Source organism: Marmota marmota, unplaced genomic scaffold (genome assembly GCF_001458135.2).
Source record: "Marmota marmota marmota unplaced genomic scaffold, marMar, whole genome shotgun sequence".
Classification (NCBI taxonomy): domain Eukaryota; kingdom Metazoa; phylum Chordata; class Mammalia; order Rodentia; family Sciuridae; genus Marmota; species Marmota marmota.
Genome location: NW_025999869.1, coordinates 17,615,563 through 17,687,651, shown reverse-complemented (window position 1 = coordinate 17,687,651; position 72,089 = coordinate 17,615,563).

Genomic DNA, 72,089 nt, shown 5'->3' with positions numbered 1-72,089 from the left:
GCTTGGTGAAACTGTTGTGCCATTGAATTTTCCCCCTATATATTTATATTGCTCTTGTATAGTTGCAAAGTCTCCCTCGCAGGCACGTGCGGCGGCTTTGCCCCTCTGCAGGCCGCTGGGCTTGTTCTGTCGGTGGTTGCAGTTCTGCCTACTTTGCAGGCACGGGCAGCGGCACTGCCCCTCTGCAGGCCACTGGGCCTGTTCTGCCTGTGGGTCGCAGGTCCGCCTACCTTGCAGGTGCGTGGGGCGGCTCTGCCCCTCCGCGGGTTGCTGGGCCTGACCTGCCGGTGGGTCGCAGGTCCGCCTACCTTGCAGGCATGGTTGGCAGCTCTGCCCCTTCGCGGGCCACTGGGCCTGTTCTGTTGGTGGTCACAGTTCCGCCTACCTTGCAGGCGTTGGGGAGGGGGCGGCTCTGCCCCTCAGCAGGCCGCTGAGCCTGTTCTGCTGGTGGGTCGCAGGTCCCCATGCTGTGTTTCAATTCCATTTCATGTCTGGGGACAGCCATCGCCAGTGAATAATCCAAGTCTGATGTCTTCGTCTGACTCAGTCTCAAACTTACTTTACTATGTTATGCCAGTCAAAAGACTCCTTGGGACCTCAGTTTTTCTAAGAATAATGACAGTAGCAACCACCACTATTTTTTTTTTCCTGTGAACTTATTAAATCTTTGTGAGGATCATATTATGAAGGGAAGTTGACAAAATGGTAGAACCTATGCTTAAATTTGTTAGGTGTTTGCTCACCAGGGTGTAGGTTCCCACACAGCTAGGGCTTTATCTTTGCTCAAGAAGACAGGGAAGATCTGTAAAAGCTCTCTGGGTGCAGAGTCAGGGAAACTGGCTTCCAGTCCTGGTTTTGACACCATTTTGCCCTGTGAGCCTGAGACATTGACTGCCCCTCCTGGGCTAGCTCATTAACTCATCTGTAAAGTGAGGGGCATTGAGTGAGATGGTCCTGTAAGTTTCATTTTAGCTTCAATAGCTTATGATTTTTGTGCTTCTCGTCCTTAGTTCTGTGGCTGGCATATATTATGAAATTAATACATGTTTACTGAGTTGAATTTAGTTAATTGCTATTTATTATTAGTCAAGTGTCATTGGCTCATCACATCATTTAGGTTTCTGGAAAGATGTTTGACTTTTTTTTTTATTCTTAGGCAATGTAGCAGTGATCATAATTAATTGGTTCTAGAGATGGCTGATAATAGTGTTGGTAATAATAATAAATATATATTGAGAGCTTAATAACATTCAAGTCATCTGCTATGTGAAGTTCATTTCTCAACACAACCTTAGGAAAAAGGTATAAGCATCAACCTTATTTTATAGATGAGAAAATTCACATGGTAAGTAACTGGACAATGTTCATAATAACTGACCTGAATTACACAGCTGGTGGATAGTATAACAAGAAATTCAGAGTAACTCCAAATATGGTTGCTGGATTAAGCAAATAAAAATACAGGATGATAAATTAAATGTAATTTCAGATAAACAGTGATAATTATCTTATTAACAGTATGTCCTGTGCCATCACACTGATCTCTCCTGTCACCCATAAGAAGAGTAATACTTTTAATTTTTGTTGTTGTTGTTGTTGTTCACTGGCTTCTGAATTATCAGGTAAACAGTTTCACCTAAAAAAAAAGCAAATAGAAACAGAACTCTTGTTTCTTGCAGAATACTTGGCATTCCTTACTTTAGGCCTGAAACTAAGAGTATTTAGTATGAAGTGGTAATAAGATATGAAGTGAGAGGTTTCCATGTTAGGAAAGTGACTTCATATGTTGTATTGTTGGAATTTTCTCTTCTCTGGTATCCAATGACCTTGTGTTTGCTTTTATAATTCTTCTCTCTACTTCTTGGGATTTCTATTTAAATTAAGAGATGAATGAATTTTTTTCCATTAAAAAATTCAAGTGAAATCTGGAATGTGGCAGTGAGTAGAGCCAGGCTCCCTTGTGGACCATTTGTGAATGCTGCTTCCCTGTGCTCAAGTTGGAAGATCTCCTGTGTCTGTTGCTATGACTATGGGTCCTTGTTAGTGGGTGATACAGAAATTTGATCTGTACATTCACAATGCAGGCTCGTGTTCCAGTCTCTTTTTTTTTTTTTGCAAGTTTAGATAGCATGGAATCAGAGGGGTTCAACCTTAACCTAGGAAATTGAATTTACGGCACAAGGTGGTTTGATTTTATTGATTAAGAGCAGGGGGCCCTGGAAGAAATCAGGCCCAGGCAGCTCTCTGCTCCTCACAACTTTAATTCAATTTCCTCTGCTATGAAATGGGCTAATAATAGTCCTTACCCCACAGGCTTCTATTAAGAGGGTTTGTGAGGATATTTATGTGTTTAGCTAGTATCTGATGGATAGTTCAACAAATGCAACTGCTTTTGATACTATTAATTTTTAAGACTATTATTAAATTTAAGTAGTCAATTCCAGGGAATTGAATAAGGTTGATGAATTCATATTTTTTTTCACTTAATTTACCCATCAAAAGAAGGAAGAAGAATTAAAACTGAAAAGGAAAAAGTAGAAACAGAAGATGAGGGCTCTAGTACAAGTTTCCCAATCTAGCTCTGGGAATGTGGGCAATGGTTTACCTACTTAGAATCTCATTTTCTCTTTTGTATAATTAACTGGTCCCACTTCCCTCCTAGAGGTTCAAATGAGATAACTTGTAGGAAATGCTTTAAGTGGCCTTTTTGACTAGTGTTTCTGCTAATGTGAGCTCCTCCATTCTAGCATTTCTTTTTTTGAGGTCAAGAATTGACCTTTATACACCATGAAACAGGGTGGCTATTGTTTAGGTTTAAGCATAGGCACCGTGTTCTGAATTCATGAGAAGTGTATTAGTTTTGCTAATTCTGTGACTAGAAAGTTCTGTTCTTTTCAGATGTATGAACTTAGAAAACTCTGTGATTCCGTTTCTTTAGCTGTAAAGTGGACTGCAAACAGTTATTCTTTCATGGAATTGTTGTAACAGTTGGATAAAATAACAACACATTTAGCACATAACAGAAAACACTAAGAAATATTAAATAGTAATAGACATTTAAGTTCTTTTTGTATTTCCACCTATTTCTTATAGTACTATCCTGGGACTCTGTACAATTTCAGGTGTGCTTATTCCTTTAAGTTTTGGGAAACAGTTGCTCTAAGTTGAGTAAGTCCATGTTATGGTATAGACACGAGGAGTCTCCCAAAAGCTCATGTGTGAGACAATGCAAGAATTTTCAGAGGCGAACGACTGGGTTGTGAGAGAACTAATCTATCAGTGGATTGATCCATAGATACAGATTAATTTGGCAGTAACTGTAGTAAGGTATGGTTTTACGGGAGGAGGTAGGTCGCTGGAGGGTGCCTTTGAGGAAAGGAAAGTGGCTTCATATGTTGTATTGTTGGAATTTTTTGAGGTTTATATTTTGTCCCTGGAGAGCGAAGCTCTCTCTGCTTGCTGATTGCCATGTCTTGGGCTGCTTTCCTCCACCAGGCTCTTCCTCCATGATGTTCTGCCTCACTTTGGGCCCAGAGCTATGGACTGCACCTGTGAAACCGTAAGCAAAAATAGACTTTTTCTCTCTATGTTGTTCTTGTCATGTCTTTTGGTCACAGCAATGCAAATCTAACTAAACAGTCCACTAGTAAATGGAACTCTCAAATCTATGCATCTGCCCTCTAAATCTAGGTTTCAAAAGTCAGGAACTACTTCTCACTATTTAACTGTAACCATATGATTTATATGAAGGCCTGAATTAAAATTACATTTTGAAGGGAAAAAAGTATCCTTTCGTGGGCAATGAGAAGACAAGTTGGGTGCACAGTTAGACGGTATTTTTATTTCTTAGATTTCAGATATATCATTACTTTTCCATTTTCAGCGTTTGATATCCTCTATCAGAACCTGGGGACTGTCCCTTTGGATTCTCCCTCTGGTACCATAACCTTGTGACTCTGTAACTGCCAACAATTTGAGGATGGTTAGTCCAACATGGTTAATTCACAACTCTTAACTATTAATTCAAACCCTTTCTCTTTCACACTATTAAAAGAGAAGCTTCTGATCTCTCTTCAGCTCTGGAAACCCTCTGTCTCAGTTGAATGGAGACAACAGGAGTTCATTCCACAACATTCCTGCTCCCTTGTAGAGGACAGAGAGTGGAGGTACAAGGGGGCAGAAACTGGGTTACCTCGGTTGTCACTCTACTTCCTCCTCATCTAGCTGCTCTTGTTTCCTAAGGATCTCCTAGGAGCATGCACGGCCGAGGCAGAAGGCAGCATCAGATGAAGGTTTGAAGGAGGACCCATTTTCAAGCTACTAGTAATGGTACAGATTCTTAGCCAATGCCCAAATAGTAGTTACTCATTAATTCCTATCTCTAAGCAATAGAAAACCCCAATCAATTTTTTTTTCACAGACTAAATTTTAAGTCATATTTTTTTTCTAAATCTATGAGCATTCATTCTCAGAAAGTGGCCAATAAATCAGCTTTTCAGTGGTTGAGGTGATGTTGATTCTTCTTACATTATTACAGAGACCAACCAATCCTAGGGCAAACATTTCTCTACTGGTTCAAGAATCATCATTCTGCCAAAGACCTGGATTATCTTGAAGCTAAAATCCATTAATGATCAATGCACCAAGGCATTCTAGTGGGAGTGTAAAATGATCTACTCCTTGGAGAATGGTTCAGCAGTTTCTTATAAAATTAATATACCATATAATCTGGCCATTCTGCTCTTAGAGAAATAAAAATATGTGTTGACTTCAAACTTGTACACTGATGTACGGTTTTATACATGATGACGCCAAACTGGAAAACGTCCATCATGGACTAATAAATAGGTACACAAGTTGTGACATATCCATAAAATGGAATATCCTTTAGCAATAAAAAAATAAATTACTGATACATAAAAGTGTATATTACACTGATATAAAATAGTATAAACACACTAATAAATATAGTTATGTGCCAAAAAATTTTAATAGAGTATAGCATGTATAATGTCACTGACATGAAATTTTAGAACCATCAAAACTAATCCATAATGGTATTCTAAAATGGTAATCTAAGATGGTGTCTAGGAGAAGATCATGAAAAAACTTTGTGGAATGATGAAAATAATCTTTACATTAATTGAGATGGTGTTCAAAAAGGTACATATGTCAAAATGCATTAGAATGTATACTAACAATGGGTATGCTTAGTGTAGGCAAATCAGACTGCAATAAAATTGTTTTTTACAAAGGAAAAGAATCTGAAAGACAGCATAACCCCAGTAAAATGAGTTTTGTTTGAACTGATAGTGTTACTACTTACATTTCTTATAAAATGATGAACAGCTTGAATAAGTGGTAGGGCTATAAAACACAGATGCCAGCAATAGATTTGAATCAACTCAAAGGCATGGACATGGAAGATAATCCATGCCTTCTTATTGCACCCTGTTCTAATAAAACCCAAAGCTGGCTGCTAAATCCATAGAGAATTAAAAAGACCCTAGCAGTGTCCCAAATCTAGGTAAAGCATTTGTTATTGATTCACAGGAGTTTGTGATACACTGCCCAAAGTAAGCCTCGTGGAAGGAACATCTTGTTTTTCACTGGTTCGTCTTTGTTCTTATTAGGAACACCATGTCTGTTTATTAAATATGATATAAATTATTTATCTTTGATTATTTTGGCGATAGGGATCTTGAAAAATAAATCAAATTTAAGTTAAAGCAATGCAAACTATTAACTCTGCAGTTGACTGTAAATATTTAAGACTGGTTTTGGGAATTAAATGCTCCAGCCTCAAATCCTAGCACTTAGAAACTAGATGACCTAAGATAAATTACTTAACTTCCCAAGGGTCAGGTCACATACTTGTAAAATGAGGGAGAAAATCCCATGTAGTCACAGGGTTAAATAAGGATGAAAAAAGACAATACTTTTGAAGCTGAAAGTATCATTTGTGGCATGTAAAAGGAGAGGTACTTTTTGTATATTAATCAGTTAGAAAAAATGGGGGCTTATTAACAAAGAAAACTAGGGAAAGAATAGTAACATTGATTTTTTAAAAAAAATCTGATTAGGGAAAGATTCATTGGGTTTGAAATATATGCTGATAGCAAAACATTTTTATGTAACTTTCCCTTCCTTCAAACAAAGATCTGTCCTGACTATCTCAGAAGGAGAAACATATTGAGAGCAAGGAACTTGGAAGGACATTTGCCTGGTAATTTGCTCACTGACAGACATCTTTTGACAGGGAGATCAAAGGCTAAAAGGAAACTTGCCTGCCAAAGCTTTTGATAGATAATGGTCCAGGGAGCCTATAGGGATTTTACTTTTCTCTAAATATATGATTTTTCTTAATATACAAAATTTTCTTCTCAACTGTGAAGATATAATCAAGATTATATGAATTCCAGGCAGGAAAATCTAATTTCTAATAAGAAGTTATCTGAAAGTACTTCTGCTTGTGTTTCTAAATCATGACTTATACAATTATTTAAATATAGTTATATGATATTAATTGATGATTCTGGTTAGCACTTTCAATGGGATGTCTCCCCTAAAAATTAAAACAGGTAGGGAAGCACATCACACTGTTCTACTTACCTTAGGGTGGGGGGTGGTGATAAACCTGACTTGTTGTGGCCCTCCTGGTTTAAGGGTACACGAACTGTAAGTCAAATGAAAAATAAACTACCACCTGGGGATTTTTCGATCTTGTCAAAAGATAGCTGAATGAATACAAGTGGACAGAAATATGAATGGAAGGGCAATTTAATTAGTTTCAGTATAGGCAGCTCAGCTGTTTGGAGTGGGATTCAATACACCTTTCTTGAAAGTGGGAGGCAGTGAATATTTTCAGCTTTTCCAGCTACATGATCTTCTTCAACTTCTCAATGCTGCTGTTTTTTTTTTTTTTGTGAGAAGGCTAGCACAAGGCATTGCATAAGCAAATGTTCATGTCTGTGTTCCAATAAAACTTTATGAACAGTAAAATTTGACTTTCCTATCACTGTCTTGTGTCACCAATTTATTTTTATTTTTTTTCAATTGTCCAAAAAATGTGAAAACTATTAGCTTAAGGCTGTACAAAAACAGGTGAATGGGTTGAGCATCATTCTTAGGAAAAAGGTACAATGGTTGCCTTTTTTTTTTTTTTTGCAGCACAGCTTGTGCCCTAGTTTATATTTCTAAGGCTTCATATTAATCTTTCAAATTTGGACCCCTGATGGCAGATATTTATGCTTTGCCCTGGAGTCGGTGCATGATTTGAGTTGCCTCATTTAATTTTACATCACAATGAAAGAAAGTAGTGATACTATTAATCCCTATTTTCAGACGATAAAACTAAAGCTCACTGATGTTAAAGAACTTGACTACTATGGTGCAGCTGGAGAGATGGAGCTGGAATTTGAATTGCCCTCTTGGTGAACAGAGCCTGTGCTCTTTCTGAAGGCGCTAGAGTGTGAATGAATGACCTGTGTGGCCATTAACCGCTTTAGGAAGCATGCTTCACACCCCTTGGCAGGCACGTTGGTTCATCTTCATTCATGAAGAAAGGTTGGTGGCCTTTTCCGGCTGCTGCTTTTTCAGTGAGGCCCAGCAAGGCACTCAGAAACTCTCCGCTTAAGCATAACATCAAGGGTAAAATTTCCAGGGGCCTTTGGTGATCTGGGTGCTATGAAACCCTTTCAAAATGCACTTGCCTTTTCAGAATGTGGCTATTGAGAAAGAATTTTTTTCATTTTCCCAGGAGGGGGGAAAAACCCAAACCAAAGAAGCCCCCAAAACCTACAGTGTTAAATGCACTTTATACATGGGAAGTTCTCACTTGGACCTAATTTTTCTTCCAGAACTTTAAATTTGTAATAAATGCATGCAATTGGACTGAAGTGGCAGAAAGCTTATATATCAGCTCACACCATGCTCTGGCTAAAATCCCTGCATTGGTTTAACTCTACACTTAAAATAAAATTCACATTGCTTACAATGACCTGCCAAGTCCTACATGACCAACCCTTTGCTTATCTGTCTAATGCCATTTGTGCTGATCTCCTCTCCAGTATCCACTCTCCAGCCACACTGGCCTTATTTCCTTCGCACACACTCTGCCTGTGCACACAATCTTTTGCATACACCACGCCCTATCCCTGGAATGCTTTCCTGCCAATCATTTCAGAGCTGGTTCCTTCTCATCTTTAGATCTAAGCTTCTATATCTACTCCTTTTAGAGTGATCTTTTCCATTTCTTGCCACTTTTGTGCCTTATCGCCCTCAATCTCTGCCTAACCAAATGCCACTTTTTTGTTCTTCATATTTCATGGCATTACTTGAAGTAATCTTATAAATTGCAGATCCAAGAGAGCAGGGCCCATATCCTCTCCCCTATCAGTCCCTCTATCCTTAAAAACCTATTGCAAGCACTCAATACATGTCTACAGAATAGAGAATGACCAGCTATTCTAAAGAACTGAAACACTAGGCCTTACCTTATTGTGACATTCTTAACTAGCGTTAGGCTTTGCTCAGACCTTGATGGCAGCAGGATTGTGAGAAAGCTGTGGCGGTCTTCTTGGTCAACAAATGTCAACTCAGATTTATTCTGCTTTCTTATTCAAGCCTCAAATTCATTATTAATGTGCAACCAGTTGACAAGTTTCAGTTTTCTCAAATATGTCTATGGCAAAAAAAATATTGGACAATATATTGCACAATAAGCTATTGATTTATACACCCCCAGAAGACACACACATTATTCTGAATGCATAATTACATTGCAGACAGCACATTTTTCACCTGGGATATGGCACATTTAGATAAAAACTAAGTTTGCTCAACTGGGTGCCTCGTCTAAATCTGGGTATGGAGAATGCATATAAAATTAGCATTCCATTAAAAATGTACAAAATGTGGGCTGTGGCTGTAAAGAGGTGCTTACATCGTGTGGAGCAGAGGGATGGCAGAAGAACAGTGTTGAAACTCTGTTGTCCTCAGAGTAGCAAAGTCTGGTGTCAGAGCTGTTGAGATCCTAGGTGTCAATCAATGTTTCAGTTGGAACAGGACATGAACTCTTTGCTTATTGAGGGTGCACAGCGATCTAGTAGTTAGGAGAAGAATCTGTTAAGTCAAAGAGTTCATTTCTTTATTTCAGCTCTGATATTTAACAGCTACATAATTTTGGTTAAATTCTAACCTCTCTATGACTGAGTTTGCTCAGCTCCAAAGAGGGGAGGGCAACAGAGTTTATCTCATAGAATTAGATGAGATAATGTCCAGAAATATGCTGTCTGCACATAGTAAGTGCTTAGGTAATATAAATACCACTCTTAATGAAAGAATCTTCGAATGAAAGCTAAGAGACATAGGTTCAAGTCCTCTTCCTGTCAGTTCATATGCTGCGTTAGGCAAGTTCCTCACCATCTGTAGAGTTTAGTCTATAAAACTAGTTGACATGTATTTTATGAGCATTTATGCTCACAAACCCAAATGTTTTTTATAAGCTTACCTAGTTGATTGCCCTCTATTTGCAGAAAATAGCAATAAACTCTACTGCATATATGAAGGTATAACACAGCTTGATACATGGAACAAACACTATTGAAATGGTAGGTATGATGAGAGAATATAGTAATTCCAGTAATAAATGCTCTAACACAGATGATATGCTATGGCATACATAGCTGAGAAGGAGGGAAACTAGCTGTCCTAGTTTGTAGTGCTATGTTTTATTTTGTTTGTTTTTTGCAATACTGGGAATTGACCCTAGAGGTGCTCTACCACTGAGCTATATGAGTAGCTCTTTTTGTTTTTTATTTAGAGAAAGGATCTCACCAAGTTGTCCAATCTGGTCTCAAACTTGCAATCCTCCTTCCTCAGCCTCCTGAGTTGCTAGGATTATGGTGTGCACTACCATACCTGGCATGGGTATACTTCTTTGTAGGTAGTAATACTCAGGTATTTAAAGGAATGAAATTTGAGTAGATGAAGACAAAGTAAAATACATTCAGGAAAAAGGGAATATTATTGACAAAGTTTTGAAAGGTATTTTTGCCTGAAGATGACAGGTAATACAGATGATGTTGATGATGATGATGATGATGATAAGCATTTTTCACTGGAGTTAAGTTCAATGAATATACCTAGTTTGAGAAAAATCAGGAACTAGTCACTAGATACACTCACCAAGCATATTGCTATCATTATCTCATATAATTCTCTTAACAACTGGATTCCTCAAGACTCTTGGGTTCTTTGTGATAGACATTCAATACAAACCAGTTTATGCATAAAAGGAAAAGTATTGATCCTCATAACTGAGAAACTCAGGGGAGCAGCTGACTCTAAGGCTTCGTCTTTTATTCTCCACCTTAGCAGTGCCCCTTTATGAGGCGAGGAAGATGGCTTCCTGCAAATCCAGATATATCTCCTACCTATATTACAACCCAGATAGAAAGAAATACTATTTACCAGCATCTTCAGGAGAAAGGTTCTGAGAAGGATTCTGATTGACCCGGTTTGGGTTGGATGCCCATTTCTGAGTGTCCATTGGAGCCAGTGGTATGGGGTACAATTATTGGTCCAACCGGAGTCATGTTGCTACATGAATGAAGGCAAGTTGGGCTGGCCCATTTGGATCACACTGCAGAGGTTCTCCATGGGAAAGTAGGGCACTGTTAGCCTAGCAGAGTGGGAAAGAAGTTCCAGGAAGGCTAGAAGAACAATAGATGTCACAGCACCTGTCATAGCATCAATGTTGGCAAAGTGTTGTTAACTCCATATTCCAGGTAGGGAAACTGAGGCTTGAAGGGGCTAAAGAGCCTTAATCAATATCAGAAAGGTAGAAAAATAATGGAATTAGGATCAAGCAGATATCAAACATATACCTCTGTCTGCCTAACCATGATCCCTATCCATGGTTTAGCACCTAGTGCTGACTCCTCAGGACTATGGCATCCCATTCTTTATTCTTTTAGGAACTCAAGACAGCTTTTATTAAGCAGTGGACTTGTGCCATTCTTTTTGTTTCTATAGGAATTCTTTCCCCACGTTTAGGGAATTTGCCAAACATGGAGCTCATCTCTTACTGGAGAAGTTAAAGACAGCAGAATGTCAATTTCCCTGCTATGACTACAGCTCAGGCACAGGCACAGGTACTAAGCTCTGACATAGACTCATCCAGACTTTGAGAAGGAGCTAGCAAGGATGAATGATGGACCTCTGAGACTCCTGTCTGGCAGCAGAGGTGGTTATAGCAAGGTTATGTTCTTAGAGCTCCAGAACAATCGCTGACCATGGACTCTGTCTAGTGGCTGGGATGTGCTGATGTGAGCTCAGCTCCTAGACCCTGGCCATGGCAGCAATTGGATATGGACACAGCTGCTGCATGTATTTTGATGCTGTTTCTCAGCAAGTAGCTGCTGTTTCCAGTGTTCCTGATGATTGAGCAGCTACCCAGCATCCTTCTAATGAATGATTTTCTACTTAACCAAAGTTGGTTTCTGTTGCTGGTGCCTCAGAACCCTGTCTGATATACATGCATAAAGAAAGGCTTGGCTTCTTATTCTCTCCTCTAATGTAAAAAGAAACTAGAGCCTTCTTGAACAGAGGTCATAATATATTTTTCCTTTATAGCTCCTTGTACCTCTTTTGTTTTTTCTCTCCTAACATTCTCTAGAGAGGTTTGGTTCTAGGAGTTGCCATCAGAGGCACTACAGCTCCCCTCCCATCTCTTCCATTTTTTGTGAGATTACTTGCCTTGCTTGATTCCTTCCCCGTTTTCCTCTCTTCTGGAAGTACCTATCCTTCCATGTTTCTACTTCTTTCATTCTAGCTTAAAGTATCTTTTAAAAATTGTAATTAAGCTAGTGGTGGTGCACACTTGTAATCCCAGTGGCTTGGGAGGCTGAGGTAGGAGGATTGCAAGTTTGAGACCAAGTTTGAATGGGCCTCAGTAACTTATCAAGGCCCTAAGCAACTAGAGAGACCCTGTGTCTCAAAATTAAAAACAAATATAAAGGCCTGGGAAGGTGGCTCAGTGGTAAAGCACCCCTGGGCTCAATCTCCAGTCCCCACCTCCCCCCCAAAAGTAAAAATTAGCTTTGAATCTGACTTATCCAATTTCAAGTACAAACCGATAGCACAGCAAGAACAGACCTGGCTTTGAACACTTTCATGAACTCAACCCCAAGCTCATTATAGAGGATGTAACTTGGATCAGCAACTGTACTCTCTGGAGAATTAAAATGGATATTCTTTTAGATAGAGGTTTGCACCCAATAAATGTGGAAGCTCTGGGGCCAAAGCCTCTGAGAGAAACTTACAGGTGCCTGACCAACTTTGTAATGGACTTGACCTGAAACGGTGTGTTTATTTGCAGTTTCCTGAAATAAGCACTGCTTAGCTTTGGGGAGCTGCCTCAGACAATGTAAACCATCCAGGGAAGGCAGGACAGAGCTGGTTCTGAGGGAAGCTCTTGGGGTGTATCTGTGTTTCATCCTTACCACTGAGTATATCCCTATAAGTTTGGATGCTCTGAAAGTCATGCTTAATTGGGACTCGTTAACATAATTTAATGCTTTTTTTTAAAGAAAAAAGATTAAAAGTTGTCCTCAAGGTATTTAAAGAAATTATTCTTTGAGGATACAGATCACTATCTCAGCCTCCACAATTCATTTAATGAAATGAGATTAGCATTTCAATATAATACTTGTTTTTTTTTCTCCCCGATTCACTTCTACTATTTTCTATGAACAAAAAGGGGGTGAGGGAGGTGCAGAAAATAGAAAACTTAAACAGTAACCTTATGCTATTGAATGAAGAGAAGCATTTTCTAGTTCTTGCAAATGAGGCCTGAAGACTCTATCCAGACAATTAGCTTTTTCTTTCAACTGTTAACAATGGAATCAAAGAATCTGCAGCCTTACAATCAACAGAAGGACATAAGGTTGCAAGGCAGACATCTGAAATATGCACCTTTTCCCAAAGCACTTAGCGAGCACTTACCATAGATCAGGCATGATGCAGACATAGAGATTACAAATAAGAAGAAATCTTAACATGACTTAAAGGAGGACCCAGTGAAGAAGACAGGCAAAGAGTAAATTTGGGCTTCACTTAATAGTAGTTTTAATAACTCCCACCTATTGAAGAAACTGTGCTAAACAATTTATATGCATCACTTCACTTAGCACTGCCCAAAGCATCAGTTTCTATCATATGGTTATAAAAACTGAGACCTGCAAAAGACATACAGGTAGGACATCAAGGAGTCTTGAGTTCCATTCTACGGGGGTCCAAGTAAAGTCTGGGTTCTATTAAACTCCATTTGAGTGTGTGAAAATAGGCTTAGCTCCACAGATTAATAAAAGGTAGCTGCTGCTCCCTAGGTGTTTATGTTTTGATAGACAGGAATAGGGTAAGAATGCAAAAAAAGCTGTAACAATAGAACTTAGTGTCATACAATTGTGCAGAGGAATGAGGGATGGGAGTTCAAAGAAAGATTAGATCTCTTTGGGAAAAATGACATCTCAGGTGTCTTGAATGGTAAGCTTGGTTCTTCAGACAGAGCTAGATAGGTGTTAGACAACACCAGAAAATTCAGATTTTTCCCTGGAAATGATTTTAAAGCAAACCAGATTATGAAATGGTTACTGCCCTTTTCACCCCACTTACTGGGGTTATAGTGACCTCATACCATGTGCTGATTAAAACAAGGAGCCTGGAGGGGATCAGGCAGATGTGGAACAGGAAATGCATGCTCTGATGCTAAGCAAGATGAGGCAATATCAAGTGGCTTATTCCAAAACAAAGACCTTTTCTTTTTGTCTTTACTTCTGCTTTCTTTTAGTCCTTTACATACAAATCTAACATATGGCAAATCTCTTAGGGAACCACTTTTGTTGCTTAGCAGGTCTGGATGTTCTCCCATCTAGTGAGCCCATTCCTAGTTGATAAGCCAGTGACTCTTTGATGTGAGAATAGGACATTTCCAGACTTGATAAAAAGGGCACCTGCAGTTCCCGGCATGCTGCCTCTTGAATAAACAGTCATAATAATTCATCTTTCCTATTTTAAAGCTAAAAGCAATTGTACTTTTGCATAAAATTCCATTTAAAGATTGTAAGGAATTGGGAATATGGTCCTGTAACTATCTCGTTTCCTATTCACCACCAATCCCCCCCCCCCAACCAATATGGATCTGTTGGAAAACAAAAGTAATAATGGTAATTGCATTGTCAAATACAGAAGTATTTATTGCCATTGAATACAATTAAGCAAGAATCCCATCAGCATGCACAGGAATGAACAGAGCTTGACAGTGGGTGATCAGTTTCTCCTTGTTACTACTTGAGGCATAGTCAAGAATGCACCTCTCATTTAGGCATAGAATGCAGGGTCAAAGTGGAATTCTGAGGCTGGAGCTTTGTGATGAGCTGACACCCTGACATGGTGATTCCAACAGTATCTTTATTTGAGTTAGATTTATATTTTCTTCAGAATGGTCAATAGATACTCTTGGATCAGTCTAAGTAAGCTATGCGGTAACTTCTCCAGTATCTAAGAGGGGAGTGTGGTCTTTGGGAAGCAGGGGAAAAAATCAACACAAAACCATCATGACCTTAGCTGCTGCCATTTGCAGTTTTAATCAATGGTCACAAGACTTTGCAGAAGAAAAGGAGTCAAGGTCACCAAGATACTGGCTGATATGAGGGATGAAATGCGTACCATATTCTGTGTCTTGTTGTGACATTTCCTTGGCCATGTTTTGGGTGGAAAATCAGAACTTTTCCCTAGATGCAAAGGCAGAGAGGGTATGTCGGACCAGTCCATGACATTCAGCATGTCAGTGCTACCCTCATGCTGCTCTAGGGGTCACAGTGTTTGAAACAGGCCTTGAGGGCTGCCATGGTCCCCTTTGCATTCAGCAAAACCAACAAGTTGTTCGCTGCCTCTGAAGCAGATTTCCCTAGAGTTACACAGGTTACCTTGTACTCAGATGAAGACATATGCTCGGACCTGCTCAAGGAATTCCCTTCGCAGCCAACAAAAGAAATAATAAATGAATGCATGGCTTTCCCCCGCCAACACACACCATTTCCCACTTGCTCCTCATCCTTGGATAGCTTCTCTGAATAAAGGACCCAGACTGCATTGGATTTTAATGGAATATTTCAACCAATCAACCATCAAGTGGAATAGCAGCCAGTCAATTAATTAAGGGACAAACCAAGCACAGATTCATCAAAGCCACTATTTTGCTTCCTAATTAGTACTCATAATCACTGTGCTGGGTGTTTTTTCCTCCAAATTCATCAAGGTCTGATTTAATTGTCACAAAAATCCTGAATAGAAAATTAAAATTGTGAGGCGTTCCAGGCATGCCGGCTAAAAACAGAAATGATGAGGCTTTCCTTCCTACCTAGGCGAGGGCAATCAAAGTTTCCCATCATTTTGGGTGGTAATTTTTCTTGACAATTCCTGTGGTCTAGGTTTTCAAGTCACAAACTCAAGGGTAGAGTTGTGGATGGCCAATTGTTTTTCTTTCTCCTGTGTGTGTGGGTCAGCTGTTTCTCAATTACAGCTGTAGCTTGTTGACTGTGAAGCACTGGCTGACCTCCAGTTACCAAAGATCACCTCTTTGGTGAGGGCATATGGTGAAATAAAGTTGTCCCTAATTGAATCTACTTGAATGTTGAATGGTGAGTGTGTGTGACCTTGTTACTGGCTGATGGAGAATTATGAGTGAGCACTTGGGTTCTTTTTGTCTCAAGGGAAATGGACAAAGTAGAAACACACGTTTTCTCTCTGCACACTCTTGGATTTGCCCTTTCCTCTCCACCCCGCATGCTGCCCCTGGTCCTGGGTATCCAGATCTCCTATTCAGGTGGAATACAGGGGGCTTCTTCCTTTATCTGATTCTGTTCCTGCTGCCTCCCTGTCCCGCCAAAGCCATTCCTCATTCTGCAGCCTAGGTGATGCTTTCTAATCTAAATGTGATCAGAGCTCTCTCTTCTGCTTGAAGCCTCTGTGGCTCCCCATTGTATCTAGGAAGAAGCCCAAGTCTTTATGGCTGTAAATGATATGTTGCCTCCATAGGAGAATATGTTCTGACCTGCACCCCCTGCAGGGGTTGCCAGTAATCCTGATAGTACTGAACCCTATAAATACTGTTTTATCCCATACATCTATACCCATGATAAAGTTTAATGTCTGAAGGGTTATGGAAAATAATATTCGTATAAGACAGCCTCCAGGAAAAATGGAAAGACAGTGTGGTTCTGTAGGAGGCAGAGAAATTAGACAAACATTAGTGGGGCCTAGTAAAGGTCTTTTCTTCTTTCCCATTGCTGATGAGTCCTGGAAGGAGAAAAGCAAATAATGAAGCTCTGGGAAACAATGAATCCCAGAAAAAGAAGAAAGGCAATGGTTGGGATTTGAGTATTCATTCCTCAGGATCTGAGCTCCTCTCTCTCCTGGTAACAATGAGTTTCAAACTTTTTACAACTGCTTTCCTGAGTTAAAATTTTAACCTGCACAGCTAGTTTCCTGACTGTACCATCAGCACTGTCTGTAGTTTCCAGTGATTAATTCACCCTCATTGTAAACTATGAAATTCAGACTCCTTTTGTATGTAACCCATGGGCCATTTTCGTACCTAGAAAATGAGCCCTTCCCATGCCTGATTGATTGACTCTGGTAAGGAATAAAGGAAAGCTTGCTGATCCCTTCGAGGTCTGCTTCCTTCCTGGTTATATGTATTTTTATTATGGTGCTGAAACCATGTTGGTTATTTCTGCTTACAATGTCTAAATTAGACACAGTAGAGATTAACAACAATAACTGCTAATAAAATAGAATTATAACATTATACTGTAATAAACATTCTGTGTATATGTTCTCTCTCAAGTTCTCTACTTCATTCTTCTTGTTATCTGAGATGATATAATGCCCATATTGTGAAATGAAGTGAGATGTGACATAGAGTTCAGCTACAAGGTAAGAGTACTTGAACACAAGCATTGCAGTATTGCAGTGGTTGATCTGATATCCAAGTTTGCAACTAAGAGATTAACAGGTGGATAGCATATACACTGTGGATACACTGGAAAAAGAAATGATTTTTGTTCAGGGTGGGAATAGAGAGGGATAGCATGGCTTTTCATCACACTACTTAGAATGGTGTGTAATTTAAAGCTTATGAAGTATTTATTTCTGAAAATTTCTCTTTAATCATTTTGGGCTGCCATTGAATCAAACTGTGAAAAGTGAAGCCGTAGATAAGAAAGGACTACTGAGATCATAATCTTTGGCTTATGAAACATTCTTTACATAGGTATGAGTTTGAAAGTTAGAATATGGACAGTAACTTACATCTAGGGATTTTCCACTATTCTCACTTTCTGTTTACCTTCATCTAAAGGAAACTATCACAATCTTGGATTTATATTTCTTGCTTCTTCTCTCTTTGATCCTTAAATATATATTACTGACTTATCATTTATTTTATTTATAAAAATGTTATTGTGATTTTTATCATCTTCTAGGACTGTTTCATTCATTCAACATTGTTAAGATTCTCCCACCTGTTTATAAACAGCTATATCATAATCATTTTGCCTGCTATGTAACATTGTGTTGAATAACCACAGTTAATGTATTTATCCAGTCTCCTGTCAGTGGGTGTTTGGGCTGCTTCCACATGTCTGCTATCACAAACAGTGCCACCGTGGGCATTCTTATGTAGGGTTCTGCTGCGCAAGATTTTCTCTTTGGAATATATCCTAGGAGGGATATTATGCTGACTCCTGGGATATGCCAATGTTAACTTGGGTACAGGCTTTTACCCAAAGTTCCTCTACCAATTTATACTCCATAGCAATGTATAAGAGACCCCATGGTCCCACACTATTTCTGATCAACAAGTTCAACAACGACTGTTGCAGTGATGTGAAATGGAATTTTGCCGCAGTCCGGCTGCAGCAGAATAATCAGGGGGGATGACGAATAACTTGTATAGATTGATACAGCAGGAGAGGGAGCCCTTTATTGCAGGACAGGAGCAGTATTTATACATTCCACACAGCTTATCTAATTAGCATAAACTAGATACATCAGTCAACCAATAAGGAATCTCCACATTTAATGGCTTGCTTTTGTTACTTCTCAAACCACTCCCTCTGGCATTTTGCCAGGCACCATCCAGACTTGTTTACGAACTCTAACATTCCCCTGGCAAAATGCCAGGTGTTATTTTGACTTGTTTATAGACTCTAACATTTTCCCCTTTTGTTTAATTTAAATAACGACCATAGTGGTTTTTACAGAAACACCATAAATAACCTGCTACAAACAGAAAGGTAGGATACAAAATGCCACAATACCAAGCCAATTGATGGCTCCATGCAAGAAGCCCTTGGAAAAATTATACCAGCAATGACACCGTTAGCAAAGATACCGAGTTACAATTTGTTGTAGATTACAGTTTGTTATCTCAGTCCAGGTAAAGCAGTGTCTCAATAGATTAACTCACAGTCCAGGTAAATCACAGTCCAGGTAAGTTCTGCAGGCAGCTAGCTTAAATCACAGTCCAGGTAAGTTCTGCAGGCAGCTAGCCTAAGCTGTAGTAGCAGAAACAGCAACAGCTCCGAAGTCTCGTCCATTTCTCAGCCGAAGTTTCCTCCAGTTTTTAGCAACACTGGAAATTTTTCCACCTTCGTTTTCACTGGCACTGGGACGAAGGCAGGAACTCCGGGTGGCTAAAGAAAATCCTGTAGCATTCCACTAAGAAAACAACCTTCTGAACAATTTAGTACATTATCTCAAGGTTTTTTTGCATTTGAAATAAGCATTAATAGTGCTCATTACTCATCAGCTTCCAGGTGTGGGAGAACCATTGTAGCTTAGTTATTGGCATTGAAAATGACCAAACATCAGGGACACCAGTAGCGTCTTCTGCTGGCTGTAGTGCATTTTGCCAGGGGACTGTTAGAGTTCGTAAACAAGTCTGGATGGTGCCTGGCAAAATGCCAGAGGGAGTGGTTTGAGAAGTAACAAAAGCAAGCCATTAAATGTGGAGATTCCTTATTGGTTGACTGATGTATCTAGTTTATGCTAATTAGATAAGCTGTGTGGAATGTATAAATACTGCTCCTGTCCTGCAATAAAGGGCTCCCTCTCCTGCTGTATCAATCTACACAAGTTATTCGTCATCCCCCCTGATTATTCTGCTGCAGAATTTTATCACCAGTGAGGATGAATCTACCCACCCTTCACTATATGAAGTTCCATTTAAACTTCAAGTCTCAGCTGAAATGTATTTCCTCACCCTGGCCCTTGATTTTATTTATTTATTTATTACTTGTTAATCCAAATCAGTCTGCTTAACTTTCTCCACTGAAGGTATCTGAGGACAATTTTGTTGCAGTGAGGGCATCTTAATCTTTTCCTCTTTCCCAAAACTGTCCCCTTAATATTTTAGGTAGCCCTAAATATCTAATGAATAAGGGAAATATAATGATGTGGCCAGATAATTTCAGAAATGAAAGAACTCATAGAAATCATTTAATAAAGTCTCATTTATTAATTCCAAAATGATAGAAATCCACTTCAAACTGGCTTTAGAAAAAGGAACACTCACAGGCCCGTGGAACTGGCATTTGCAGAGGCTAATTTCAGGTCTGGCTGGATAAATCTGTTCAAATGAAGTTACTAGGTCTCTGTCTGGGTCTCTAATCTCACCAGTAAGCTTTGCTTGTCTTTGCTCTCTCCTGTTCAGATAGCTTTTTCCATTCTGCCAGGGGAAAGTGATATTGGCATTACCAACTTCACACCCATCAACTGTGTAATCCCATAAGACAGAGGAGTTCTCTCTCAATATTTATGTAATAATACCAGGAAATAATATCAACTATATAAGCCAACATTTATTGAGGCTTTACTTTGTGCTCCTGGCTACAGATGCCTTCTTGTATTCAGTTATGCAATGTTTCTGAGGCAGGTACTATAATTATCTCTCCTTAGAAAACTGAGGCTTCAAGAAGTTATGTAAGCAGTCCAAGTTCACACATAGCAAGTGGCAGAGCTAGACTTAGAAATCAGGCAAGCTTCCATGGCTCTGCTAGGGTCATTTTCATGGAATTCCTCACTGGGCTGAGGTTGGGCATTGCAAATGGGCCAGCTTTTAACTCCTGTGTACCCCGACAACGAGCAATGACCACTACAGCTCATGGTGTCTCTCACTTGACAGACAAGGAGATGGAACTCGGAGAGGGTATGTGCATTGTTCACAGTTGAGAGTCAAGGGATATCACTTACCTGGTAACTTGGCCTTTCTCCCCTGGTACCCAGCTGGCTTTCAAAAGAGAAGAGCATTATGTTGCTGAGGAAGGGAGGGAGGGAAAGAGGGAGGGAGGGAAAGATAATTCTCCTAGCTCTCGGGCTCTAGGCACAAGCCCTCAGTCCATCAGCTGAGCCTACAGGTCTGAATTAACCTTGAAGGCTCTCCAACACACAATTCCAAACAGTCCAGAGACTGTTTCCTGGGCCCCTACCCTGAAGTATCTTTAAAAGCATTAACAATTTCCCACTACTTCCATTGTGACAGTAGCAGGAGCTGGTCTTCAAGTGCTCAGGCGGGAAGGGCCAGTGGCTTGGACACTGTTTGAGCAGATCCCTGATGCATCTCTACTCCTGTCACTTACCATTTTAGATGGGCCTCTGCTTCTCAGAGTCAAACTAGATTGAATTTCCATTAAAAAAAGAGTAATTCTTGCACAGCTTGTCAGAAGCACTGCTCGAAGTTACCAGCAAATGTAATCTGCTCTATAAATGAGAATTTCCCTTTGATACATGTGGTGGTTGATAAAGACAGTGATTCACTCTTGGTCTCCCAGCCTACCCTTTCCACATCATGCCCCTCCTCCCGCCTCCACATTGATTTTGCTTGCTGCTAAGGCAACCCTAGTTGAAATGGATTAGCATCATACAGGAAGGTTCTAGTGCCTCCCTTTTTTATGCTGGCTCTAGGAATCCTGAAACATGAATATTTCCCCCCAATTGAGTTCTACAGGTGAGTTCTGAAAACTGCATATCAGCAAAGGAACCTCCTCTGACTTCCCCCCTTGGCTCAGAGAATTTTATCCTGGAAGGTGCAGGGACACATTTGCCTGCAGATGAAAAGCAAGAGCCCTGGTTGGAAAGCAGGAGGTTCCACTTCTAATACTGGTGGCCTTTCCCCTCTGGATGTTCCTACCCTCTGAGCCTTGGTCTTCATCTGTGCCATGGAAATCCTCACCCCTTTGGAGCATAAAGGGTAAAAGAGGAAAATACCAAGGCCATGCACATATAGAGGGAAGGTTTGCAAATTGTATGTGTCCAACCAGTCCTCAGCAATTGATGGTTGTTATATGTTTCTTGATTTGAACCTAGAAAACATTTTCCAAAGACAAAACTTGAAAATACTTTGGGTTCCATGCCATCCTTTCTGAGTAATCTGTATTGTGATAATACAGTTTAAATGTAAGTGTCCCTTCCAAATTGATATGCTGGAACTGAACTTGGCCATGGAATTGAGAGGCAGAGTCTTCAGGAATTCATTAGGCCATAAAGGCTCTGCCATCATGAACAAGATTAATGCCTTTATAAAAAAGACTTCAGCGGGCTGCCTCATCCTTCCATCCCTTTCATATAAGAACAGTGTTTTTTCTTGTCCTGTCTGGAGGAAGCAGCAACAAGGTACCATCTTGGAAGCAGAGAGCAGTGCTCACGGGACACTGAATCTGCCTGACCCTTCCATTCCTCCTGTCATGTGAAGACAACTAGACAATGACATCTGTCAGCAACAGGCCCTCCCCAGACACTGAACCAGCTAGCAGCTTGTCTTGGACTTCCTGGCCTTCTGAACTGTAAGAAGTAAATTTCTATTATTTGTATATTACCCAATCTCAGACATTTTGTTACAGCAGCATGAATGGACTGAGGCCGGTTATTATTCTCCCAGATAGGATCTCCAGGGGGAGAGCTTCATAAGATCAATTTCCAGAACACTAATAGTAGTTATAAGTTATATTATTTTGCAATAAGGCATTGTTGTGCTGTAAATACGAGCATTTAGGATTAACCTTCCTTCTTCATTTACAACAAATTCCTTGTGAAAACAGCCAGTGGAAAGATTTATGGCTGAGGGTATCTCATGGGAAGATTTACTCTGAAAGTTCAGGGTTGAGCAGATGCTGACAAAGTCATATTCCTGATTTTGAGAAAGAACTTTGCTCATTGTAAAGGAGTTTTCAGCACAAATAAACCTGTATTCCATAAGGGGCAACAACATTGCTTTAAACTGCAGCTTTATTTTATATGGCAGTATCACCTGAGAGCCTGCTCATGAATCATTTAGCAGGATGCAGTGATTGGTGCAGCAATCTTGATTTTCATTCATCCAACATCGGACATTGGCTATTGTCTTGCTATGTTCCAGGGCTTGTGCTAGCTCCAGGTCTATACCATTGCACAAGAAAAGCAAAGTCTTTGCTCATTTGGAGCTACAGTAGGGTAAATAATGGGCTCCCAACAGTGTTTGCATCCTAGTCTCTGGAATTCATGAATGTTACCTCATATAGGAAAAGGGACTTTACTCATAGGGTTAAGGATCTTGAGACTAGGTGATTATCCAGTGGGCCTGATGTAATACAGGGGTCCTCATAAGAAGGAGGCTGAAGGTAAGAGTCACTAGTAGGAGATGTGACAATAGAAGCAATAGATTGGAACGATTTGAGGAAGAGGGATGAGTTATGAAATGCAGAGGCTTCTAGAAGCTAGAAAGGCAAAAGAAAATGGATTCTTCCCTGAACTTTCCAGGAGGAATGCCGTCTGTTGACATCTTGACTTTAGATTTCTGACCTCTAGAACTGTGAAAGAATGATTTTGTATTTTTTTAAGTCACTAAATGTGTAATCTGTTATGACAGCAATAGGAAACTAAGACAGGAACTTATTTCCAAATGGAAGCAATGGGCTATAAAAAAGCAGATCAGTATTTTTCAGCAGAGGAACTATCACCAATCCGGGGGGAATGATTTTCCTTACACAGATTTACTCAGGCCTCACAGGTTGCTTAGCATCTTTCAGCCCCATCCACTAAATGCCAGTGTGGCCTTTAATGATTATGCCAATCAAAAGTGTTCCAACATATTTCCAAACATTCCCCTTGGGTGGCAATATTTCCCTGGCTGAGAGCCACTGATTCAGATAGTATAAAGTCTCAAGAAGACACTGAGATGGAGTAAAACAGAACAGAGAGAGTCAAGTTCTGGGCTACTGGCACTACAGGTGAGGGCTTCTTGGAGAGGTGAGACCTAAGTTGAGAATGAATGGTGGAAAGGAATCAGGTCTGTGGAAATCCATGGGAGAGCATTGCCAGTAGAGAAAAGTGGTATATGGAAAGGAACATATAAGAAGCAGGAACATATAGTTGTGTTAGAAAGACAGAGCTAAGAAAAGGCATTGTCTAGAGTAGGCAAGGCAGGAAGAAATTAAAACTAGGGAGGAAGCTGGGCCATCCATGCAGGCTAGCATGGATGTGGTGAGGAGAATGGATTTCATTCTAAGATACAAACTAAAAACAACTGGAACAATACAAAGAGATAGAAAAAGATAAGCTTTGAAAAGCTTGGAAAAATGAGGCTTGTCTTAGAAGGGTTCAGAAATGCTGGTATGGATTATCAAAGCGATCTTCACCGTCAGTACAAGACACGTTAATTCCACATGTTCATTGAATATTTTGCTTTTAAGTACAAATTACAATAGATTGCATGCAGAGTTAAACTCAAGGAAAAAAGGGGAGTAGATGAAAGAAAAGAAGAAAACATGAAAAAAAATTAGGAAATAAAGGGTAAAGTCATTTTCTATTGGATTCTTTAAAAGTACTTATGATTTTACTGAAGATATTTTCTTATGTTGTTATGTGCTTGACAGCTTGTAAAACATGTTTTTCATAGTTTATCTGGATGTAGCTTACTAAGCCTTGTGAAGTAGGCAAGGACTGATTCCATTTTGCATGGGAGGAATTCCTGCCCATAAGGAGAGAGCCGAGACACACACCCATTAATAGGTAGATATGGATGAATCTTAGAGCTGGTTTTCTGCTCTTAACCTTAGGCTCTTCCATGATGTAGGGGTTCCATCTCTATGAAAGGACGGAGGGATGGAAGTCTTCTCAACCTTTGAAGTTGAAGATTTGTTTCCACCACTACCTTACATTTGTGTAGTGCTTTGGATTTTCTAAAACATTTTCCCATTTCCTATATATATTTGATCTTTAAAATAACCTGGAAAGGGTTATTGTTTCTTTTATGGGTGGGGAAACTGAGGCTTAGGACTTGGGGGAGGTCCCAGGCAGCCCAGCAATGATCCTGAATCTCATGTTCCTTCTGATGTGTGTCACTGCCTCGCCAAGATTTTTTATTCTTCAGTTTCCATTCTGTTCACCCTTGTTTTGCAGAAGTCTTATTTATAGTTTAGATTCCAGGACTTAATGCCGAAACATGTGTTTTTAAGCAGGTGATTTTCTGGGCAATGACTCACCCCTTAGATACATCTAAGGAAACTAACATTTTATGACATCAATCATATCTTCATTGTTGGCACTAGATAAATAATATGATCCATTTAAGGGAACAATACCATGCTTCTTTAACTACAATCATTCTGTATAACTTTTTGATTGTGTATTATATTGTTTAGTTATTAGAAAATTAAAATGAAACCAAATTCCTGGGAACCACCATAGCAAACCATATTTTGGTTCCTCAGTTAGATTTAATGATGTCCCTAATAATGTGATGAAACTTGTACTACAAGGTCCCTAACAATGTGATACAAGTGAACAAGATTCCTAAATGGGACACTAACCATTCAATCTGCTGCCCCCCAAATCATCCTAGTAACTACAAAACAAAATCATTGTCCTATTTACTTCTTCCCCAAGTTTGGATTCTACCAAAGTTTCTTTTGCCTCATTTTCCCCAGAGCCTACATTGCTGAAAAAGATATTCCTGAACATCTGTCCAGTACTTTGCAGCTTACTAAGCAATGACATGGTGCTAGCAGGCTGGTGAGATATTGTCTCCATGTTATGGATTATCACACTGAGTCTCTGAGAAACTAAGCCAGCTCACCTGAGCTGTTGTAGCTCTGGCAGAAGCACTAGTCCCTGAGGGAGGTCCTCCAGTTTTGAAGTTTGGGCTTGCTCTAAAGTTCTGTGCTGGTGGAGCTCCCCAGGGTTCTTTAAAGTGCAGGAGGAACATCTTGGCCTGAATATCAAAAAAAAGCACTCCAGGCTTGAGGTGGCTCAGTCATCATCCTGAATCATGGCTCCCATGCAGATAACTCAAGATGAGCAAATACAGTACAGGCCGGCAGCAGATACCAGGGGACCGAGAAGGAGAGTAAGCTGGAATTGAGAGCAAAATGAAGAGACCATAATGGTAGTTGTGCACTGTCATTTGAACAGTTACAATGTGTTAGGCACAATGTCAAACATATATGTATCTATGTCATCAGCTTTTTATAAGTACCTGCGTGGTTGGTATCATTATAACTCCTAATATATAGATGAGACATTGCCGCTTAGAGAAGGTAACTTACTCACCTTTATAGAGCAAGTCAGCAAGCTGGGACAGAGCTCTGGATCTGACGCACAAGCCTGTATTCTTAGTCATCTGTCACAGTTGCCGTGGAGGCAGCTGAAGATGGAGATCACTTCCCAGGTTCCCCTCCCACTCCGCTTCTCTTGGCATCCCACCCCCTTCCATGTCCTCAGTGGTCAACAAGATGGACAGCAATGTCATTCATCGGGTCTCTCTGGAGGGGCTTATCCATACACTGCAGGACTCAGCATCAATCCTGGGCTTCAGGACATGTCAAGATACCAGGAAGGGCTTTTCCAGCTCTGCCCTGACTCACCCCAGGCTATGATGTCACAGCACTTATCCTTAGCTGGCACTCTGGGCTATTGGTCACCCTGTTAATAAACATATCAATTTGCTTTGAATTCATGAGCACAAAGGGAAAATAGATAAAAAAAAACCCAGGCAGATTTATTGCAGTCCAATTTAATAAAAATGTCAACAAATAAATGCACATTTAGCTGGGAAATAAATATCAGTGATGAGGAAAGCTGACAGTGGAGTAGGTTGTAAGAAATTAACATTAAATAGTTTGGGTTGACAGTGACTATAAAACAAAATTGTACCTTAGAGACATCTTGAAACAATTTAACAAATGTGTGCTTTGAACGTGAGAGGAGACAAATGAATGGGGAAGGCTATGACATAGGACAGGAGCCCACGGAGCTGTGGAGAGCATTCTCCCGCGTTCTGTCCCATACATCTGCAAAGTGACATTTAGTGCAAACCAAGAACAATGATCCAATGATCATTTTCCGGAGTTAAATGTGCTTCACACACACTAAATAGAGCTCTTGGATAAATTCTCATCAAAAATAAATACAAAATTTCCTCTTAACAAGATCTGTCTTATAAGTCACCTGGCATAGCAAAACAAGAATGGCTTGTTAGGTTTGACAGACCTAGACTCGTATCCTAGAATTGCAAATTGTTAGCTATATGACCTTGGGACACATCACCAAACCTCTCTGATTCTCCACTCTGGGAAACAGCAAACATGTAGAGCCCAAGGTTGTTTTGAGTATCCCAAGCACCTATTAAAATGCCTGCTATGCCGTAGAAGCTCAGCAAATCTTAATCCCTTAAGATATTCATTTATTCCAAATGTATTTATTGAATGCCTACTATGTGCCAGTGGAGCACTAGGTTCTTGGGGTATAGCAATGATCAGTCCCCTCCTTTGGGAAGCTTTCATTATGGCATAGGAGACAGAGGATAGATATGACAAATAGGTAAACTATGGAGCATGTTGATTGGGACAAACAAGGAGAGTGTGTGGGGAAAAGTGCAATTTTAGAGAAGATCAAGACAGGCTTCATTGACACAGTGACATTTTGGAGTAGTGTTGCCAGATTAAGCAAATAAAAATAATACATGCCCAGTTACATATGAATTTCATAATAAATTATTTCTTGTTTAAGTATGTCCCCAGATTAAATGTCCCCAGTTTTATGTCCCATGTCATTATCTAAAATTGAAATCTGGCTGAGTGTCCTCTATCTAGCAATCCAGAAATAACCTATGTAGGTATGTGCAAGAAGACTCATGGATAGGGAGAATGGTCCACAGGAAAGGCCCAGGGCAGGCTTGAGGAGCATCAAGGAGGGTGGAGCAGAGTGAGCCAGGCAGGGAGGACATGGCGGAGTGAAGGAGAGAAGCACTGAATCACATCACACACAGATGGTAGGCCCTCCGCTTTCACTACAAGCAACCTAGGAAGCCTATTGCAGGCTTTTGTGCAAAGATTGCAAAAAAGTGGCATATTTGACATCTTCTGGCTGCTGGCTAAGAGTTGACTTGGCAGGGATGAAGCAGAGAGGCCAGTTACAGATTATTGCAGTCATCTCTGCCAGCAGCAATGCTGACTTAGACCAGGGTGGTGGCCGTGGCAGGGTAAAGATGGTTGGATTCTGGAAATTTAAAAGGTAGAGTCAACAATTGTGGGCTGTGAGAAAATGAGAGAAAGGTGATTAGAAGATTTGTGGCTTGAGCAGCTGGAAGAATGGAGTTGCCCTAGTGGGGAAGGCTATGGGTGGAGCAGGAATTTGGGGTGGCAGAATGGCTGATGGTCAGTCAATAGTTCCATTTTATAAGTGTTTGGTCTGAGATTCCTGGGAACATCCTAGTAGATGAACCATCCTTGCAGATATGTTAACATCTGAGTGGCGATGTCTAAAAGGCATTGGACAGGCATTGAGCCTGGAGTTGATAAGAGATATCTGGGAAGGAGAACAAACTTTGGGAACATGTTGACATCGAGATGCCATGAGACTGGATGACCTCAACCAAGAAAGAGAAGAGAAAAGAAGATCAAGCTCTAGTTGACTCCAACACTAAACGTTGGTGAGAAGAGCAGGGCCAATGAGACGGAGGACAGACCAGCCAAACTAAAGGAAAACCAAGAGACTGGTTGTGAAGGTCCAACAAAGAGGAATTACAGAGGAATGAGTGATCAACTGTATCAGATGCAAATGACACATCAAAGATTTATAAATGTGACATTTCCTCTTAACAAGATCTGCCTCAAAGTCACCTGGCTCAGCAAAATAAGAATGGCCAAGTAGCATCCACATATGGGCCTGATTTATGATGGACAATGGTTTTTTTCTTTTTGTTTTGTTTTGTTTTTAATTGGTAGACAGGGATCAATGGCAAAAGTGAAATTGCCATCTTGCAAATTTGTATCTTATTAAATTATCTTATACAATGTGATTCTTCACTCAGTCCTCCTTCTCCTCTCTCTTTCTCCCTGAGCCACTTGGCTGTTGGGATAAACTCTGACAATTCATATTTTAAACAATATTAGGAAGGAAAATAGAACCATTTGTCAGTGCCTGTTAGCACAAATGCACATTGATAAGCTTTTAGCTTTTCCCCCATCCAATGCCTGATGGACTGGGAAGGCTCTTTCATTGGATTGAATTCACAGCTGTGTGGTTGTATCGTTGTTGACCCCCGGGCCCTTACCCTCTCAGACAGAGAGTCCCTTGAGTCCTTTGAGTCCCTTGAGTCACCTGAGAGTCCATTCAAAAACCTCCCCATGGCCATGAGGCTCAACTCTCTTGGTCTGAGCTTCCTTGAGGATTGTTTTTAAATAATGTTTTAAAATATAAGCAACTACAGAAAAGTTGCAAATATAGTACAGGAAATTTCTGCATATACCTTACCCAATCCCTCCAATGCTAACATTTTACATTACCTTGATACATTTGTCAAAAAGAAATCCACAATGTAATACAACTTTAACAAACTCAGGACTTTATTCCAATTTTACCAGATTCTCCACACTGTGTTCTTTCTCTGTTCCATGACGAAATCTGGGACACCATGTTGTATGTCTCTCCAGTTCTCTACTCTATAGCAGTTTCTCAGTCTTTCCTTGTTTTTGCTTGGCCTTGACAGCTTTGAGGAATACTGGTCAGTCTTATATGGTTTTGTAAGTGGCCCTCATTACAGGTTTGATACTTTGCCCATGATTAGATTGAGCTTATGGGTCTTTAGGGACAAATGCCCCAGAGACGAAGTGCCTTTCTGGTAATTTAACATCTCCTTGTTGGAGACGTTCACCTTGATCATTTGGTTGAGCTAGTATCTACTAGATTCCTCCACAGAAAGTTACTATTCTTTTCCTTTCTCTGTACTCTTTGTATGCAAGCCCTAAGTCCAGCTCATACTCAAAAGCAACAGGGGATTAAATTCTACCTCCTAGAGCCTAATGATTACATCTACCTGCATTATTTGTAATTCTTCTGTAAGGAAGTTTTGCTCCTCCTGATTCATTCATTCAATCTTTTATTTGTGTCAATATAAGTTCATGTAGACTAGTGTATAGTTATTTTATACTTTGGGTCATAAAAGCCAGAATACTTATTTTTAGTTCATATTACTCCAGCTTTGGCCATTAGAGCTCTATCAGGTTGGATCCTGTGACATGCCTCCAATCTTTTGTGTTTTGAGCACATCTTTACTTTCAAGCATTGAAAGATATCATATGTTCATCTTATGTCTTCTAGGTCCAGACCAAGAATGGGCCACAAACTCCAATAAGCCCTGATTTCTTTTATTAGAAAATGTTAGAAAAAACAAGATCTGAATAACAGGTACTCAAAGACATATTATTGGATAATAGTGTTCTCCCAGGAGGGCTCATAAACCATCTACACCAATTGTGTATTGGCCAGAGGATTCCAGCAGAGGTCACCAAGAGACTGGGTCGGGGGTGTCCTGGCATCAACAAGTCGGGATTAAGGAAAACTTGCTATTCTTCAAGTTGGAGCTCACCTTCTAAGTGGGCAGTATCTTATCTATGTAGCATGGTTTAGGAAACAATGCAACTTCCTTCTTTCTTTCCTCTCCATTTCAAAATGCCTCCTCTTCTTGCTATAGGATACCTGAAATTTCTACATTGGAGTTCCAGCCTATTAATCTTTTAAATTAGTTTCAATTAAAATAAAATCATATTTCGTTTTATTGAAAGTTATTTTAATCAATTTTAATTTAGATACATCACGTGCCTCAAAATTGGTCATTGTGCAATATATTGGACCTCATTGGGAGATTCGTTCATTCATTCACCAAACTTGCATTGTGGCTGGCAGAATTGGACCTTTTCATTCTTCTAGAGTCTGGGCTTTGTCCTGTAACTTTGTCCAGGAACTGAATTTTTTCACAGGATCTGCAGTGCATTTTTAAGGGTGATAATGTTGGGTTCATAATGATGTCCCTGCTGGCAGCAGAGAAACCCCAGCAGGCAGGGACATGAAGCCGGCAACCTTTGTAGCAAGGCATGCCCAGAATGAACAGGGCCCAAAGCTACGCTTGGCAAATGAGATTCGTTTCCTGCCAATGTCTCTGGCCATAACCCCCAAGGGATCCTACAGAGTAATTAGGAGTAACTGCTTTAGGAAGACTGATTTTTTTTTTTAAGAGTCTTGTCATTTGTGTGCAGAGCTGAGTTTAGTGACCTGTCACATGCTGATTTTTCAGCAAGGAGATGGAATTGTGCTGAGCCATTGTCATACCTCACCTGGGACGTCTTGAAATTAATAGCAGGGAGTGTTGCAAGAATTGCCAGTGGTTAGGATGTTCTGTCACTAGTACAACTGCTGGTGACATTAGTAATCTCAGCGAGTACTCTCTAGCTCTCTTCTGTCCATGTGCACACACATGAACACGTGCACATATTCTTTCTGACTTCTCAGAAGCACCTTGAGGCTGGTGCTATTTTTATCCCTATTTTACAGATGGAAAAACTGAGGCACAGAAAGGTTACTGAAGCTGTTCAAGGTCAAAGTTATTAAATGAAAAAGATCAGATTTAAACTCAGGTCATGTAGTCCCAGTTTTGGGGTTCTTATCGGCTCTGTGCTGCTGATATGAATATGTTGCTTCTCCTCCAGCCTCTTCAAGGTAACATCCCCCAGCCCCTGGTTGCCACCTAGCCTCATCTCTAGCCTTCCTGCCTCCAGAATCCTACAGATTAAGATATTCTCTTTCTAAGTTTATTTTTTACAAGCCATGCACATGAGCTTCTCCCCACAGCCCCACCATCTCTCTCTCTCTCTCTCTCTCTCTCTGTCACACACACACACACACACACACACACACACACACACACACACACTGCAAACCATGAATTTGTTTGGCAGTTGGCAATAGTGAGTCTCCAAAAGCCTTTCCCTGTGAGTTTAACACTGACCACAGTACTCTAGATAACATCACCCCAGCTCCAATTTCATATAATGGTGTTTGTTACTGAAAAAGTCTTAGTTGAGAAGGAGCACTTACAAATTTTATTTCATATCTGTTACAGATCAGTACTTCTAGAAAATGCAGTAGCAGTGGATTATATTACCACATGTTTGGGTGTTATACCAATATCCACTTGTTAGGCAAGTCTTTTTAATGCTTTCTCTGAATTTTTGTACTTACCCCAGGAGGCTGGTAACCAAGAGTTCATGGACAGGGACCTGTGTGTGGATCATGATTTGAATAGCATTGGTCTACAAGTATCCTTATGTGATAATAATGTGATTCACTAAATGCAGACCTAGATGCAAGTACATTTTCATTCTTTGTAAAATGTGTGTTAGACTCTTTGCTCTTTTGCTTATGAAACCCGTAGATATCAGGCAGACCTGAAGCCCAGCAAATGTGGATTTGAATCTAATCCTGTCTGTCCTGTGTGACTGAGTGATTTAACTTCTCTGAATATTGGTTTTAACATCAATAAAAAGGGGTCAATAATATTTACCCAGGTGGATGATTGTGAGAATTCAATGACACAAGATACCTCATCCATAATAGGCTCTTGATTAATCCCATTCCCTAGCTCTTCCACCCCACCCAACAGAGAGCCAACTAGACTAATACTAACCCTGCTTGTGGCCCTGACAGAATACAAATGCACTGGTATGCATGTTGGGGGCTGGAAGACCTCCAAAAATTATTAATAAATGTTTTAATGACTGACTGACCGGTACCAAGGACTTTTGATTATAGGGGAAACTGTACTTGCCTAGCTTCCACTCCTGCCACCCGCTGCTGCAGAGTCAGGTAGCAGGAATGCGGACAGCCCATGTACTTGAAAGGAGAAGCTCTATTTGAGCATCGGTTTCCCATCTGGCAAAGCAATTCATTAGACCTGGGGAGGTCGGGCCTCCTCTGACCCTTTGGCCTCCCTGGAGCCGGCTGCCCCAGGCTCACCCAGGGAGGACACAGCTCTAAGCGGCTGCACAGTGGATGAAGATTGATGTCAAAATATTAATTTAGAGTCAGCACTGCTGATGTAAGCTAAACAGGTGCTCCTTTTAGCCTGTGGAGTCAATTGGACTGTAATTCTTCTCAGTTCTTAGCCTAGAAGTGGAAGACTGTGTCATTCCTAGAGGAACAAGTTGGCAGGTGCCTTTGAGAGCTGAAAGGTTAATGTGCATTGTTGATGGGGCTCTCTTATTGGGAGATTTTGCCAACTAACTTTCTGGAGGTTATAGAATCAGAGGAGATAGAGCTGGAGAGAACCCTAGGGGTCAACATTTCTCTTAAAATTGGGAAGATAAGCCAGGTGCAGTGGCGCATGCCTGCAATCTAAGCTACTTGGGAGGCTGAGGTAGGAGGATTGTGAGTTCGAGACCAGCCTGGGCAACTTAGCCAGACCCTGTCTCAAATTTAAAAATAAAAAAGGGGGATTGGGTTTAATCCCCAGTACTGAAAAAATAAAAATACATAAATAAAATAAAAATAAAAATTGGGAGACTAGAGACAGCTAAGCTGTCAGGCCTTGGAATCAGGACCCCGCCCACCCCCTGGTTCTTCTACTCAGGAGCAGCTGCAGCCCAGCAGGGTCTGAACTTCCCTTCTCCTGGCTGCCCTGTCAATTCTCTTTCAGCTTCTTCCCTTCAGCCTTCTTTCTGTCCTCCATGGCACCTCGCTTTACTGGGGATTCATGCATGTCTGCAGATGTGTCCACTCCTCCCTGAGTTCTTGGTATCTCCTCCCACCAGTCCTCAGAGAGCTGTCCTGCCTGGTGCCAATGAGTATGGCCACCACTCAGTGCATCATGTTTTCAATTTTATAAGCCCCCTTTTGCATTTGTCCTTCTACTGGTTGCTCATTATGATCCCATAAAATAATAGGACGAGAACTTTGCTCTCTGTTTGCAGTCTCTAAGTCCCTGTTACAACCCCTCTTCACCTCTGGGATTTGAGGAAAGATTTAATTTGCATTCACTGAGTTATTTCTCATAATTGAAATAAAAACAATTTAAAAAACAAATCCCTGCTCTAGACCTGTGAGAAGGGTCTCTGAGGGAGAGCTGTCAGTGGAGGAAGGCTGGGTTGGAGACATGTCAGCGTCACCTGGAGTCATACTTCTGCCCATTCATGCTTGTCACAGCCTAGACTCCAGTATTCCTCATAGTGAAGTTTTTCTTGGTGGGTGATAGTCCTTTAGCAAATTCCCTGGCCTCATTGAGGGGAAGGTGATCCACTCCCCTTCCTCCAAGAAAGCTTGGTTTTCTTCATAAATATTTGAGTGCAATGAATTCCTGGGAAATGGCACCACCTAATTCAGTCTGGTCACTACCTAAACTCTAGAATGGCATTGCTTCCAGTGGGCTCCAGGGACTATCTACCAGAATCCTCAGTTTCTTGCTGAAGATTCTTTGACTTTTCCCTAGAAAATATCTCTGGAGGAGGGCTCTAGGTTTTGCGTTGAATAGAATGGGTATTCATTGTGCATATCAAACATTTGAAAGCTATATCCTGAGAATCCCTCCATTGCTATTCAAAAAATTATGATGATACATCATTGTCTTTAAGCCCCCCTGCCCCAAGGACTTGGTGGTACCTGGTTTTGAGCTCTGAGAAGTTCTGCTCAAGTGGTTCCACATGAAGAAGGAAAGCTTATTCACATGTAAAGGACCTTCCTTTATCTCACTTATTCATCAGCAAGACTGTCTTGAGTGGCTGTAGAGCTAGTCACCCTGCCAGGAGTTGGGCTTCAGCAGTGACCCAGGCTGACCCATTACATTCTGGTGGAGGAGAGATAGGTTCAACATAAAACAAACAAACAAAAACACCAAAAAAAAAAACATAAAAAGTAAATTAAAAAATGAGACAGCTGTGGACCACACAATAAAGGAGACAGATGTGCTAAGTGACGTGGGGAAGTGGGTTTAGTATAGGTAGTTAGCTGGGGATGAACAGAAATAGAAGAAAGGAGAGAAGAGAAAAGGGAGCAGCAGCCTAAGAGCCTCTGACCCGAAATGGACCCCTAGTACTAATCTTCCCCCATATTCCAGAAAGCCGCCCAGTACTGTGTCCCACAGATTTACAGGCACACATCATGTCCCTGATGTCTTGCATTGCCCACAAGCTGCTCTGAGGGCTATGTTCTTCCACTGGTTAGAAAGAGCAGAGTGACCCAAGTATGCAGGCACATGCCCTCATTTTTCACACCGCACAGGCATGTGACTTCCCCCAAGAGGGCAGAAGCTACAGAAAACCCAAAGAAGCATGGCCAAGGTTTCACACCACTGCAAGCTCTCTCCTCGGATTCTAACAAAAGCAAAAAGCCTAATCTTCTGGGTACACTGCAGTCGCTAGCCAACCTGCCTGTCCTCTCCAGCCTGTATCTCACCTGCTCTTGCTTTCCCTCACCTTGCAGTGACCCTGATCTAAAAGCAGTCTTTGCCTTCCTGTGCTCTGTTTCTTTAATGGGGCAATTGTCCTAATCTCAGACATGACACCCAAGGACTAGAAAGGAATCACAATGCTCCACAGTCAACCCTGAACCTCTGGTAAGAAGGGAAAGGAGGGCACTGAGGAATACCCTCTCTGAGGAGGGCATGTGTGAATCAGGGCCCAAGACCTACCCAGAATAGGACATCCAGGCATAGGAAACAGCCAGTGCACATGCCCTGAGGACAGGAAAAGTGCTCAGCTCCAGAAATAGACCAAGGGCACAGTGGTCTGCCTGTGGTGGAGGAAAGGGCAGGGAGGCAAAGCCCAGGGAAAGCGCAGTCATGGGGAAGCATTTGGAAGACTGAATAAAGACAAGGGGTGGAGGAGAAAGAGAGGGAGAGGAGAAGACAGAAGAAGGGAAAAAAGGGGAAAAGAAAGAAGATCGGAGGACAAATAATTGTGATATATAGGAAGCCGAGAATGAAGGTAGTAAGTAAGGAAGACAGTGTAGGAACAAGGGAAATTGTCCCTCTGCCCTCTGAAGGTTTACTGAAATTACCTGACAACAGATGAACAGGAGAGAAGGCACATAATTTTAAACATGGGAGCCATACTAAATACCAAACTCAAAGGGTCAGCTGGCCAAAGATTAAATACCTCTTCTTAGGGGAGGTACCTGTTGGCAATTTTAGAAATTTAGTAAATGTTTTTTAGAATGAATGAATGAGCCCAAATTGCAGACAGATGACCAGGACTAAGCTCCTGTAGGCTCTGGGGAGGTAGCATTACTGGGAGGTGAGGGGCAGGACTTCCCGGAGAACAAAGGATGTCTTATTATGTAGATGAAGTCTCCCAAGTAATCTCCCCAGAAGATGAAAAGTCAGCCTCCAGCTCTCCCCAGCAGTTCATCTTTCTTGGTTATTTGATGAGATTCCTAAGGAGGGGGTTTAAGAGAAATTTCTTCCCTCAGACAAGGGGACTTCTGAGAGAACTTCTTCTGTGCTTGGACGATCAAAGATGGTTGAGAGTGGGGTGGAGGGTGTGTGGGGGGTGGTCTGAGTGACCTTACTTAGATCTGAGAACTTTTCTCCAGCTGAGCATGTCAAAATGCTACCCTTCAGGGTATCCTGTTCTGAGTTTCAGCAGAGAGAAGAGAGAGGGAAGGAAGGATTTTCTTCCAGTCTTTCTAAGGTGTATTACACAGATGAGCAGAGCAGGGAGAAAACCAAGCCCTGTGCTCCTGTGGGATATTTCATGGGAAACGGAAGTGAATTATTATCATGGAACCTAATTGTAATTAAGCCATGGAGTGAGCACAGGTTCAAGAAGTCCACACTGTTTATTTATGGAGATGGAGAGAAGGCAAGGATCTGGTAACAATGCTGGGAGACGAGGTGAAAATAAATGTAGAAAGGGTTGGCGCCTTGACTATGTGACCTTATCCTGTTTCTGAAATTTAATTTCGTTCAAAGACTCATATTAAATATGGAAAGTCTGTTGCTGCCTTGGAGTCATCTAATATTCTGAACAATGTCCTTGCAACAATCACATCCTTTTAGCTCCATGGCTAAGCTAAAAGCAATGTTCATTCCTTAATTTTTTTTTCTTCTCTTGCCTCAGAAATATTGCAGTAACCACTTTTAATCTTTTCAAAATTCAGATCCTTTCAATAAGGAAAAAATTACTTTTTCTGTTGGGGCGGTGAGGTAAATTATATTTTATCATAACAATTACATAATTACTTCATTGCAGGGAACCTGGTCTGGCTCAGAGGTATGCATATCAGAGGTTGTAAGATGCCTCTTTCCTTTTCCCCTGTTGTCAGATGAGAAGTAAATGCAACTTTGAGAACGCTGTCAGCGTCTACGGGGAATGATGGGGGTGGTCTGGTGGTGAGGGAGTCCACGTGTATGCCCCAGAATGTGGGAACATTTTTTTCTTTTAAACTTATTTACTGTGAATAATTTGTGCAAGTGTTACAGAGCTGGGGCCTTCTGAGAAACTGAGGCAGTGTGAAGACCGGCCCTTCTAACCCCAATTCTTGTGATCGAGTCAGAAAGATATCAAAAATGTCACTTAATATAGCAGGAATGAGTTTATTGAAGGCATAGAAAAAGGGAAAAGGGACATTTTTTTTTAAAGGAGAGAGTGGGTCCTCTCAGAGAAGAGAGGGATAATGTGCCTCTCCTGTTCTCCAGTTTTATTGAGGGTCCCAGAGAAGTTTCTAGAGAGTCCTTCCCAGGTGCACCTCTTGACTTTTGACTGACAGTAAGATGACATCAGACTTTTAATTCCCCACCATATGGCAACTCTAGGTCACCTTGGCCCATGCTGACCAGTTCTAATTGGATTCTTAACCATACATCCTTCCAGAGGAGAAACTATCCTTATCTCCCAGAGTTTCAGGATCTGGTCACAAAAGTCTCTCCCTTCAGGGTAACTTGGGTTCCTTTTATCAACATTATTTTGGGCTTGCATGTCTCCTGCAGTGAACAGGTAGTTTGATGAGGAATGTGATGATATAACCTCTTCACTTAGGCCAAGCAGGTCTGCAGGTAAATTGCTTCTTGGAAAAGAAAGCATGTGGGGATCAGCACAGTGGGCCCATTTTATAGAATTATTCTCTCTTAACCTCACGTTCCCACCATTCACATCTGCCTGTCCCCTAAACACAAAGATCATTTAAATGTTGCCTATAGCATCCCAGTTGCATTGGCATATAAAGGACACGTCTGGTGTGAAGCATTTCAAATAGTAGGTCAGTTAAATATGGTACTCATCCTGAAAAATTGACCTTTCAAATGGCAGTTACAGCTCAAATGTTCACCAGGTAACCTGAATGTATGGACCAGGGCTTACTGTCTCTCCTCCCTCACCCCCACCCCTTTGTTAGACTAGATTCAAAATTTTTTTTATTACCCCTCGATTTTCCTATTATGTGAAACAGTCGAATGCACAGAAACAGAGAAACTGGCCATTGGCATCAGTATCTGGTAAACAATGCAGCAGTGGGGACCCTAGCAAACTGGAGATTGCCTGCTCTGTCTAAAGGGGCAATCTGTATTCATCCCTATATTATTGCTTAGATGTCAACCCCAGTATTGTCATCATGCCATTTTTTTCAAAGAGAAGCTAGAAATTTGAATGTACTTTTTTTTTTTAAAAAAAATGTGAGATCTCTGTTCTTTTTACTTCAGCAATTAATGCAAACATTTTTAAAAACTCCATGTAGTTCACATTGTGTGGGCAAAATCAAACATACTTGCAAGACGGTGTAGCCTGCTGGACCCCAGTTTTGTCCTCTGTTTAAGGGGAGTGGCTGTGTCTCCCTCTATTCACAATGTCCTACTTCTTCACCTCCAATTGCAACCTTAGCTTAATGGAAATTTGGGGAAAAATCAAATAAATTATATGTTTATGAGCTCAAAGACAAGTTCTTGCTGGATATTAGAATTTCCAAGAAAGGTCAAATTTGGAGTCTTATAAAATGTTGTCTCTATTACTCATTCTTGAAGAAGTCTGGTTTTATTCACAGCCATGGCTCCAACTTCGTTTTGAAAAATACCTCGAGCTCTGAGAACAGATATTTTATGTGACACAGTAGCAAAACTCGGATATTTTCCTGTTTAGATTTATGGCTACTTCTTGCTCTCAGAAGGGCTTCTGCTGGCTCCATCAGCGAAATGGTGAATTGTCTCTGACAGCAATGAATTCACTGGACGTACTCTTAAACCTTCCCAATTACTGACTTTTTCCTAAGCCTCCGAGTACATTAATCATGTAACTGAGAAAATACTTATTATGACCTTCTTTAGTATCAATCTTAGCTATATCCTATATGTGAGAAAGCTGTCTGCAGTTGGGGCCAGTATTTTCCATGAGAATTAAGATAAATCAAACAAGAATGAAATGAAAATGAAAAGTTAAGATGGTGGATCAAGAAAATGAAAACCTTTGGAGGAGAGAGAACAGGAGGGTGTCACATTCCTATTTAACTTTGGTGAGTTTAGTTGTCTCGGGAAAGAGAAGAGAGAGCAAGAAGAAGGGAGAGATTTTCTTGTCATTTCAATCTCAATGAGAACAGAGTGATGGGAGGCAGGAAGTGGCTTCTATTCCATTGGTTTATGGGTTCATGTGTTTCCAGCCTAAGCATCTCATATGCAGTTGAAAAATGCATCCGTTTGAAAATTTGACCAGTCCTTGCAAGCTGAGTGCCTCTTTTGAGGCTCAGTAGAGGAGATCTGGATATATTGATTTTATTTAGAGACTGTATTTTGGTACCCAACATGGCATCTTCCAGAGATATTTTTAAGGGTAGACATGGCATTTTTTACTTTCTTTTTTTGTATGTGTGGTGCTGCAGATCAAAACCAATACCTTGTGCATACTAGGTAGACAAGTGCTCTACCACTGAGTGACATCTGCAGCCCACACTTTTCATCTTATAGGCTGACTTTCCAACCTCTGTGTCAGATATAACTTCAGGATACAGATATAACTTCAGGATACAGGATCACTGTATCAACCATCCCCATGCCCATCACCCCTAAGAGCTGGTCCAACTCAGATCTCTTTCTGGACTCTAGGCTATACCCAAAGTGACTGGAAAGACTAGTTTCTTGAATTGATTCATTGGAATAGTTTTAGAAAAGAGTGATAATTTTGTGAAACGTTATTTTTTTTCTTCTCAGTTCTTGTATTCTATTTTTTTTTTTTTACTATTTTGCAATACTAATGATTGAACCTGGATACACTTCACCATGGAGTTACATCCCCAGTCTTTTTTATTTTTTATTTTGAGATGCATCTCACTATGTTGTTCAGGCTGACCTTGAACTTGTGATCCACCTGCCTCAGCCTCCTGAGTAGCTGGAATTAGAAGTGTGCACCCATGCCAATCTTTATATCCTATTTTTAATTCCCCACCAAATATGAATAACAAGCTAAGTGCTGACCATATTTAAGAACACATTTCTTGCCTGGTGAGCGTGGTTGGACGTCATCATACCATCCCAGCTCTTTATCTGCTAAGGACTCGCCACAGAAAGAAGTAACCCCTCATTAGGTGGTGAAATAGAATTGAAAGTTCCTTTTTTTTTCAGGAAAATAGAGTAATCTCCACCTCCAAGCCTCAGTTTCAAGATGATGGGGAATGGAGGACATGGTCAGAAGAGAAAAAGTAAAAGAGAAGCTATGGAAATTTTGTAGGGAAATTGGAAAGAGAATTCAATTACGTTTAGTTATTCCAAGCATTGGGTAACCAGTAGGTGTTAATTGAACACCAATTTGTCACTCCATTTTGTGTTCAGTAGAGTGAAAGAATATGAAGAAGGATAGGAAGAAGGTCAGAATGTTGAGAGTGTACGAGACTGAAATATAGAAATGGCAATTTATAGTTTATTAGGGCATAAAAACACTTTAGAATACATTATCTTGCTTGACTCACCTGATTACTTTCAGACAGAGATTATCATCTTAACCTAGCAGATGAGGAAACCTAGACCTGTGTAAGTAAAATACTTTCTCTAGCTAGACCATGCCTTAGCCTGGTTTTCAGCCATGGAAGTTCAGGAGGCACAAGTGCAGGGGTTTAGACACAGTTCTCCACGGGCTGCTCAAGTCCTTCCACATCTTGCAACAGGACACTGATGGCTTTTCTTCCAGGCCATCTTTCCCAGGATGCTTGAAGTGCATAGAGCCTGAAAGACAGGTGTGTCCCCCTTGGGCGCTGTCCAGTGTGGTAACGGTGATCATCTTCTAGGGCAGAAGACCAGGCCCATCAGAGAGGATGCATGTTCTCTAAGAATCATGCCTTATGGATTGAAGGGATGTTTGTAGTTCTATAATCCAACCCCTTAAAAGAAAAAGCAGCTTTATTGAGGTGTCAAGTGTGTACACTAGAATTTAGTAATTTTAAATATGCAAGTTGATGAGTCTCAACAGATCTATAGAGTAGTATAACTAGCAACACAATAAAGGTAAAAAAAAAAAAAAATCTCCTTCATCCTCAGGAGTTCCTTCCCGCCCTTTTGAAGAGACTTTGCTCCAATACCTCTTGCCCTGGTGACCATGGTTTTCAGTCACTTTAGTTTTCCATTACTATACTTTTTCCAGGGTTCTATATCAAAGGAATCATATACTGTGCTGTCTCCTTCAGATTTCTTTCCCTGAAATAGTTAAATTCCTTTTATGGAGTAGAATTATATGGATATGAATCAATTTGTTTCTCCACTTGTGGGTTGAAAGACATTGACATTGTTCACAACTTCTAGCCATAGTGAATAAAACTGCTACAAATAGAAACACCAATTTTGGTATGTGGAAAATGTTTCTTTTTCATCCTTTTTTGGGTAAATTTGGAGTAGGATCAGTGGGTTGTGTGGTCAGTACATGTTTACCTTGAAGAAAGAAAGTAGCAAGACCGTGTTCCGATTGCTGCACTTTTTTTTTTTTTGCATTCCCACCAGCTGTGTGTGTCTTCCAGTTAAGTTGTAGCCATTCTAGAGGGCATGAGGTGGTATCTCCCAGTTTTAATTGCATTTCCCTAAGGACTAGTGATGCACAACACTACGGGCTTATTTGCCACATGTATATCTCTTTTGGCGAGGTGTATGTTCAAATATTCTGTCCATTTAAAAAAAACTGGACTGTTTTATCTTCTAGTTATTGAGCTATAAGAGTATTTCTATTATATTCTGGAACAATGTCCTTTATCAGATGGTTATTTTGCAATTATTTTTTTCTAGATCATGAGTTACTTTTTTCTTTTTTATTTACAGTGCCTTTATAGAGTAAAAGTTTGAATTTTTAAAATATTCAATTTGTCAGTGTTTTCATATCTGATTGTTCTATGTTTAAGATTTTAAGTGTAAATTTTTTTCATGTGTAATCAGCAGTGAAAAAAATATTGTATTATAAGAGAGCAAGTTCTAAGAATTTTGATGNTTTTTTTTTTTGGTGGGGGGTTCTATAAAATAAATCAACAATGAAACAGATCAATCTTTTTCCTGACTCACAGCTACCATACACACACACACACACACACACACACACACACACATTAAGAAATGTTGCAGCTTTAGTTTTTAGATGCAGGTCGATGAAACATTTCAAGCTGAATTGTGCACATGGCAGAAGTTAAGGGTTAAGTTTCACTTTTTTTTTTCTTTTGCATTTCCAATAGTTTTAGCACCATTGATTTAAAAGCTTATTGCCCATTGCATTACTTGGTAATTTTGTTGAAAATCAATTGATTGTGTAAGTGTATGTCTCTTTCTAAAGTATCTATTCTATTCTATTGATCTGTTTGTGTGTCTTCTTGTCAATACTGTATTGTCTAAATTATAGCCTTTGGTAAGGTGACATGATTTCTCTAACAAAGAAAAGGCTCTGACCCCAGGTCACATGGCAAGGCTGTCCAATCCAGAGTTAGAACTGACTTACCTTGCTCCTAACCCACCTCTCATCTCCCTTCTACATTGCTTTGTGGTACCCTATATTCCTCCATGTCTACCCTTGCTCAGTTCCCCTCTATATAGAATTCCCCTCTGGCAGAGCAGAGTGAATATCTATCTAGTAACATGTCTTTATGTTAAAAATTTATGAGATGTTTGCCTTCTACTCAATCACATACTGTTCAATATGAAATAGAATGTGTTTTCCCACCCTCCTCCTCACCTCTCTCAATATCCAAGTAAACTCGATACCCTAGGAAAATGAGTTCCCTCATCCTGCATGTACCTCTGTGACAAATGCCTCCATTGGACAGAATGAACTGACCCTCCTGAGAAATGATCATTGTTCCATGAGGACGGCAGCCAGCAGTGCTATAAGATAAGCCGGCCAGTGGGTTCCCCAGAGTCACACGTAAGGTTTCCTTGGCTTCCCTCCTACATCAGAACTTTTCTGTGTGGGAGCAGATGGTTGGTACAATATGAAGAGAATAGTCACATGAGCCAGCTTGTTTTCCTAAACTTTCTTTCTGTAGTCAGCAAACCTGAGACTCAGGATGTGTGACAAGTCAACTACCTTGGGGTTCCAAAATAGGTGTTCTCTCCCATGTGTCCTCTTCACTCTGGAAGAGGACACTTTGGCTGCTCTAGCCACTTGCTTTCCCAGAGATCTTGGAGTCTTTGCACTTATGAAAAACTGGGCAAGTGAATGCAGGAATACAGCCACAGAAGCAAATCTAAACCAGCCTCTCTGGAAACGTAGGCTCCAGCTTAGAAATATATACTGTCTGAAATAGGTGACTTAGCTAGGTTCTAATAAGATCCCATTATCATTATAGTTCTCAATTTTTTAAGTGGACATTGTAGTATTGTGCTTTTTTAAATTTAAGTTTTTAGTAATCCTGACACTCTTTCTTCAAAGTCTCTCTTGCACCTACATGTACACTCACACCCATGGAAACATCCCCCAAAGAGGGCACAATTACCATTGATATTCTGTATTTTAGCCATCTTTTTGCTACTGTAACCAAAAGACCTGACAAACAATTTTAGAAGAAACGTTTATTTGGCACTGAAGATTTCAGAAGTCTCAGTCCATAGACAGCCAATTCCATTGCTCTTGGCCTTGAGGTTGAGGCAGAGTATCATGGTAGAGAAAGCAAGCTCAGGACATAGCAATCAGGAATCACAGAGCTCTGTTCACTAGGGACAAAATATAGACTCCAAAGACTTGTCCCTGTGACCTACCTCTTCCATCCATATCCGGGCTGCCTATGTTACTCCCCAGTTGATTCATATCTGTAATGCACTGATTAGATTAAGGCTCTCATAATTCATTTATTTCACTTCTGACCTTTCTTGCATTGTCTCACACATGAACTTTTGGAGGACACCTCATATCTAAAGCATAACCTCATTTTGTTGACAATATTTGAAAACTCACAATTAGCAAAGTTAGAAGAATGAAATAAGCAAAGGACTATGTATAATTTAAAAAATACATTGTATATGTTTTCAACTAAGGATGTTGATCACCCTTCTATGCCTGGGGTAACCCTGTCCTTCTATCCATTCAAATAAAGACAAAAAGATCAATTTAGTATGGAAGCTATATAGAATCTCAAGCTTTGACAATCTATCATATTTATCTGCTAAAAATGGTGAAATCTCAGTTAACTAAAGGACTTTTGAAGAGCATTCTGATTATTTTACTTCTCTGACCAAGGGGTCTAAATAGACTCTAGATTTTGTTGAAAAAACTTCCAAAATATATTAATGTGCTTCCATGTCTTGATCATTCCAGGGAACATCTGAGGACTTCAGGGTCATGCATATCATTATTTAAGGCTTTACTGCAATGATAAAATTGCAAGAATTATCTTGTGGGTATGTGGCCCTCCCTGGGTGACTCTCATCCCCATTTCTTTGTTGGGAAATGAGGTGGGGACACCATTTATGGTTTCTCAACTGTGTTAAGTGGCGCCCCCTGCTGCCTATTTATGATGCAGAGCCTGAGATGTTTTAAAAATTGTGTTTCCAATCTTCACACTTATCCATAGAGGTGCCACTATCACCCTGTCTTAAATGTTGAAACTAAGGCTAGAGAGGCTGCATGTCTTGTCAAGTGACCAGGAGACAAAAACAGCAGCAAGTCTATAGCCTCTGACTTTCCCCCCCACTTCTTACCACTAGACCTGATGTTGTCAGATCTCAGTAATTCATTATAAATTGCTTTCCTGTCCCAATGACCCCTGGTGGCTTATGCAGTTTTGACTTAGGCTACCCTCATTGGGCAATGCATGCTGAGATAGTTCCCCACCCAACAGGCTTTTATCTTTGGACCCCTTGTCAGCTCACTCTAATCTGTGCATTCACATTTTGAAAGCTGTCATATAGAGAAGTGCAACCTACTTTGTTAGGACCTAGTGTATAATAGTGGCAGGAAGGTCAAGATGTCTTGGGGTATGTGGCCCTCCCTGGGTCCATGTCCCACTCTGTAGGCAACCTGACTTACTCTGTGCACTGAATTGGATGGTCCTGGGGGAGCTGCCAAGGACTTCTTGCTATGCATCATGTCCCAGAGCTTTCAATTTTGAATGGATGTACCAGACACTAGGGCATTCCTCCTAGGAGGACAAGGGTCACTGCATGACATAAGTTGCTCTAGAAAAGGAAACCAAGTAGATGAAGGTCAGCTGTCTCTTCCTGACTTCTCACTAGACAAATGCTTCCATAGATAGATTATTTTGCATGTTCCTGAGAAACAGTTTACAAGCAAACGAGAGATATTTTGGTTAGCTCATTTGTTTGTACTATAAAAATAACTTTACCCTCTGTGTTGAAGGACACAAGCCAGGGGTGTTTAAATACTTGCTGAAGTGCCTTTGCTGAGAAGTCCTCAAGTTTGCCCCTGCTGTCCCCCCACCCCCGGGGCTTAGGCTTGTTTTAGGGAACTATCAAATTGAGTGCAGAGCCAGGGCTCCAGGATTAGTTAGTTCTCATCGTGCTTTAGTTTTAATTTTAAAAATATTACGTGTTGATTGTAGGAAATTTAGAAGTCACAAAAAACTACAGAGGAAACAGAAACTGTAAATGCAAATCTGATTCTGTCCGTTTTCTATGCAAAACAACTTGGTTTCTACTTACATTTAGAACAAAATCCCAATTCCTTCTTCTTGCATATAAGGTGCTACACATTGGTGTGGTTTTATTACATTTTAGTACATTTTTGTATTGTTAAGATCACCATTTCATATGAACTTTATCATTCACAAAGGAAAAAAGATTCTACCATAACTTCATTATATTATGTGGACATATAACAACATTCTTATTCTTTTTCCCTCAAGTTGACTCCTTATGTTGTTTTCAGTTATTTTTATTTATAAAGAGAACCACAGGTGGCATCTTTGTATGTAAATATTTACAATTTGAATATCCCTTATCCAAAATGCTTGGAACCAGAAGTGTTTAGGATTTCAGATGGTTTTTAAATTTTTGAAACATATATATATTCCAAAATATCCCCCAAAGAGGGTACAATTCCCAATTGATATTTTGTGTTTTAGCCATCTTTTTGCTACTGTGACCAAATCTTTTGTGAATTTCCAAACATGAAATCCACTTATTGTTTCATATACATCTTATACACATAGCATAAAGGTAATTCAAACAATATTTTAAATTAATTTCATTCATAAAAGAGATTGTGAAAATTGAAGCATTAGAAAGCAAAGGTATCTTACTTCAAAAAGCAAAACAGACAAATTGATATTCATTGGAGATTCAAAATGTAAATGCGTTTGAAATTCGAAGTATGAATTGATTGAAGTCCTTCAGAGTATATATTATACATCTTGCTTTTGCCTTTGTAATATAGATATAGCCCTTGGAGTTCAGCTATATATAATTTGATAAATACCAGATCCTATTTTCTCATAAATTTTTACTTTCATTTATTCCGGTGTCTTTAAGATTTCTACCTATTTCTACATTGAAATAGCAGCAATTTCTAAATAATCCATAATGCAAAAAATATTTTTATCGATTGTCATTGTCAGAATGAACTGATAAACTTTGTTATAAATTGATGCTACCATGAATTGGCATCTGTGATTTTTTTAAAAATTTTTATTTATTTATTTATTTTAGTCATACATGACAGTAGAATGCATTTTGATATATAATACAATGGAATGTACATACATCAATCATATTGTCTATTTTATTCTGTCTATTCTATTCTGTCTGTTCTATCGCTTTTTGAAGTAAAATACAGGAGTCAAGAAATGAATTAGGAAACAGCATGGATGGTTTTATTCTAGTCTGATGAAATTGTCACATTAAAAGGAGATAAACAAGTTTTTCATCACATAAAAGCTGATGCCTCTTTTTATCTTCATATTACATAGGGAGCATTTTACCATGCGCTATTTAATTGATCATTTATACTCAGTCTCTAGTTTCTTAAAGATGACCAAAGAAAGCCAGAAACAATCTTGGTTTAATATTTCTGAAATATTCTTTACTTCTGTGCTGTACTATTTCAAGCCTGAAATAATTTTAAAAAAATGTACATAATAAGTATGTGTATGAATGTCAACATTTTAAAAGTCTTATTAAAAATGAAAAATACTTTGATTTTGCAAATTATTACATAAAGGTGTGAAACTTTCCAATTTAGAAATACACAAAGTTCTATGGAAAACTATATTAGAATTCAACATGTTAACAACATTTGAAATCCTGATACTATTTTATGCCCTTACCAGACTGTTATAATCCTACTAGCAGTATTTGATGGCTCAGAGCAAGTATATAAAAGTTTGTTGAACTGAATTGTAACAACATTTGTCATACAATTGTCCATATTTTATATTGTTTGTTTTAGGAATGGGTGTTTAAATTTTCATGTCTAAATGCTGAAATTAATTCTGGTTAGAAACAATTTCCTCATAGTGTTGATTAGCATTTTTTTTGAGTAATAAAAACAGAATATATACCAGAAAAAAAAAAAGAAAGAAAGCAAAGGTATCCATCAGCCACCCATGAGGACAATCTTTGGTGTTTGGCATCACCACCATTCCTGACTATGAATTTAAGTGTTATGGATAAACAATCATTTTCTCACACTTAGTCATAGGTAAGTTCTTAACAGTTAAAAAAAAAAGTCCATTAATATGGGGAAGAAATAATGTGTTCAGGGCATGTTATGTAGGCATTCAAAAAGTTTCAGATTTTAGAGTATTTCAGATTTTGGATATTGGATTAGTGATGCTCCCCACCTGTATAAACATTTGTAGATTAGAAAGATCATTTTGTAGCAATTAGGAGACTGAGAAGGCCACTTAAATGAGATAAGGAATGAAAGTACTTTACTTACATGTGCATTATCCTAATGGATACAAAGTACCTTAGCTTCAGTTTCAATTCATTCCCATGCTGATTTTAGGGATAAACTGGCCACCTCACAGTACTGCTGAAGTCTAGTCCTCTAGTCTACCCCAATCCTGCAATTCATGACTGTAAACATGGGTGCAAGCTGCCCTATGGCAGTTCTGTTCTTATGTGGATCATGTCCAAGTCCTTCAAGGAAGGTGCATGTAGTTCTTTCCTGCTCTTCATCATCAGCAGCTGAGTAAGGGTCGTCCTTGTGAGGCAAATATCCCAGGGAGCACACTTGCAAGTGTTCAGTCACCAACAGAACAATAGGGTGGCATTAAATTCTTGCCTTTTGATTTGTGTCTTGAGAGAAGGCTGATTTTCTTTTTCTTTTTGCTGTATTTCTAAGTTGGAGGATTAGTAGGAGTTTGTTTACATGTGACAGGTTCAGGGAAAGATGGGAAGGAAAAAAGAACTTTGTTTTTTAGATGTACCTTGGTCATTAAAAATCTCATTCAGTTGCAGTTTAAATGTATAATTTAATGTTTTAATTTTCATATATATATATTTTTTCTGATTTGCAAGCATCTTTATCAAAAAGCAAAAGAGAAGGACATCTTTACCATTGGTAGAGAATGTTTGAGAAAGAAAAGGTCTGAGACATTTGCAGACTATGTCAGGGCCTAAAGAGAGACTGAAGTCCCCAACCCTATCCTGCTCCTAATCTGGAGTAATATTCTCAACACCATATTTCTCTTTCAAGACCTTACTTCTAAGGTTTCACACTTAGCTGTCTGCATGATCCAGGCAAATAATATAAATGTGATCAGACAGGTTGGAAAGGACTTTTTTCCCCCAGTGCTAGGGATTGAACCCAAGACCTGCCACCTACTAACCTAGTGCTTCACCACTAAGCAGCATCCTCAGTCCACGGTGGACATTTTCAGAACACTGAGCAGGCCTTACAAAACTTGTCCGCAATGAAGTGCAGCCCATCTAAGGCACAGGTGCATGTGGACACACATCTGTGTGTCATGGTCCTCCCCTTGGTACGTATGTACCAGAATATCCTCAAGATTGTTCACATGGACCATCAAGAAAGTTGTAAGTGTTATTAAATATAACACGAACCACTTTGTTTGGAAATAGCTGTATTTGCATCAGAACCTCAGTTTAGGACTTCAAGTACCATGGGGAGAAGTTTAGGGAAACCTATCAATATCTGGCACTTGTTTTATAGAGCACATTTGAGAACTGTAAAATATTGTTTTTTAATATTTTATATCTTTGCTAGCCATATAAAAATAAAACACATCTTAAGATTAATATTAGATCAATGATCTGTTCTTGAAAAATCATATGTTGGGTACAAAATCTAATATGGACCTTAGTATTTTTAATAATTTTAATTGGGGAAATTATGATATAATATTCCTCAACCCAACCCAATTAATTTCCTAAAATACGTAACACAAAACATCTGCATGTAAGTAACTGATGGCCATTTAGCATGTAAAATGCTTTAAATTTTGCTTTCTGATAACAAAATTATCAATATGATTTTCAGCACGTTTGTGTACAGTGATACTCAGATGCCTCTCTGCACTAGAGACATTCTTTTGATGACAATGAGCATACTTAAAAACGTGATTCTGATATTCTATTATTTGCATTTGGAAAGTATCCTGAGAGTATCCTCCATATACTTGTTCAAAACTTTTGTGTTCTATGTTTAAGATTTTAAGTGTAAATTTTTTTCATGTGTAATCAGCAGTGAAAAAAATATTGTATTATAAGAGAGCAAGTTCTAAGAATTTTGATGTTAAGAAACAGGAGTCATTCTCTTAGAAAACCAGAACTGTAGAAGAAAATTGCAGGGTATACCTGAAATGTTCATAAATCTAATGACACAAAAAAATGCCTTGCCAGGAGTCTAGCACAGTGCCTGACATTGGTTAGTGTTCTGCTCATTTTGTGTTAGTTGACTTTCTTAATAAATCACATTAATAAACTCATTAATTGAGATTATGTTTCTATCATAAATAAGACGAGCTAGTATATTTCAGGAAGCATTTTTAACCTGAGATGTAATCTAGGCTGAAGCTGTCACCCACACTAAGTTGAAGGATGTGCCTGGGCACCTGCTAGATAAAAATATCCCAGTCCATGAGTACTATTCAGTGTATGCTTCACATTCAAACAAACATAATCCAATAATCAAACTCTATTAAGTTCTAGTATGGTGAAGTAGGCTCCTAATAGATCTATTCAGCTGCAGATAATAAGCGCAATCCCTGAAAATTATATATTTTAAAAACCTCAAGCAAACAAACCACTTGAAGGATATAGGGTATGAAGAGAACCAGGAAGATGTCACAAAGGATAGAAACTTGGACATAAAGACTAGTAGCATTGGGTACGTTCCCTGTTAATATGACTTTTAGCTTGAGTGCACTCCAAATTCATGCCACATGTGGTATATAGAACTTTGACAGAAAAGATAGTCTCTTTGGCCTGAAGAAGACAAAGTTTAGAGCAACCATAATTACTAAAAGGTGGGTCTGTAATCCTAGAAAGAAGAGATCCTAGAGAGAGGTCTCAACTTCTGTTTATAAATTCTTCTAAATCTCTGACTGATCCCTGAACCACACATATGGCAAACCACTCAGCTATGGAGAGAAAGAAGGAAACAAATTAGAGCTGTCGCCCAAAAAAGCACAGTATAGAGTTAGATTCCAATCAATGTAATTGTCTCCTGGAACACTAAACAAAAAATGACAACTATTTTTGAAGAATGAAACAGAACCTAGTTTCTACAACACAAATGCAACAACAAATTTCTTGACATACAAAGATTGGAAAAATGCACATCACTATTAAGAGAAAGGATAGCCAACAGAGGCCAACCACAAGATATTTGAGACATCAGAATTGGAGGACAAGGACTTTAAAGCAACTATTATAACTTTATTAAGGAGATAAAGGAAAATATCATGGTAAATGGAAAGATAGGAAATCTCAGCAAAGAGAGAATATAAGCAAGAATCAAATAGAAACTTTAGAACTGAACTAATATATGACATAAAGCACACAAGCAAGAATACAAATACAACACAAGTAAAGATAATTCTTCAATATAAATATTTTACCCTACATGTAAGAAGTAAAAAATATGCATGTGGTAGGTTCAGGGGGAGAAAAGGATCAAAAATGAATCCTGTTTCTACCTTGGCACTGAGTAAATGATAGAGCTACTTTTTGAGTGAGTAAATATAAGAAGAAGAGAAAGTTCAAGGTCTTACAGCATAGTATAAAAAAGACAAGAGGGAGACCACGCACATACACATACTCCAACTTAAAGGTGTCCAAAGTAGTGAAAAAAAATGTTCTGTGGGGTGGAGGTGTAATTTAGTGGTAAACACTTGCATAGTATGCCCAATCCCTAGCATAAAAGAAAGAAATAGAAAGGGAAAGAAAAGGAGAGGAAAGAAGGACATTAATTAATTCTGAAAAAGTTTTGGGATAGGACTTTGAATGAAAAATATGAGTGCATTCTTTATTCTAGCATCTGTAATTTTGGGGCACTTCCTATGTGCCAGGTTCCATTCCAGGTGCTAATGATTCAAAGTTGAAAATCCCAGTTTCTGATCTCAAGGAGTTCACAGTTCAGGAGAAGAGCTAACCCACCTGATACCATGTCTGGATGCTGAGCACTACAATTAAAGGGCGATGAACGTCCTACAGCAGACTCTAATGCGACATGGACATATGTACGGAGCACTCAACAGAACTGTGTAGTTGACCAAAAGCACCCGCCTCTTTAGAGGGCTTCTTCTGGCAATGGAAAACCCCTGAGAGAATCAGTAACACCCTTCCCTGTCCCATGTCTTTTAACCAATGATGTGAGGAGTTGGTAGATAAATAGCTCAGCAAGCTTGCCTCATGGTTGGGATTAGTAATGTTGCATTCTATATGTATCACCTAACTGCCAGTGAGAGTGAGTCCTAGTTGCTCGTGGTACAAACCTGATTAATTCACCCCAAGTCCCATTTCTCTAATCTTCTGCTTGTGCTTTCTGAGGTCACTGCCCAAAGAAACTACTTGCTCTCAGATTCTTGGCTGCTTCTGTGGTCACTCTCAAACATGGTCATAGACTCTTTGGCCTTCCTCCTATTGGGATATGGGGTCCAGGTCCCCGTTCCTGCGATATGGGTGAATTTGACCTGCAGAATAGTGGGAGTAATGCTAAGCAACTTTTGAGGCTGTGTCAAAAAAAGGGTCAGGCATCTTCTGTCTTGTTCCCTAGACCTCTCGCTCCTGGAGCCCTGAGTTCTTGCATGAACAGTCCTGCTGCCCTGAGGTGCCATGCTAAAGGAGCTATGTTAAGAGACCACATAGAGAGTCTCGAGAACCTAACTAGAGAGATACCCAATGAGCTCACACATTCAGGTACTTCCAGCCCAGGGGAAGGTGTGAGGGTAGAGGCCCTGATATCTGAGTCACTCCCAAGCCTTCTAGTTCTTTTAGCTGAATTCCAAAACATCATGGAACAGAGACAAGCTTTCACAACTGTGCCCTGATTGAATGCATAATCCACAGACTCCATGAGCATAACAAAATGGCGTTCCACACCACCAAGTTTTAGGGTTGTGACCAGAACCCTGACCTAAGACAGTACTTTCACAGTGAAAACATCATGAACATGTGTGAGATAGTTAAAGAGTATGAAGTATCTCATTAAGGAAGGGAATTATTTTCTACTATGCAGAGATGATGTACCTTACCTAAAAAAGGTGCATATTCAATATATATCTTCTCTTGCATAATAGGTATACTCTCGATAGATATTATTATCTAAGGAAATCAGCTCTAAGAAAGTTACAGTCAGAATTATGATAATAATTACAAAAATATTACCAAGAGGCCACTGGTTAATGTTTTAGGTAGCTTTCCCCTTAGTAATGGTGTTTGCTTGTTTTATCATGTATTTGGTTAGAAATACATGTGACTTGACAAAAAACATGGAACAGAGAGTTTGCCTGCATCCAGCTCTAGATTCTATCTGGTTTGAACATGTCGTGACAGTCGGGGGTAGTTCTCAGGTAATTGGAAATGATTTCTGTGTTGGATATGATATCTGAAACATCCAATCACCTGGTGCCTGTTTAGGATCAGACACATGACAGCAGGTGGAAGTGTGCCTTTTGATCCTGAAATGGCAACAGACCCTTATGTCTGCAGCTTCATCTGACAATTTTGGCAGCAAGGAAGAGGTCTGGAACAAGAAGCATCTGCCTCTGAGTTGGAAAAGCTGAAATAAATGATTTTGTTAAAGGTGTTTCCTCCTATTGCTATCCAGTGAGCTCTCTGTGCACATGCAATTAGACCCAAGCAAGGTTTTCAATTTTAGGGTCCCAGGATCTTCTGTCCATGACTTATTGGTGTTCCTAAGATGAAATTTGAATCAGTTCAATTCACTTCAATTCAAGAGACATTTATACAACTGTATTTTAGGAGAGTGTAGGTAGGTGCTGGGGATCTCAGAGGAGACCCGGGCAAGGTGTAGTTCATGCCCTCTGGACAGTCATTTTGCATCCCGATCATTAGACTGGTGCCCCCTCGCCATATGAGAAGAATTCTTCACACTGGATGAATTACAGTTATGTTAAAAACAAAAAGGAGAACAGTTTAAATATAGAAGAAGACATATGCCACTGTATATATTACTGTGGGGAAGCATGTATTTTATAAAATTAGTGGAAACACAAAGACAATGCACAAAAATTTGTATACAGGTGAACAAAAGCAACTGTGGGACATAAGTAATTTAAGTAAAAAAGGAAATGACAATCTGAACAAAATATTTGCAAGAAATGGTTAACATTAAGTGAAGAAGTCTTACCAATGAACTTAAAGAGCACCAGCATACCAATAGAATACAAGTGATCATCTCATCAGTAATTAAAGGAACACAAATCAAACGAAAGATAGCAAAAAGGAGATGCCACATTATGCCTAGCATATTTGCCAAGATGTTTTGAGAGCAATATTACACAGTGGGGTGAAAGCAGCTGGGGTTGAATCTTTCACACACTGCTGGGAGGGACAGTAACTTCTGCCACACTTCTGGAGACAAAGCGACAGTCTGGGTGAAGACTGAAGAGAAATTAAAGGTCTATTTATTTATTATTGAAGTGTTTATTAGTAACACTTCAATAATCTGTCCTAAGACAAAACTGATTAACTCAAAAATATTAGGTAAAAAAATCATCACAATAAATTTTATTACAAAAGAAATCTAAAAACAATCTAAATGTATTATGCATATATAAATGTTTATATATGCATAATACAAAATAATTGCTAAAAGTTGTTTTTAAAGAATATTTGATGATATGGGGAATACTCTTGTCAAAATGTTAATGAACAAAGAGGCTGGGGTTGTGGCTCACTGGTATGGCACTTGCCTAACATATGTGAGGCCCTGGGTTCAATTCTCAGTACTGCATATAAATAAATAAAATAAAGGTCCATTGACAAATAAAAAAAATTATATATATATATATATATATATATATATATATATACACACATATACATATATATGTATATATATAAATAAAATGTATAATATACATAATAATAAAAGAAAAATTAAAGGTCTAAGTTTATTAATAGTTTATTTATAATATATAATATATGTTTTATATATATAATGTTAATGAACAAAATAGAGAACAAATTTTATTAAAAGTTTATTACTAATTTTGCACATGAACTTTTTAAACACTAGAAACATAGACACCAAAAAAATTCAGCACAATTACTTCTTTGTCGTGAGATTATGGGTGATATTTATTTTCTTTGGTTTAACTCTTTGGTATTTCCTAAACCTTGACTATGAACATTGGTTGCTACATTGCAATATTTCGGTTGCTACATAACACACATTCATAACTAACTGCAGGTATATATTAAGGAGCATCCTTAATCTGAAAATCTCAAATGCTCCAAAATCCAAAATTTGGGAGTACCTAACATGGCATCAGAAGTAGAAATTCTATACAAGAAACTTTGTTTCATGCTCAAAAAATTTAAAAAATATTGTATAAAATTGCCTTCATTGTATGCATATAAGGTATATATGAAACAAGCAAATTTCATGCTTAAACTGCTTACACTTGGGTCTCATTACCAGATATCTCATCATGTTTATGTAAATATTTCAAAATCTGAAAAAAATCTAGATTGCAAAACACTTTGGATCCCAAGCATTTTGGCAAATAATAATCAATCTATAGCTTAAAGTGATATCACAAGTGATCTATCAGTTTCTGTAGAGTAGAAGTCTGAGGTTGGCTTAGGGTAATTCTCTGCTTAGGGTCTCCAATGCTGAAGCATAGATCAACTGGGATGCACTCTTATCAGGACCACATGGTTCTCATGCATGCTCATCCAGGTTATTGGCAGAATCCAATTTCTGTGGTTGCAGTATTGAGGCCCCTGTTTCTTACTGGCTGTCAGTCTGGCATAACTCTAAGCTTCTAGAAGCTGCCACAATTCCTTTCTAGGTGACCCGTTGGCAATTCATAACATGCATGCTTGATTTCTTCCAGTCAAGTCAGCATGTACAAATTGCCTCTTTTGTGACCAGCTGGAGAAGACACTCTGCTTTTAAAGGACTCATGAGATTTTTAAAGGCCCAAATAATACCCTTATGTCAAGGTCAACTGATCTGGAAACTTAATTACCTCTGCAAAACTCCTTCAAAGCAGCACCTAGATGAGAGTTTGAGAGAAAGTATGTGTCCATCAGGGGCTGGGAATCTTGGAGAATTAGAATCCTGCTTTCTGCCAAGCAGGTGTGATTAGGTTAAGCTTTGGGGACAGGCTCCTGAGGTTTTAATTCTGCTCTGATGAATTCACTTCTGGCAAGTTACTTAGCCTCTCTGTACTTCAGGTATCTTATTTTTAATATGGAAGAATAATAATAGTAATTGTCTCAAAGAGTTGCTATAAAATCTGTTGCAGATTTAAATGTAATAATATTTGATTACTTAATTTGGCATGAAGTATAAGTATCAGGAAATTACAGAACATAATTAAAATCCACAAAATGAGTTAGGCAGAAAATAGTTTAACCAAGTACCTAAAACGAGATTCAGATATTCTCATTACCTTTCTCTTTTCTTGTTGAAGGCTGGGAGCCTGTTAATTCCCTATCTCTGGGCCATCCTGCTTTGCAGCAAAATTCTTAAATAGATGGACAGGTCTGTGTGGCTCTGACCTCCTTCTCCTTCTCGATGCTCCGCTTCTGTCTCCAGTAGAGAAAAGCATTTTATGCTTCCCCTTAGCTATGGAAACCTTGTTAAAATGCAAATATCATCTAAAAAGAGAGAATACATGGAACAGTTTAGCATGGCCTGTGTTATTGTGGAACTTCTGTGATGGGACACTGAAAGAAAGCTATTATAGATGGGAATATTTTAATGTAGGATAAATAAGAAGAGCAAGGAGGTTCTCAGGTGAATGACTCACCCTTCTAGATATAAGAAGACCAAGAAAGTCTTGAGAATGTCAATTTCATGAGGAAAAAATAGCCATGAGATAGAAGGAATAATAGGATCTCACTTCTAGAAAAACTGGCTAACCACAGTGTTCTCTAATTCCTACAAAAGCAATTTCTGAGGATTGTCATACGGTGTCTGTTGATCCGGTTGCATACTGCCTCACTGGAACATTTCCAGGCTGTGGAAAGTCCTGCTTCTGCTCTTTGGAGCCTCACAGGACAAGTATGGACCTGCTTCTCTAGGACAGTGCTTTGAGTCTTGAAAGCATGGGAAAGGGATGGAGAGATGCTAAAAGCAAACCTGGCCTGCTTTAGAGCCCAGCCTCTTCTCTTTCTATTCTAGGCAATTTATGCTCACTGCCTCCCAATCCTACACTTCATCTCTTCCACCTCCCTGGTTGCTGTTCCTCATTCTAGTGGGAGAATAAAATGACTATGTGCGGGGCAGAGTTGTTTGAATTTCCTGAAAGGTGCCACATGCAAGGCACAGCATCCTGGAGGCCACATTGTGCTACTTATTCCTGCCCTGAACCCAGAGCTAAAGGGAAGTAGATGGCCAGATGAATAAGGCCAAGTTCTCTGATGGATTTCTTTGGATAACAGAGAACTGATATTCTTTAACCTAGAGAATATATTCAGTAAATAGCTTTAAAAGAATGAGTGAGGCTATATAACTCATCTGTAGTGCCACCTGCCCCAGGATGACTTCTCTGATTTTAAAATGTCTACAATTTAACACATATTTTCTAAACACCTATAGCCGGACTATGTTGGAAATGTTTGGACAAGGTCTGTGATCTTATGAGATTTGCATTCTATAGGGGAGATGTACAGAAAATAAACTCACAAGCAAGTAAATTAAGATAACTTCAGAAAGTGATCCTTTCTGTGGAGCGCTAGATTGCACCGTGATGCCTTTCTAAACTGGCGTTTGAACTGAAGCCTGAATTTGAAAACGAGTAGCATGGATAGAGCTAAAGGGAGAAGTGTCCTGAGCAGAGGGAAAGACTGGTGAAAGGAAGGGACAGGAGGTCTTTGTGCCTAGATCTCAGGAAGCAGGGGAAGCAGCACTGAGAACAAAGAACAAAGGGACCAGATGAGGCAGGAATTTAAAAAAATTTTAAATGAAAGAATTTCTATTCGCTAAAGAAGATACACAAATGGCCAATATATGTATAAGAAAATATTCTCAGCACTATTAGCCATCAGGGAAATGTAGATCAAAAGCACAATGGGGACCAGTTGTCATAAAGTGTGTTGGTTATGACTTAAAAAAGATAGGAAATAATAAGTGTTGGTTTAAATATGGAGAAAATTAGAACCCTGTACACCACTAGTGTGGATTCAAAATTGTTTAGCCACTTTGGAAATCAGACTAAGGGATTTCTCAAAGGCTAAGCATCAAGTTACCATGTGATTCGGCAATCCTTAGGTATATACCCACCCCTAGGTATGTACATCTTTAGGTAAGTACCCAGCATAAATTAAAACAGTATTTCACAAGTATTTATACAGATATTTTTTGTAATACCCCGAAGAGCAAACAACCAGCATGTTTATCTGATGAATGGTTGCATCAAATGTGGTATATGCATGCAATGGACTATTAGTTAGCAATAAAAACAAATGAAGTGTGGACACATGCTTCACCATATACGAACCTCAAGAATCATTATCTAAGTGAGAAAAAGCCAGTGAACACAGGAGCACATATTGTTTCTATTAATCATCCAGAACTGGCAAACATATAGAGACAGTGGATCAGTGGTTGCCTAGGTGTGGGGGATATGGAGGTTTGAGGCATTATTTTTGAGGGGTATGGGTTTCATTCTGATATAAAGAAATGTTTAATGTTAATAAATTGATTATGGTAATGGATGCTCTATTTTATAATAAAGCCGTTAATTATAAATTTTAAGTAGGGGAAATTATATAGTAAGTGAAATGTATCTCAATGAAACTGATTTTTTTAAAGAGTAGATTGTCAACAGAGCGAAATTAGAAACATGAACTAATTAGTAGGCTATTATGTTGTCCAAATGGAAGGTGATGGTGGCTTGAATACGGGCCATCTGGTTTCCTTGGTTATTTCTACCAACCTGAAGTAAATGCTCCTCTCATTTATTCCCAGGTGTCATTAATACTTACCACATTCCACTGAAATGATCTGTATAGCTATTTCTCTCCCTTACTACACAGTAAACTTCTAATTAAACACTTTGCTTCAATTTCATGTTTTGGTTGCCTATACCAGAATATCTACCTATAATCTGAATTAGTGTGCAGTAATTTGACCTTAGCCAACAACTGATGATGTTAAAAATGCATCAGCTGTCTCTGTAATGTATAAAGCTGAGTGTAATGAAAATTGTATTGAACCAGTCTCATTTTCTCCCATGCACGTCTTTTTCTAAAATTGATTGCAGGGTGTTTACATGAAGAAGAATATAATCCACAAAAAGGAAGTTGGAGGGTCAGGGTGAAAGGGAGTGAATGTAACACTACTATCCCAATTATAGACAACATGATTATATGTATGTAGAAAATCTCAAGAAATTTACAGAAGCAGCTCCAAGGACTCATAAGTGATATTAACAAGGTTATGACTACCTGGAGATTACATAAAAATGAATTATATTTTTATAAATAAGCCACATAAAATTGGAAGTTTTAAAATTTTAAATACTGTTTACAAAAGTAATCCAAAATGGAATACATAGATATAAGTCTAAGAAATCATATACAGCATCTCTATGGTGAAAATTACCCAAAATATTGGATGAGAGAAATAAAAAATAAATAAATGGAAGTACATACCATATTCATGAATTGGGATACTCAACATAAAATAAATCAGTTTTTTTTTCCAAATTCATCTATAGATCAGATAAAATTCTTATGAATATACCAACAGTTTTTTTTTTTAATTTATAAAGACTTGCTTATTCTAAAATTTATATGTAAAGACAAAGATCTACAAAAGCTAAAACATTTGAAAAAGAGAAATAGAAGGAATTATGCTCTCTGAATTTAAGTTGTATATATATATATACATATACACACACATATTTATCTATCTAAATTTGTGCAGAACAAAGATTGTAGTCATCTATTTTGTGCTTCTATAACAATATACTTGATGATGGCCCCTTTTTTTTTTTCCTTCAGAAACAAAAGAAGTTTATTTAGTCTTAGTCTTAGAGGTCCAAGAGTGTGACATTGGTATCAGTTTCTGTCAAGATAGCATCACAAAGGCAGGATCATGAAAGAGAGAGAGAAGAGTGAGAGAGGTTACGTGAAAAGAAAGGAACAAGAAAGGAATGGAGGGAGTCAAACTTACAACCAGGAAGTTAACAACCCAGCCTTGCAGTAACTATTCTAGTCCAGGGAAAGGAAGAACGAACTTCTGTACTCCTGTGAGAAAAAATCTTTAATGCTAAATATCTCATCACTACACCGTATAGTCTCTACCGCCATGGTGCCATTACATTGGAGTCCAAGTTTCCAGTATATGAACCTTTGGGGGACAAACTATATGCTGTGGTTGTCCATGAGTTATGGAGAAGTGGCCCAGGTTTGCCACAGTTAGTGGACACACCTGCTCCACAGAGTACCACAAACCAAACTCCTGAGCATCCATGACAACGTCAACCTCTTCCTTCCTGACCAATGGCAAAAAAATGGAAATGAGGCAGACTTGAATGGAAGTTCAGACTCAAGAGTTAACCAGTAGCATCTGTATCTTTCCAAATCATGACTAGCATAAATTTGGAGCAATAACATTGACCCAAGTGCTGTATAAACACCTAGATGAGCATACTCAGGTAGTAACCTGCGATGGGGTCTCCTCTTGTCCTACATGAGTTCTGTTTCTATTCTTCACCCTTGAATGAATCCTATTCCTTTTACTCTTGCCTTCTATTGTCCTATGAATTTCATTCTTCAGATTTGTGAGATTAGAACCTGGAGAGAAGTTGGTGGTAAGCTGCTGGGGTATTGCAACACGGGAGGACTTATCCTCTAATTTAGAGCTGCACTTCTGAGAACTGAAATGTGCCACTCAATGGTAGTGGAGAAGAACCAGGTTATGCCAGCTGCTATCATTAACTATTAATGCTGAAATGGACTTTCTTGGCTACAGAGAGGCCTGTGGCTTACACAGACTCCACCTGCCAGCCAAGTGGAGAATTGAGTTTTGTCTCGAACTCTGATATCAACACTAATATGGGTTCTGGATTTTCATTAAATACTCCGTGTATAATATATATGCACAACTCAGTGGTCTCTGGAATATATACAAAGGAGTGCAACTATCATCCTATTCCAACTCTGGAAGATTTTCATTACCCCAAAATAAAGCTGATGCCCATTAGTGCTCACTCTCCATTGCCCCCTACTCTGAACAATCAAGTTTATACCAAGGTACAAAAACAATATACGGGGAGAAAGAATAGGCATTTCAATACAAAATGAACCTTGACTTAAACCTCATACCTTCTATAGTGATTTAATCAATGTGAATCACCAATGTAAATGTAAGTTATGAGCTAAGAAAAATTTTTTATAAGAAAACATAAAAACATTCTTCAGGGTATGGAGTTAATTAGAGATCTTAAGTCTAACAATTAATGAATAGTCCATAAAAATTGACAAATTTTACTTCATAAAAATTCAAAACCTTTGCTCTGTTAAGGACACTGTTAAGAAAATGAAAGACAAACCAGAGATTGAAAGAAAATATTTGTAAACCACATATCTGACCAAAGTTTTGTATCCAGAATATAAAAAGAATTTCCACTAAAATAGTAAGTAAATGAAATGGGCAAAAGACTCTTTTTACCAAAGAGGATGTATAAATGGTAAATAAACAAACAAAGGCTGTGAAACATAATCATTGAGGATATACAAGTAACCTCCAGTAGGTGAGTGACTTAACTATTAGAATGACTGAAACAAAAATACTGACAACATCAAATGCTGACGAGGACATAGAGCCACATGAACTCTCTGATGTTGCTTTTGGGAATGATACATGATGGGCCACTTTGGGAAAAGAGTCTGGCCATTGAATATATGACACATTGGTTCCACTCCTTTTTACTCTAGTGAAACAAAGATGTGTGATCTCATTACAAGTTGTCCAAGAATGTTTATGACCTCTTGGTTCAAATGGCCTCATACCAGAAACAACGCAGTGCCCTTCGGGGAGTGGAGGAGTAAACGAACTGGTGCATCCCGCACAATGGAAGCCAGGTCACCAATAAAAGAAAGCACATTGGTAAATGGAACAATTCGGATGGATCCCCTAGGTATAATTCTAAGTGAAAAATGCTGTCTTAAAGGTTTCATTCTATGAGATTTCATTTATAGGACATTCTTGAAATGATGGACTACATAGAGGAGCGTATCAGTGGTTTGCAGGGGTTACTATTAGGGCAAAGTGTGGCTACCAAGAATAGCACGAAGGAATCTGGAGTGGGATTGAAGTGTTCTTTCTCTATTCTAATTGTATTTCTTATGAGAATTTGTACACGTGATAACATTTCTAAAGTTTTACACAGAGAGGTTAATTTTCCAGTAAATTAATTTTAAAAATCAAATACGAAGATAAAACAGCTTTCTTTTATCTTAAGGGATCTGAAAACATCTGACCTGGCTCTACTACCCATGACTAGGACAAATTTACAATGAACTCTTAGCCTCGGTTTTCCAATCTGTCAAGTGGAAAATTAAAAGCGCTCACACCTGCAGGGGACCTAGCGCAGTGTCTGGCACATTACAGGAGCTTTGTAAAATTCATTTGTTGGTTCTGCTGCTATTTCCACTGCTCTGTCCTACTTTCTACCTTATGGAAGAGGGCAGTCCCGATGGAGAAAAATATCACCTTGTATTTTAATCCCTAAAATTGTCAATGTCAGGATGTTTTGAGAAGCAGCCATAGAGAAACAGCTCTGTGCGGTTTTATCCTGACATTTTATCCCTGGGTCAGGAAGGCCATATTGCTCACCAGGGCTCTAAATAAGCAAGAGTCCATGGTTCTGTGACACCAAAATATGGTTGAGTTAGCTCTAGACTCTGAGCCTACTGTGCCCTGTTGGTTAAAATCTTCTGAGAGATACTGTGGTACTTTACTCTGAAGATGGTTTCTAAAAGCTATAGGAATCACCATTGCTACCATGTGCATATTCCAGCATGGCAAACTTCCAGACTTTTCTGCAAATATCTCACAGCCATAGAAATCAGCGTTTTTAAATGTCTGGATGTCCAGTTCTTTTTGTTCAACTATTGGCATTGAGAGCCTAGGACAGCTTTATGGGTAAGTGCCTGATGTTACTGATAATCTATAATGGATAGAGCTGGGATCCCTGACTGAGCATGTTCCATCACTTAAGTTAATAGAAGAGCTTTATCAGATGCCGCTCATCTTTGCCATCTGACTTGTAGTCCAGTTTTCTCCACCATCTCTGAGCTGGCACATTCCCCACTACCTGCAATCTCCTGAGCAATAGCAGCTCTCCAGGAGGCAGTAGAGGGTCAGTTCTGGGGCCAACCTGTTATCATCTAATCAACTCTAATAACCCTGCCTGCTTGCCTCTCGAGAGCTGTATTAAATAGAGCCTCCTGGTGTATATGTTAGAAATTGTTTAGAAACACATCTCCGATGGATGGGTCGGCGGAGAGGATGAAGTGTCTGGCTATAGAGAAGGAAGTTACACAGCCACGGACAAGCTTTTTGTCTCCCTCTGGCCTCAGTTTGCACAATTGTAGAAAATATATATGTAAACCAAGGGCCTTGGATCAGATGAAATCTAAGGTTGCTATGAATTTTAATATTTCAGTACTCTGATTCACATATTTTGTTCTTGTTCTTTTAGAAAGTTCCTTGCATTCTAAACCTTAATTCTGTACTCTTAGGGGGTCCCCCCCAAAAAAATAATGGTGATCATTTAAATTGAATTAGAAATATTATGATCTTGGTTGCACAATTCAGCATGACTATAAAGAAATTAGGTCATGGTTACAATAAATTAACATTGATTAGGGATTACTGTCCAATGAAGATTTCATGCAAATCATGAACTGCAGAGCTATGGAGAGCTGCAGAAATGCATTTTCATGTCAGAAGTAACTGCAATAACACAAGGTTAGGTAAAAGTGTATATAATGTCTACAGGGAGATGGAGGAGGAGGAGGATTGATGGTGATTCAAAGGTCAGAGGAGAAGGACACAATTTACTAACCTCCTGTGACACACTGTCACAATCACATCCCCCTTCTCCCTTTGTGATTTGTCCAGAACATGCTAGCTGGCCACCATTCAAATCCACTCTGGAACTAGAGAGACTGGCACACAGAGATGGCATCTTTAAATGAGAAGGTAGTGGGTGAGGGTACTTGCTGTTATTTTAGGAGAACACAAATACTCATGTGCACACAGCTCTGGGAACCAGGGCATTAGAGAGGGAGATGGGGTAAGTACACAGCCCAGAGTGGACAACTAGGTCTGACATGTTTTCTTCAGTGCCAGTAGTGACTCCACATCCATGACCATAGACCCTTCCCAGACACTACTTACACAACTGAGTCAAATCCTTGCCCTCTACTCACTGTTTAGCTGGGACTGCTGGAGGATCAGTATAGTTTGACTTTTTTTGGGGGGGGGTATGTGCCAGGGATTGAATTCAGGGGCACTTGACCACTGAGCCACATCCCTAGCCCTATTTTGTATTTTATTTAGAGACAGGGTCTCACTGAGTTGCCTAGTGCCTCACTATTGCTGAGGCTGGCTTTGAACTTGTGATCCTCTTGCCTTAGCCTCCTGAGCTGCTGGGAGTATAGGCATGCACCACCATACCGGTCAGTATAGTTTTAAGAACATGGAACTTGCTGGAAGATGAGAGGTTGAGTCTTGACTTATTTACCAATTATATGGTCATGTTAACCTCTGCCATTCATTCCTTTATTATTTGATTCAGCAAGAATATGTCGGATTCCTGCTATGACATGTATTACTACTTACTTAATTACTACTATTAATAGTGGTCTCTTTACCAGGTTAGGTAAAAGTGTATGTAAAAGTGTATGTAATGTCTACGTGTATGTAAAAGCTGTTTACCAGACTTTTCTCAGTTCTATGATGAGGTCTAGGTAAGGCTTTGGAATGATACAGCATGGGCTTCATCCCCAGCTCTACTAGTGTGTGTCAGGCCATAGGCATTTACATGGATTGTGACAGTTCATTCTCATAGCACCCTCAAAATTGTTATTATTGTCTCCATTTGGCAGATTGGGAAATTGGGGTTCACATTAGTTGGGTGATTTATTCAAAATCATGGAGCAAGTGATTAAACTAGGTCAGTTAGCTCAGAGTTTTACTATTTAACTAAGATATTACACAGCATCTCTTGATTTGCTCACCTAAAAATATAGACACTACTATCTATCTAAATGCATTTCATAAATTTGGATGAAATTTTTTAGTAAAATAAGGGCATCAATAAAATTCACTCTTATAACAGGCCTGCTGGATGGTGAAGGAGAAATAGCACCAGGGGGACTACGACCTTGCCCCATATGTGGCCCTTAGAGGTATCCCTTCAACCCTTTGAGTCTCTTTGGCCTCATTTGACAAAAGAGAGGAATCTAGGTCCATGCTGCTTCTCTGGAAGGTTGTCATAAAGATCAGAAAGAGCTATGAATGTGAACAGCTCTGTATACTGAAAAGGACTATGAGAATGTAAGATCTGTATCAATATCCGGTGACATTTATATTTTGATAGGCATCATATGGAGTCTCAAGATGTTCTTTATTGTAATCCCATGTTTATTTATGCCTGAGAATTTGAATCTTGTTTTCCTAAGAAGCAAAGTTAAGCAGAAGGAGTGTGGACATCATTGTAGCACAGAACAGTGGAGTTGCAAGGTGGTTTATAAATTGTAGAAAGCATTAAGGTGCTGTTGCTGGGTCCTAGGATCAGATTTCAATTTGTTGGCTCTACACTGGGGTGCAGGAGTCTACACTGCTAAAAACACAGCCAGCCCTGGTTGATTCTCACTCAAGCAGTACCCAGTCTGTTTTTGTGACAATCTATGTTTTTATAAAGACCTTCCCTTTACAGAATGGACATGGGAGCACCTGATATTTAGGGAAACACTCTTCCTGAAGAAATTCTTGAAAATTCACTAATTCTACAAGTTGTTGTGTTAGTTGTGCTTTCTTTTCTTTCTTTCTTTTTTTTTAACTGAGTGTATATTTTTGTGCCAAGAATTCTTCCAGTACTGAGGATAGAGCTGTGCCCGGTAAAGTGCTTGACCTCATTTAACTGATATTCTAATAGGAGCAGATGGACAGTAAAGCAATAAGCATGTCAATAAATGGTACAATTGGTTATGGTATGAAGGGAAAGCAGATGTGTGGAAGAAAATTAAGCGGGATAAGGGGATAGAGAGCTAGAGGCAGGGCTGATCTCAGACTGATATTCCAGTTAAGGCAGTGAGAGACTCTGAGGGAAACTGAAGGAAGGTACTTTTGGGGAAGAGTAGGTTTGAAATCTCTGAGGCCAAGTGTGCATGACACATAGGCCAGGGGGTTGATGCACAGAAAGTAAGAGACATGCATTATTTTAGTTTCAAAATTCTGTACCAGCTCCTAGTTCCTAATGTAAGCTGGCATTCAAAGCCCTTTACAATCTGGCTCCAATACCTTCATCCACCTTTTCCCTACTACTCTCTAACACTGAGCTCAGATCAAGCCCACCTCCTGACTTTGCATGGTCTTTTTCGTGGTCTTTTATGCCCTGAAGGTTCTCTAATGTTCTCTAAGGATGTGATCTCAATGAGGGCTAGTTTTGTCCCAAGGCACATCCGTCAATGTATCCATGCTTTCTGGATTGTCACAATTGGGTGGTTCTACTGGCATGTGGTGGACAGAGGCCAGGGGTGCTGTATATATCCTCCAGGACTCAGGGCATTTCCCATAACAAGGAACCATTTGGCCCCCTGGTTAGTACTGCTAAAGTTAGAAACCCTGGTCTAATGATTCCGTATTCTTCAAATTTGAGGCCTCTTTTGTGCATTTTCCTGAAGCCCCAGATTCTACCCCACAGGATCCTCTCCAAATTGTGTGGCTCTTACATCACCCTTTTTTTGTCATTCTATCTTTTCTGATATAATTATGTTCCTGAGTTTTTGAATGATACAGCATGGGCTTCATCCCCAGCTCTATCTAGCTATTAGGAACCTTCTCCTTTTTTATGAAGCAGGACAAACAGCAACCCCTACCACAGCCACCGGTGGGAGAACTAAATGAGCGAGTGCGAGTCAATGCCTTACCATTGATGCCTGCAACAGAGCTTAGCAAATAGTAATTATCATCATAGCAATTGTTTAATTTCCTGGTGTGTATGACCCTCAAAGGCACAGATTATATCTTACAGTTTTATTTTATGCCCCTTTGTATCTGCAAAGCCAGATAAACAAGAGCTATTTGCCAGACTTCTCAGTACTACGATGAAGTCTGAGAAAGGCTTTGGTATCTTTCTCAAATGATGGGCTCCAAAATTGGGAGCCCAGGGTAAGCAGGGTTCCGTTTGAGGCAATGAACTACTCACCCTGGTAGAGGTAGCTTCTTGATCTAGGACAACTCCATCTCTGGGCTGTATCTTGAGTTTCAGGGGTAGTTTTTCTCTTTTCTGTGTAAAGATAAGGATAGAAAAAGAAATGGTAAAAGCAGAAAGTTAAGCCCAGGTTGAACCTGATGAGCAACACAGCCATGTGGTGGGGGGCATTGGTGGAGGAAGCTGGTGGGAGATGATCCTGCTGGGTTGTAATTGTGTCTGGATGAATAGATGTCTCTTTCTCTCCCTTCTCTCCTTCTAAACAACTTGTTGCATTTCCAACTTGCAACCTAGAGAGAGAGAGAGAGAGCAGTAAAACTAGATAAGCAGAGGCTAACACCTTTGTGCAAGAATATGCATATTTCTTCATTGCCACCTAATTGGTTACTTAAGAAAGTCAAGATCTTCATTCATAGAACCCACTTAAATGTGAAGATGCTTACAGAGCTTCAAACTGTGACCCTTCCCCCACCATAGTAACTCAAGACTTCTGAGAACATCAGGAAAGCTAGGCCTTTTTTTTTTTTTTTTCCCCTTCACTATGAGTAGAAACAGGGTCCAAAAGGGGGTGGTGACTGGGAAGGATTCTATTATTTGAATATGTATACTCCAACTGTAGTTGCTTCTTTTCAGTTGTGAGAACATCGTGTGCTACTACCCACTATGGGGTCCCGACTCTTGTTCCCCCATCTGCCTCTCTTCTGTGAAGCTTGCTCATCCTTGAGCCACAGTTGAAATGTGTTTTTTTTTTCTTCAAGGACAACTTATTTCACTTTCCTGGCCCAGATGTAGTTTTCCTCTCATACAATTCCATCACACCACCCGCTGTTTCTTAACACCGACCATAATTGAAATACCTGTAAGATCTATTTCCTAAGTCATAAGCTCTAAGAAGAGCAATATCCAAGACCATCCTATTGATTGCTCCCTTTCTGTGCTCACAGTGGTACCTAGAACATAGTAGTCTCACAGTAAATATTTATGGAATGGATCAAGGAAGTTGAAGATAAAACTCAAGTATTTAAGACCAACTTTGTCACTGACTTGGCATGTGACCTAAAAATATCTGGAGTTACAAACATTTCATGTGCAAGGTTGCATTTACCAGGTGAGGAGGTGGGTACTCTTTATAATTCACTTCCTATAGCTGGGAAAGTTAAAGGTCAGAGAAGTTAAATATTGGGTCTAAATTTATACAGTATGCAAATCACCATGATATGGCAATGTCTCAGTTGCCTTAACCTTAACATGAAGGAGTTAGGCCTAATAACTTCTGAACTTCTTTCTATTCATATTTTAAAAGAGCAATTCTAGAATTAAACTAGTACCAGTGGGAAAGCATGGCCAGGGGGTGAGTGGGGACAGATGTAGAAAGATCAGTTTAAAAATGACTTTTAATGATGTAGGTCTAGGGACATGAGAGGCAGGGATAGGGGCAGCAGAAAGGACGAGTCCTACCTATGAAAGGCGATACGTCTGATCTCCTTCCAATTTATGTAATAAATTAAATGTCTTTAGCCAGCGTTAGCAGCTGGCATAGCACTCACTTCACAAGATTTGACAAAGATCAGGCAGGAGTCAATAGTTTGCTAAAAACTAAATGATACATTCTGAATGTGGCATCTCATTCAGTCACTCTCACTCTCCCCACCACCCCCATCTATTTTTTTTTCCTTCCTTTTCTCTGGGATTTCTTGCTGTCTGACAGCAAGCAAATGAGCTATGTCCAGTGAAGAATGAAAGCACAGCCCAGTACCTTGCTTTGCTCACTGACTCTGTGTAATCGTGCGTGGCTTCCTGAGTAATCAGAGAAGACATCGGCTGGGAAGGAGGAATGTGCAGATTCTCCAGCTCTCTTGATGGTCTCCATCTGGCTTCGGAGGAGTTTGTTTTCAAGGAGGCTATTGTAAGCAAGGACAGTAATGATGTTCAGGGGCAAGATGAGAGGGAGTCACCAAGAAAATGGGCAAGTGGGACTTCCCTGGGATCTCTGATCTGATAGCACAGGCAGCTGGGAACATGGACTCCTGGACCCAGCTGCCAACGCAGCTCTGTCACCAACTCTGTGACCTTGGCACACTCGCTCTCCTGGGCTCAGGGCTTCCCATCTATAAGGAGAAGTTAGAGGAGTGATATGGGGGCTCAGAGGCTTAATTATTGTTTGCAGAGGTCTTAGATATTCTTGGATGAATGATATAATCAAGGTGCCATGCAAAATATTACCATTTTCATGTCAGTTAGCAAGATGGCTTACACCTCTCACTGAATATTGGGCGAGCCTAATCAAAGGGGAATTGTAAATATATGAAAGTAGAAATAGGAAGCTGGAGGATGGGCAGTCCGTAGAGATAGCAGCTTTGCAGTCTCATTGACTGCACTGCAATTAAAAAAAAAAAAATCCTAGCATTAGCTATTGTGGCAGATTAAAGGCCAGAGATTATTTTTCTCTCTATAAAGAGATGAGGTGTGTTTCCCCCTTCCTTTGAATCTGGGCTTCAACAAGTAGAGGATGGTGGAAATGACATTAAGGCAAACTAATCTTTAAGAGGATTGGCAGCTTTTCCTTGGTTTCTGGGAGCCACGGGCCACCACGTAAAAAGCCCAACCAACTTTCGGGAGCAATCAGGCGTCCCCTTGTGCACCCATGGAGAATAGTCACCACGGTACCAGGTAGGTGGGTGGAGAGTTCTTGGATCTTTTTGGACTGTTAGGCAAGGTAAGCTGCCAGATAAATGCCACTGGGTGACTCAGGCAGTGCCACATGGAGCATGATAGTCACCCAGCCAAACCTTGGCAGCATCCCTGGTCCACAAACTAAGATAGCATAGTTTTTTTTTCAGAAAAGGAAAGATAACTAGCAGAGTTGCTTACCCACTATGTACCAGCCAGTATGCCTTATTTACATTTCACTCTAAAGTGAAGTGTAATTATTTTAGATTTACACATGAGGAAATTAACTCCTACATGGAGCAAGCAACTTAGAATGAGCTTGAATTTGAATCCATGTCTGTGTGAGGTCTGAGCCCACATGAAGGGGGTTTCCATGGCAACTTCTGCCCCCACTGGATCATCTTTCCTGAGGATCCCTCGGTGCATGAGGTATTTACTTCAATTCTTTATTATTTTGTGCTGAGAATTTATCAAATTCCATCCTTAAGCAAGCAGAGCAGAGCATGTATCCTTCAGTGATCAAAAATAAGAATCAGCTCTCTGATTTTCAAGATGTGATCACTGGCTAATTCTCTGTGCTAGACTCTCTGCTTTATCTCACTTAATCTTCACCATAATCTGTGAGAGAGATTCCACCACTGGTGTTCATTTTATAGATTAGTCCCAAGATCACTGAGCTGGCTCATCTCAGGTTGGGATTGGACCCAAGGGTCCAGTTATGACAGATACTCTGGGTATGTGTATCTGTGAGTTTCCTGCATAATCGACTATGTTCAAACCCTCTTGGTGTAGTCTAGCTAACAGTGAGGGACTTATTTCCATAGATTCTGGGCAGATTGCTGCTTGTGATCCCCAGGTCAGTCATCTGTTTCTTCAGTGGCCAACTGGTAATAGCCTGAAGGGACACATTGCTGAGGGAAGAGATCCTCTGTTCCTGATCTCCTCAAGCCAGTTCCCAGAAGTCACAGTGGACATCAGGAGGTGGCTGCTGTATGCTGACCTTGGCTCACTGGAGACTAATGAACCTAAATAAGCCCATATAATTTACTCTTGGTAGGGGAGTTATGTTATTGTCATGTGGTCTGAGAGCTACAGGGACATTCAGATATGACTTATTTCATTTATTAATTTCAAATAAATAAAAAAATTTTAACATTCTCTTCTGGATGTTTCTCAGACCTCATCTCCACCATCCTCCTCTTTTTGCTTCAAGTTGGCCAGATTTCTCTTTTGCACATGTGCCAAGTTTGGAGTTTGACCTCTGCTCACAGCCTTTGTGCTTGCTGTTCTTGTACCTGGAAAAGACCCTTCTTGCAAATCTTCTGGGGATTGCGCTTTTTTATTTGATCATCACTTATAGAACACTCACTATGTGCCAAGCACTATTCTGAGCTCTCGTTGAATCCTTACATGGTTCTGTGGGCAAACTGAGGCACAATGAAGTTAAGTCACAAGGTTAAAGTTAAGCCTAAATTTTGCACAACTGATAAATTATAATGTCAGGATTGGGACCCAGACAGTGGCTCAAGAGCCCATGTTTGTGTTGTTGTTGTTGTTCTTTTTAGTTCTACATGACAGTAGAATGTATTTTGACATATTATACATACATGTAGTATAACTTGTATAACTTACCCTAATTAGGATCCCATTCTTGTGGTTGCACAGGATGTGGAGTTTCACTGGTCATGTGTTCCCATATGAACATAGGAAAGTTATGTCCCATTCATTTTACTGTCTTTCCCAATCCCACCCCTCCCTTCTTTTTATTCCCCTTTTTCTAATCCAATGAATTTCTATCCTCTCCCCTTTATTGTGGGTTAGCATCCACACATCAGAGAGAATATTCAGCCTTTGTTTCTTTGGGTCTAGCTTATTTCACTTAGCATGATAGTCTCCAGCCATAATTTCATTCTTCTTTATGGCTGAGTAATGCTTCATTGTGTATATGTTCTACATTTTCTTTATCCACTCATCTGTTGAAAGGCATGGATTTGTTCCATAACTTGGCTATTATGAATTGAGCTGCTATAAACATTGATGTGGCTGCATCACTCTAGTATACTGATTTTAAGTCCTTAGGGTAGGTACTAAGGCATGGGATAACTTGGTCAAATGGTGATTCTACTCCAAGTTTTCTGAGTTAATCTCCATACTGTTTTCCATAATGATTGCACCAATTTGCAGTCCCACCAGCAATATACGAGTGTACCTTTCCCCCACATCCTTGCCAACATTTATTGTTACTTGTATTCTTGATAATTGCTATTCTGACTGGAGTGAGATGGAATCTTAGTGTAGTTCTAATTTGCACTTCTCTAATTGGTAGAGATGTTGAACATTTTTTCATATATTTCTTGACTGATCATATTTCTTCTGTGAAGTTCCTGTTTAGTTTCTTAGCCCATTTATTTACTGTTTTTTTTTTTTTGGTGTTAAGTTTTTTGAGTTCTTTGCATATTCTGGAGATTAACGTAGAGCCCCCTCACTTTTTTGGTACTGGGGATTGAACCCCAAAGGTGCTTAACCACTGAACCACA